At 38.5% G+C, this 72,089-nt stretch overlaps 2 protein-coding genes across 3 annotated transcripts; one reads left to right on the top strand and one right to left on the bottom strand.

Moving 5' to 3' along the window:
• Positions 1-34,548: 34,548 nt before the first annotated feature.
• LOC149783265 (uncharacterized) lies at positions 34,549-37,219 on the top strand. The gene has a single exon (XM_089931496.1). The coding sequence runs from the start codon at positions 34,664-34,666 to the stop codon at positions 36,644-36,646; it is 1,983 nt and encodes a 660-aa protein (XP_089787622.1). The 5' UTR covers positions 34,549-34,663; the 3' UTR covers positions 36,647-37,219.
• An 18,349-nt stretch (positions 37,220-55,568) lies between these two features.
• On the bottom strand, positions 55,569-71,318 carry LOC149783264 (sperm microtubule associated protein 2-like). Of its 2 annotated transcripts, none has more exons than XM_089931494.1 (5): positions 71,194-71,318; positions 61,231-61,300; positions 58,870-58,934; positions 58,122-58,188; positions 55,569-57,761 (listed from the first exon to the last, which is right to left on the bottom strand). In XM_089931494.1, exons 1-5 carry the CDS (start codon positions 71,204-71,206, stop codon positions 57,197-57,199), a joined length of 780 nt encoding a protein of 259 aa, XP_089787620.1. In that variant the 5' UTR covers positions 71,207-71,318; the 3' UTR covers positions 55,569-57,196. The 2 variants fall into 2 exon arrangements, with proteins under 2 accessions (XP_089787620.1, XP_089787621.1); XM_089931495.1 differs by having other exon boundaries at positions 58,870-58,931.
• Positions 71,319-72,089: the final 771 nt, after the last annotated feature.

The following is a 72,089-nucleotide window of genomic DNA, read 5'->3' as shown; positions in this document are numbered from 1 at the left end:
TTTGATTGAAATGCATTGTTTACAATTTGGTGTTCGTCTGCTACATAGTCGCGCAAAATGGCCGAATGCGGTGATTTTTCACTGCATATTTCTGCGGAGGTTTTTGAACAATTCGATGACAAGGATTTAAAAGAAATAAAAGCAGCGATTGAAGCAGATGAATATGGATTTGACGATAGTGTAATGTATGTTACAAACGCTGAAAATGAAACAGAACAACAGAGATTGATAAATTCTCTCACACAGCACCCCATGACCTCAGTCACCCTAGCCATACACAACATAACAAAAATAGCGTGGGAACTGGACCAGTCAGTTTTGAGGTGCTGTAAACCAGTAATCGATAAATCATCTGGGGAGGACTTAAAAGCTAATGAACTAAATCAATACTCATATGCTACTAAACGAAACACAAAATGGGGTATTGGCGCTTTCAATTGTAATTTTTTAATACTTTTCTATTTTAATTTTGTTTGCTTGTTTTAAAAACGTGAAACGTGTGTGGATGTTGGTGGTTTGGTGAATATGACCACTTACACAATAATAAAAACAAATATGTATGAAACCATTAGGCATATTAGTAGTTAATGGGGATCTTATAGGGTCTATGGGATTTATCATTACAAACACCCTTGGGAACATATAGGGTCTATGTAAATTTAACATGGAGAAAAATCGTGGGAACATATAGGGTCTATGGGAATTAACATGGCCAAAAACCCTGGGACAATATAGGGTCTATGTAAATTTAACATGGTCAAAAACCCTTGGGACTGTATAGGGTCTATGTAAAATTGAAACAGGGAGGGTCTCTATTTTTTTTTAAAAAAAATAAAAAAATAAAAAATAAAAAAAGGGGTAGGCAATTCAAAGACTATCTCTTTTCGAGAAATATGGCTGGCCCTGAAAAGGGCCTTTGGGTTTTCTTCTTCTTCTAATTTCTTCTTTTCCTCCACCAAGTTCTTATTTTATCTCCTACACTCTTCTTCTCTTTCTTTTTTTTCTTCTCCTCCTCTTCTTTCTTCTTCTTCTCTTCCTCCTCTTCTTTCTTCCTCTTTTCATTTTCTTCTTCTTTTTCAATTTTTTCGTTCCAATTGCGTATTCTTATTCTTTCCTCTTCATCCTCCTTCTCCTCCTTGATCTCTTTCATGACACCACTAATCTTGTCCTTTGCTTTCCTTAAGTTATTAATTTCCATCTTCACACGATGGGGACTATAGGAATAATGGTCTTCAACCAGTCTTAATAGCATCTGTTCCATTATTCCTAAGTTGTCTAAAACGTCTTGCAAGGTTTGAATTTTGTCGATTTGGTTTGACGCCATCTTCTTTTTATTCTTTGCAGAATGGTTTGAACAACGAACACTGTGGGTTCTTATAGTGAAAGCGCGGACGTGATGGAAAACATCCCCCTAAAAAACATAAAATGGATCTTACCTAGATCATGACCCAACAACGCGCGGACGTGAAGGAAAACATCCCCACTTTTCTCATTTCATATAATATAACCCTAACTATACTCTCCACATACGCTAAGAAACAATAAAGAAACCCATAATCTACTATTCACACAAACTTACTTTATTAGTTACTAACACAAACACACAATCACATACACTTCCACTATTAATAAAGAGTTAGTGTTTATTTTCACACTACTCTACCTACACACATTGGCAAATCGATCGTTATTTCTTTTCTAGAGTATTGGGTAGCCCTGAAAAGGGCTGTTTTGTTTGGAACTTCATGGACACCTGGTTAATGGTGGCACCTTCCAGGCCTGGCGCCACATACACATCTTATCCCCCAGTTACTTTTTACCTTTTGGGGGCAAAGAGCAGAGGCAGGATATGTCGCTTCAGAATCCCAATTTTCGCTCTCTGGGATTTTGAAATTTTTTCTTCTCTCCTTTTCCTCCTCCTCTTCTTTGTTTCTTCTTTCCTCTTTATATCTTCTTTCTTCTTCTTCTTTATATCTTCTCTCCTCCTCTTCTTTGTTTCTTCTTTCCTCCTCTCTTATCCTTCCCTCCTCGACAATGGCTTCCGCGGCCAGTTCATTTAATATGCGCCTGGCATATTCCAGATGCACATGAAGCTCCAACAGTTTCTCAAGTCTCGTGTTCATTCTTCTGGCTGTGTTGATCAATCAACAAGGGTAGCTGGACTGCCGAACGAGTTTCAATTTATACTGAAAGCGCGGACGTGAAGGAAAACATCCCCCTAATAACATAAAATTCATCTTACCCAAATCATGACCAAAAAAACAACAACGCGCGGACCTAAAAGAAACACTCACTTACTTTTTATGCTACCCATCACTATTTTAAAATTTTTTTATAAATCACTTCAATAGACTATCCACATACACAAATCAATTCAATCTAACTCCAAATATACACCTCAAACACTAAGAAAAGATATCATTTTAATCTACTATCCACACCAACTTACTTGAGCTCTTACAAACACAAACACACCAACACATACCCTCACATTTTTAAAAAGAGTTAGTGTTTATTTTCACACTACTCTACCTACACACATTGGCAAATCGATCGTTACTTCTTTTCTAGAGTATTGGGGTAGCCCTGAAAGGGGCTGTTTTTTTTGTTGTTTGCTATGGCATTCTTTTTTAGTTTCTAAGAATGCGATGTCCTCTGAGGATAGACTTTCTGGCGATAGGTCTGCTTCTTCGGAAAGAGAAGAAGAACTCTTTGGTGTCGATACGACAATCGACAAAGCCTCTGTCAGCTTCAGGTTGTTGCTGCTGTTGCTGTTGTTGCTGCTGTTGCTGCTGTCTCTGAAGTCTGTACTTCTCTGTCCATTCTTCTTTCTCCCTGTTCACTTCTTCTCTGAAGAGCTCTTCTATCAGGTCTTAGTGATTTTTAACATTCTCACATTCTCTATTTCTTCTGGCTTCGGTATCAGACTGTGTCTGACCCTATGCAAATTCACGTAGGCTTCGTTGAGCTTAGCTAGTTTGGAGCACATCTTCTTAGGAGGATGAGTCGACAATGGATGGCTAGACTGGAAACAACCCCGGTTATTATAGTGAAAGCGCGGACGTGAAGGAAAACATCCCCACACGATTTTCGATTCGCAACGTTCAGTGATTGTCATGAGAGGGATAGTAAGAAATGAAAGAGCATCAATTCAACATTCTTATAGCTAAACAAAAGACAAAAGCATTTTTTCAAAACACAACATTTTTTATTCAAAAATCACTTAACACTAAACAGCAACTCTAACATTTTTAACTATAATTCAACACTATAACATCAAACCATTTTTTTCAAATCATAAACATTTTTTTCTCAATGGACAATCTACTTTAAACAGGGCTGACAACGTTGTGAATGAAATTATGATTTCCACTGTTGGAAATCATTAGGCCATTGATGGACACTACGTTTCCTAGCTTGAGACAAAAGATAAGCATAATGGTCACAAAACCATCGATCTACTTTCACATCGTTTCTAGCAGAAGAACGAGGATCAAAATGAGTCACTAAATGTTCTAAGGAATAGCCCAGGCTGCGATGATGCAGAAAATACACACAGTACTGTCCACACACCAAGGAATCTGTGCCTTGTAATTTCACGTTATTGAATCGGGTGGTTTGAGCATTTCTTCTCATAAAGTCGATGATATCGTCTTCCAAAGGGGGCAATCCGTACGAATCGAAATATTCCACACATCCTTCTTGAGGAAAGTAGACGGCTACCCAGTGGGTTCCTGGGAGATGACTGTCGTCCGTGTTGATCACGTAAGCTTGATGGTCTTTAGGTTTGCGATGAGGGAGTTCATCTTTAGCACAGACGACAGGATTCCAAGAAGCCGTATACGAACTGTGGTTCAAAAGGTAATAAAGTTCCCAGGTATCCATTGATTTGTGTTTTTTTTCTTCTTCACAGGTAATAATAAGTCGTCAATTCGATCCTGACTTTTTGCTTGAAAATGTCTGACGAATAAACGGTTATTCGTTCTGTTTCCTCACTCTGATTCAGGAGAGCTTCGATACGATGGATCTCTTGAGTGGTTAATGGTGGACAAGAATGTTCACGCAAGTCTTTATACCACTGGTGCAACACGTCTTTGTTCGAGATGAGACTCCAAGCTTCGTCCAGATACTCGTCCAATTTTTCTTCTTGACTCAACATCAGGCATTTATCGTGTTGAATTTGACTGGGATGATCGTTTTGACATCCATAGCAATTTTTCTTGATCAATTCCGTCATTTTGTCGACCAAGTGTTTGGCAAAACAGGAGACTAAATGGGCTTCTTGTTCTGGCCATCTCGATTTCATCATGATCACTTCTTCTTCCACAGTCTCCTCACATTTCATGTCCCAAGTTTCTTCACTAGGTAAAGAGGGATAACAGTCTTCCATGACTTCTAATAATCTAGAATGACTTCTCTCAAACTGTTGATTTCTATGGTATTATCGAATTCTGCATACAGGATGACGTTCACTGTTGCTGGTAGTTTATCTGCAAACTGAAGTTCCACACGAATCTGGCCAGATTTTATAGGGTGGAAATGTCCCTCGTCGCTGCCTTGGTCTGGAGTGAAATCGAAAGCCCACAAAGCATAGCCTCCTGCATATTCGTTGTACTCAATGCCGTGACTGGTGTTGGTTCCTAACTGGCCGGTAGCTTCGTACAGGGACAAGTACGATCTCAAGTAATTCCCGTCACCAAATTTAGGTTCGAAAGGTCGGGTACACAAGGTTTTGCCATCGCGACTGACTTCGATTTTCTTCACGTTGAAGTGTTGAAAGTTGAAAGGATTTTGAGCGAAGGCTCCGTTGAAGGCTGAATTCGAGACCATACCAAGGATTAAACGCTTGGGTAACTGTCCTTGAAACAGATGATCTTCGGTTATGGATTGCAGTCCAGCAGGAATGGTGAAGGTTTTCACTTCTACGCGTCGTATGGGATACTTGGCGGTCGTTCTGCTCAACGTTTGACTGATGTCGTTACCCACTTTGGGTAACACTTCCACGCGTCGTACGTAGAGTTTGGCCTCTAAAATTGTGCTTTTAGGATTGCCAGTCTTAGTAGCATCAGCATCAGCCAACAAATGGAAAGCGGTACTGCTACGATTCAGTCTCAAGCGAAGATTGACCCCGTTTAGCAAATATTTCTCTTGCAACCACATGTCCAAATGCAAACGATCCATCAGTTCTAAACTCTTTTCTTTTAGGATTTTGCTTCGTCTTGCCTCAAAGCCGTCATTGTCAGTTGCGTCAAACTTGCCCGCTTCGTCATCTACCCACAGCACACAGGCATTGAGATGACTTGTCTTGGCATCTGTTCCGTACGTCAAGAGATTTTCCAGGTAGGCACGGTAAGGGTAAGTATCCATGCTGCTGCTGACCAGTTTGTTGTTCAAGTACAAGTCCACTGAGCTGAACAAGGAATGCATGAAATTGTTGACGGGAGCTATATTCTCAGTGTCTGTTACTTCACCATTATCCTTATCTAGAACTCTGACTTTCAAGTACAAGTAACTGCTATTCAGATCGATGTAATCTTCGGGCTGTCCCTTGATTTCAAACTCGATGGGAGCGGAATCGGTCAGTGAGGAGACGGGGTGAAATTCCACCCACTGGGATTCTTGCATGGTCATCATGGTGGGGGGCATGGCAAACAGATCCAGTTCCGTCTTGGAACAAGCGCAAGACTCTCGGTGCATCATTTTGTTCTGTTCTTTCTCAATAATCGAAAACGTCTAAGTCTCGAACGGTTCTTCTTTTCTTGGCCTTTCTCGCTTGAAGTCTGGTGAAAGGGTGTTTTCTTCTTCGTCGTCTCTTTCTACCTTGTCCTTGCTGAATGCCTGACTCGGTAGCGTGCAGGGCATTTATAGGTGTGTCTCGTCGGCCTAAAATGTCTTTGCCCGTTTGCAGCAAGACATTTTTGCCTGCCCTCATGAAGGCTCCTTTAGGGTTTTGTTTGTCGATGATGACATTTTGGAGAAATTCTTTGCCTTGCGTCAGTGCCGCATCTTTCAAGGCGTGCAATCCGCGTGTCACCATCGGTTTCAACACTGGGGCCACCGAACGAAAGGCCGATTTTAACATGTCTCCTAAACCGTGTCCTCGCTGTCGAGCCACCCCTTGGTACACTGGATACATGACTTACTTACGAGTCGTGAGAGAACCGTTTTCGAAAATGGAGTTTCACCGTGACTTTTCCTTTGGTGAATGGAATATTTTGTCCCAGATCTCCTTTTATAGTAATGTTGACCGTGTCCAAATACGACTTGCTGACCGGCAAATAGTGAGGATGGACAAATTCGCGGTGGACGTGGTAAGTGTTTCCACCTTCCTCGTCAGCGTTCGTGGCAGAATCAACTTTGAAAGGAATGACACGCAGTAACGGCACGGAGGTGTGGCCCACCACGTTGTACTCCACCACATCGGAATACACAAAGATCAAATTCAGTCCTTGGTTCAGTTCTACCGGGGTACGAAAATACTGGCCAAACGTCACGTTGTCAGAAATGATGGGTAATTCGCCTTTCTCTTTTTCTACTTTCTTCCTCATCTCCATGTCCCCACCCAACATGTCAAACAATTCAGGACAAAATACAATGGACACGATTTTAGGCCGCTCAAATTTCATCAAGAAGCGACGAGCTACTTTGTGGTACTCTATGGTGACACTTTTGTTCTTGACAATCTCAAAAGCTTTCCCAAACACGCCATTAAACCTGGAGGCTATGGCGCTGACCAAATGATGACCACTGAAATAATAGCCTGGGAGAATGGACAAGTGGTAGGTGGTCGTTTTAGTTTTGTCATCATAGTCTTTAATGTCAGATATGGTTCTCCTATCCAACTCCTGTTGCAATTGCTCGTCATGAACTTCCACCTTAAACCAATTTTGCTGGGCAATGACATTGAGGACTTGGGTCGGGTGAATCATTTCTACTAAAGCCACTTCCCAATGGGCTTCGTGATCTAAGGGGATGGCTTGAGGTAATTTGGCCGTGTAACAGCACAACGTGTTGTGGGGAAACACCTCCATGGAACTGTCACTGGGTAAGGTTAAGTAAAATTGATTTTGGTGACTCATAATTCTAGAGTTCTGTGGCTGTCCGAGGGGATATTACTGGACGACAGAGGTGTGTCTCCGCCCAAAATGGGGTTCTGGTTGTGGTTGTTGGAGTGGTGACTGGCACTGGCACTGGACACAACGTTCCCGTTCGAGGAGAATTTCAGGGAGGGATTGGGAAGCAGGTAACCGATGCAACTGCTCAATAAAATGGTCCACAATTGTTTGTCTCCTTGTTGCAAACTCAAATTGGCGATGGCTGCCCCGATGACACAATACACCACGAAGATTTGGCAGAAAAAGACGATTTGCGTTTTAGGCACACGTTCTCCACACCACACCCACAAGGGTTGTTTTTGTAAATCTTGCACAGAAGAACTAGGGGAAGGAGGAGTGGTCGACGTAGCTGCGTCTGCTGCTGTGTGAAAGGGCATGATGGTCACTTCTTCTTTTAATAGTCGATGACTTGCGAAGAGTCGATCCAAGAATCGAAACTGGGTGGATATCCTTTCCAACGTACTTTGACTTCTTTGACACGTCGTTTGCCCACTTTACGGGTTCTGCGTTCGAGAATGCTTTCGATGTCGTACACGTCGTCTTCTTTTTTGGTGACACGTTGTAACTCGGGCAAATAAAACGTTCCTTTGAGTACTTCTCCGTTCATGTCTTCCAATTTATAGACGGCAGGATGACGGCCATGTACTCGTCCAGTGACGCGAAACAATTCGGTCGTCCAGTTAGGTAAGTAACCTTTGTCGAAAGTGCGTTTGGTTTTGCCAATGCGCACCCAATCTCCTACGGTCAACTCTCCACTTTTCTTGGGGACAGCCCTCGTCGGGGACGTACCGAACAGACGCTCAAACACCAACACTTCATTGTCGGGAGTCACGTCTTGCGGGGCACGTCCGATGCTTCGATGGTAAGATTGGTTGTACGCTTGCACCAGGTGCGGTAAGATATCGATGTACTTCAGAGTGTGGTGATGCGTAAAATATTTCCACATGCGTTCTTTCAAAGTGCGTTGAAAACGCTCCACGATGCTGGCTTTGGTTTCGGGATTCTCGGTGGTAAAAAAATGAATGTCACGTTTCTTTAATTCTTTTTGGAAAGCTTGGTTCAGAAATTCGGTGCCTTTGTCCGTTTGCCATCGAAGAGGGTGACGGCCACTTTGTTTCAACACTCGTTGCAGGGCTCGCACTAACTCGCTGCTGGATTTGGAAGTCAAGGGCACGACCCAGGCAAATTTGGAAAAGACGTCGATGACACAAAACAGATATTTGTAGCCACGATTGTAGCTGGCCAAATGAGAGATATCGGCTAAATCGGCTTGCCATTGATGATCGATGCCTTCCACTCGGGTGCGACTTCTGGCAAACTTGCGTCGAATGGGTTTGTGCAAAGTGTAGGTAGCTTGTTCTTGTAACCATCGTTGCACTTGAGGTAAACGGAGACTTTTCATTCGCGTTTTGGCAGCACGATACAATTTTTGAACTCCTGCGTAACCTGCAGGATGCGAGGGATCGTAGTAAATGCTAGCTAAGACTTTTTCCATTTTTTTGTGTTGATTGGTGTCTTAATAAGGCACCCACTCTTGGAAGAGGCTACTCTTTTTCTCTTGGGGTATTTTCTTGGATTGCAAGGCTTTGCGTGTGCGACCGGCAATAGGTGTCGAAGAGGAGGATGTCTGAGCAGGGGATATCGGTTCTTGTTTCACTTCTGTCTTCACTTTCTTTTTCTCTTGTGAGGAAGAAGGGGTGGCCATCATCTTTTTAATCCATCCAATTCTGGAGGTAGGTGGTGTTGTTAACTTGCGTACTTTTTCTGGTGGAGTTTGAAACCCTTCTTCTTCTTCTTCTTTTCCTTTTTCTGTCTTGACCACTGGTACCGGTACTGGTACTGGTACTGATGATGGTGCTGGACTTTTCATCAAGGTCTTAAAATCTTTCAAAGTGGGTAGAGCTGTTTCGTCTAAAGCTTTCTGGTGAAAGAGTTGCAGTCGTTGCAAGAGTTGACCGTACTTTTGCGATTTTTCTGTTTCGGACAAATCTTGGCGATCCATCAAGGATTGCAATTCGTGTTGTAACTGGGACATCTCGCTCAAATGGGGATTGGGAGGTAAATGCGGGGTGCGTTGTTCTTGCCACCGATGGTATTCCATCCATCGTTTGTAAGGCACTAAAGCTAGTTTTCGTCCTTCCATGGGGTTGTCAGGGGTCGATTCTGAGATCTTGGAACTTCCGAGGCCTTTTTATCTTGCTCCCACCAGTCCTCCCAACATGGTTCCCAAGACTCCTTTCAGTATGGGGCCTAACAAGAGAGGTAAAATGCCTCCACGTTGGACCAACATCTTCTTTTTTTGACGAATGGGAATTTTCTTTTGAACCATTTGGCGAAGAACGTGACGATGTTTGCCTAAGCATTGTTTCTGGTGTTTGGACAAAGGGATCGTGCCTTTCAAAACGTTCAAACAACATTCGCACACGGTATCGATGACCTCTTTGGAGGCCGTTTGAATGAGTTTTTTTCGTAGGGGTGAAGAAGCTTTGGACAGGACAGATAACAGGTCCCCATGTTTAGCTAAACGTGGTGGCAGTCCTTTCCTTTTCTTTCCTTGGGGTTTTCTGGAGGGTGACATTTTTTGCTTGTGGGTTCCGGGACATTCACCGAACAGACACTAACGTCGATGACTTAACGCACGCCCTTTTATCTTTTTTTTGGGACTATCGCTTTGTCATAAAGGTGACAATGTTTTTCCCAAAATCACCAAGGAATCCTCCCCTTTGTTGACGCCTCTTTTTCTTGGAACGTCTGTGTCTTTTCTTAGGGTAATGTCGATGCTTGGCTAAGCGCTTTGTCGGATGACGCGTCTGCCTTTGTCTCTTTCTTTTGTGGCTTCTTGGAGGTGACATCTTTTTTAGAAGTTCACTGATACCCCGACTTGGTCACAGGCTCTTTTTATACTGGAACGCGTCGCCACTGATTGTCTTTACGTTTTATCAGTTTGAGGACAGGCATGACACGTCGTGCAGGGGTACGCAACGGACTAAATCGAGCCAGTTCTTGCTTGGACAAATCCAGTAAACTTTGTAACATGCCCGATCTTTCTTGGACTTTGATTTTGGGAGAAGGTACTTTGTGAGCAGCAGCCACTGCCACTAAATTGGAGGGTCCTGCCACTGGGGAAGTTCTTTTGGGGGTCATCAACGGAGATGTTCTTGGTGTGATCAACGTCTCCAAGTACTCTTCAGTTCTGGGTGTCATCAACGGAGAAGTGGATGAACGTGAGGATGCCGGAGACGCAGTCACTGCCGTGGCAGGTCGTGGTTTGCGAGTGTAAGGTTGCGTCCTGGCCGAAGTGCCTCTCTTGCGACTAGTTTTCTTCTGTGGACTTTTCTTTTTCTGGGGACTTTTTCTCTGTTTCTTTTTCTGGGGGCTTCTTTTCTTTTTCCCGGGTGGTGTCTGGTAAGAGGAGGGTCCTGCCACTGGAGAAGTTATTCTTCTTGGGGACCTGGTCTTTTTCTTTTTCTTCTTGGGGCTTCGTTGGACTTTTGTCTTGGGGATAACTTTGGGGGCATTAGGATCCCATCTTAAGAGTGAGCGAATGATGACCCCTCCTAGAGTACCGCTCCCTCCAGGTTTCAAAATGATTTGTTTTTTGGTTTGAGTGTCGATGCGGAGATCGGCCAGTTGGACCAAAGCGACTTTGTTTCGATCGAAAAAGCGTTGGGTTTGATGAGGAATCTGAATGATTCCTTGGAGTAATTGACGTGCCGTCACCGTGAACCATCGTAAGACTTCTTTGAGACTAGCTTCTAAGACACGGGCTCGTGTTTGTGGATCTTTTTCTCGACTGATGCCATACAAGGCACGAATCAATTTGACGGGAAGATGCGACTGAAGGGACGTCATGTTCACACTGTGTGAGACAGACGAAAAAGGGTCTGAGGTTTTTATAGATTTTTTGATGGGGAGTGAAATGAAGTCGAGGACGGAGACGTGTACAGGACAGGCCCTCCGTCTTGGCACCAGTGGTGAAACAAGTGGGTACGAAATCGCAAATCCTCGGGGGTCGTAGGTTTCAAATCGACGAGTAAATAGGCGTGTGGCGTTTGAGTGGCATCGTCGTACGCCTGAGTCAGCCAAGGCGTTCCTAACTGTTTGGCTAAGACTTGCACTTGCGATTTATCTCGAGGGCTTTTAAACAAGACCACGTAATGCGCATTGAGACTGATGGTGCGATGGGCTTTACTTTGTTGAAACAAATTTTGGGTGATGTAAATGACACTGGCATTACGGTGATGCCCTTTGCGCGTGAACCACAATTTAATTTCTTCTTCGTCTTCTCCTAACATGTCGTCGAAAATGACCAAATGGGTTTGACGGGAGTCAGAGACGATGCCGTCGTCTTCTTTAGGAATGCCTTCCACAAACACGATGGAATCGCCTTGACTTTCTCGCAAGAGGCTGTACGCCGATTGCCACTCTTTGTAACACCACACGATCCGTTGAGGTGGCCGATCGATCAAATGATGTTTATGTTCGATCAAACGTTTGACGAATTCGGTTTTGCCTAAACCGCTAGGTCCAGCAATGAGCATGTTAAAGGGATGGCGAAGATACAAAGCCTCCCAACTGGCACGATCTAAGTGTTCGTCGATGACTTTGACAGTAGAGGAAGAGGGAGCAGAGACAGCAGAGGTAGCCATGGTGTGAGAAATGTCACTTGTGACACGAAAACGAACAAGACAAGAGTTTATATACTTTTTCAGAACACGTTTATTGAATGTTTTTTTATCAAACATGAATACGAAAGACAAAAATACATAAAAGCCAAAGGCTTAAGTACAAGGATAAAAGGCACATGATAACGATGAACGTGGAATAAACACAAGTGTCTGTACAACAATCACATCTTTTGGGTAATGTTCTAACCAGTTCAACAGAGGGTAAGGTCACACAAGTGTCCTCCCGAAAGGGTCTTTCAGGTCTGTCCACGACAGTCCTGTCCTGGGTGACGGGTTCTTCTGGCACCGTCACTAACACGGGTTGAAAAGTAACTTTTTTCCTTGAACAACTCTCGTGCATACTGGGCCACTTCTTGGGTCCAAGCCTCAAAATCCCATTCTTTCCAGGCACGGACATCTGTCCAATGGGGATGTAAGTCACAAGCTACACACACATCGTCATACACGTCTTGGGTAGCTAAAAGTTGACGAATCTTTTTTTCCCGTAGAGGTCGAGAAGTATCCAGATGAAAACGCAAGGCTTTGAGCAAAAGGAGTTTTTCGTGACCATTTAAGGCCATGGAGGTGGTAAGTACTGATCGTAAAGAGTCCACAAAGAATCGGCTGGTAAACGAAATCCCAAAAAACAAGTCACTAAGACACACACCACTTGTCGTCCCAAATTGAATGGATACAGTTCTTGTAATAATCGATGGTAATGATCCACGGTTTGAATATGGTCATTGAGTTCCTTCCACGGAATCTGTTGGATGACATGTGACATAAGTCGTGGCATGGCAGCCTGTTTTTATAGTCTCTTTGTTTCGGAAACAATACACGTACTTTCTAGCCAGAGATCTTCGTTCTCCAGTAGGGAATCTAAATCTTGCATACTGTAACCGAAACTTCAGAGTTCGTTTAGAAGTTTCCTCTTCCTCTAAGTAGATTCCACGTAAAATATGTTGATAATCCTTTAACTTGTCTTCCTCAATGTATTGCTGTAGGTGAATCTCGAAGTAACCAAAATAATGAACATTTCGATCATTCACTAACTCAAAGTGTTGAACAAGGTCTGACCACTGAAACAATTTCTGACGAATCAGTTCTCTTATACCATTCAGGTACCAGTGGTTAAAGATCTGGTGACGTAACGGATGCAATTGTTCTTTACGTTTGACTTGTATTTTCACCAGCTCTCGGTAAATGCGTTCTCTCAACTCCACAGGCAAAGCACGAATGTTCTCTAGCAAAGTATCCATGAATAGGTCATACTAAATCCTCTTTGGTCTGACACAAGAAATGTACTCTTTGCACAAACATGGTTTCACTTCAGTGTCAAATTTAAATCGTTGAGTCACTAATCTACACATTACAATTCGTTCAGAAGTTTCCTCTTTCACTAAGTTGACATTGTGTTCAAGATGTTGGTAATTCGTTAAATCTTCCTCTGGAATTCGATGCAGTACGTTTACAATGATGTAGGTAGAATCGTCCATACCAAACCAATCCTTTTTAAAACTAGAGGATCGTTGATCAATGTCTGTCCGATGGAACACTTTCAATTGAATCAATCCTTGTATAGCCTTCAGGTACCAGTGGTTCAAACACCGGTGACGTAACGGATGCAATTGTTCTTTACGCTTCACTTGTATTTTGACCAGCTCTCGGTAAATGCGTTCTCTCAACTCCACAGGCAAAGCACGAATGTTCTCTTGTAAAGTATCCATGAACAGATTATTATGGTAAGAAGTTACTTCAATGTCTCGGTCCCACTAAAGGTAAGTAATGACAATTCGGTGACCATCGAGCATGTTCTACGTAGGCCGAATCTTGCGGTTCCCAGTGGTGAAGTGTCACATCGCAACTGAAGCACCTGACTTTATCTCCTTCGCCCAAGTAGAAAAATCCGGCTCTGGCTAATTCTTCGGGGGTCGGTCCTCCCAGATACTTTGGCCATTTTCCTTTGAACGATTGAAGACGATTTTCAAAGTCGCAGTATTCCGACAAACGCACAGGAAACGAATATTCGTTTTTCACAGGTTCGTTTCGATGAGGGTTGAGTGACATGGGTAGGAGTTTGCTCAAGGCTGGATGACATCCGTAGGGGGGTAGACGTGAAGGTGAACATTCCCCTTTAAAACGAAACCCAGTAAAATGTCCAAGAGGACGAGCGGCATCACTTTCGCATCCGACAGGTTTGACACGCACAGCATCACTTTCCATGATAGGGGTAGGGGCACTAAAGTTCCCATGATGCTTTACGGCATCGCTCAGGTTACAACGTACAGCATCGTATCCATCGCAAGGCTCACAATCGCACTCGTCTGCAAACTCCGTTACGCAATTACAATGGTAACCACATGGACAATCGCAGTTTCCTTCCGGACATTTTCCGTCGCAATGCCTGGGTCTTATCCATCCAATATTAGTCACACTAGAGGAAGATACAACTTTTTTACAATCCCCAAACTGGAACGATGTCTCTTTCAAAGTATTCATCTTGTTTGCTCGGTCTTGGTAGTCACAATGAACTATCGATCTTGTCTAGGGTTCCTTTTTATATACAGACCAATACCGACGTGACCGTACGGTAAGGTGAAATGATTGGGAAGTCGAACTCGCTTCTGGTACACAATTTGATAGACTTTTTCCAAGGGTCGACTGACGATGTGGTGAGTGGGTAAACGTACAATCTTGTTCGGTTGATAGGTGGTCACTTTAAAGTTTCCATCCTCTTCCGATTGCAAGGCTTCTTTCAATACCCCAAAGTTGACCACACGACTGGTACGATGATTCAGAGTCAGTCCTTTCACTTTGCACGTCGTGTGCACTTCTCCTTGTTTGTCCCGGTATTCGTAGCCGTAATTTTTGGGACCGCCACTGACGAAACTTAGAATCTTGTCGTCGGGATGCTCGTCTGTCCAGGCTCCTAAACGGTCTCCTTCGATGTTAGGGTGATGTTGAATCGGGTGATGGATGTAAATACAACTGTCCGTGTCAAAGTACAGGACGCGTTCTTCTAACAGTTCTAAAGCTTCGTACAATTTTAAGCGAGCATGGGCTGTCACGTAAGCCGCAATGATGACATTTCCAAAGGGGTCGTCTTGTACAAAGTCCAGATCTTCTTCGTAATTGACTAAGATCAAATCCTCGCGAACGACGTCCACGTGTTTCATGAATTTGGTTTTGTCGTGAATCATCTGAAAGTAGCGGGAAGGTTCTGTCAAATATTCCGTCTTGGGTAAACACGGTCGTTGTGCCATTTTACCCCACAAGCAATTTAACATCACTTTGGCAAACGATCGCCTGCCTTCGTTTTTCTCGATGTGGTCTAAAGTGATGCCTTCTTGTTCGTAGTATTTCTCTTTGAATTGTATTTGGTCTTCGGGAGTGTGACACCAGGAAGGATAGCCGCTGGCTTCTTGCTTCAGTTTCAAAAAGGCATCCACGTAGTCTGCGAAAATGCTTTTCTGAGTAGGGTCACCCTTGTGGTATTGTTGTGTCTTGGGAAAGTGGCAAATTTCGTACACTTCTAACAGTTGGTATCCCATGTCCATAGCTTTGAACAATTCTACGCTGACCCAGGTTCCCGTCAAGGCCCGTTCTTCCTGGCTGTGATGACAAGGCTGGTCTTGGTTGCACGTTTCGGCACAAGTACGGCACAAGGGAAACATCAGTTTGCCTTGACAATGGTGAGGTAAGACGGGATGGTATAGGTTCGTGGGAGGCAAAACTTTACACTTGATCAAGCCTTCGTATTGTCGAATGTTTCTCAGGTCGATGTGTTCCGTGAACAATTGCGGGTGCCCTACAGGAAAGCGACAATATTTGCACACGTAGGGATACAGCGAACACACGTCCAAGTATTTGATTTCTTCTCCGTTCTCTTCGTCGGCTTGGTACAGCAAACAGGTGGCATTGGTCCTTCCTCCGTACAAACTATCCCTCGGGTTCAGCGGGTCCATGAACTGGTAACTTTCCACGAGGCGTTTAAACTCGGGATCGGTTTTCATACGGTGATCGTACTCGTGTTCCCACATTTCCACCACTTGGTATCCTTGCTGTTCTAACTTTAGGCGTCGCTGACAAGTGTCCTGGTACAAGTCTTCCATGGTTCGTTGTAAAAACAGATTTTTAGTGCTACGATCAGGGTAACAGACGGGACATCCGTGAAATAAGCAACCGTTAAACTCGTACACGATCTTGGGGTTTTCTAAGTCCCAGCCATCGACCGAATACGTTCCGATGGTCTTTTCACCCCCTCCGTTGCGGGCATGCTGAATCCATTTGTTTTCCTTGTCGCACAAGTAATGTAACCAACGTAGGGCTTTGACCGAGTATTGACGTTTGACATAGTGGGTCGTTTGAGGACTGATGACAGCCACGGTGTTTTCAGGCATGAATCGTTGTCGATACACTAAGGAACACGCTTTGGCAATGGTGCAAGCTTCTTTCAAAGGATCGACCCCTCCGTGTTCCATGAACAGTTCTCGAAATTTTCCACAACAACGCCGTAAAATGTCCACGTCGGAACGACAATACTTTAGCATTTCTTCCTGAAAGTCGAAAGGGTCAGAGGCATGAGCCTGGTACCAAGCGTAGAAAGCTTCTCGTTGTTCGGTACGCATGTTGTCGGGGTCGTAATAGTGAGCCTCAGGTAAATGGGGTAGAACGGCGTGTTGATTGGCTTCCGTATTGAAAAAGTGTGGAAAGTACCCTTTAGCCATTTCTGTCATTCCAAACGTTTTAGGCATTCGACTCAAAGGCATGGCCAAATAGCTCATCGAATCTTTAAACTGTACTTGTCCCACTTGCATGAAAATGATTTTGGCTCCGTTCAAAGTCACTTTAGGACGTTCGGTGCCATGTTCCGTATAGTATCTGAGAAGAAACTGTCCATCGTATCCGGAGAAATTGTGAGCCATCACCGTGGCATGACGATGACAATCTCCGTAAAGTCCGATGTCCTCTTGGCTCCACGTCTTGTCGATGGGGTCTAAGACCCATTGGGCAAAATCGGCTAACGTGTTTGGCCCCCGAAAGATTTTTTCACGCCCTCCAGGAATCTTGCTGCAGTGAGGGCAATGACTGAAGATAGGTTCTTGAATGCACTTCTCGCACGCTCGATGAGCCACGCAGAAATTAGGAATGTGAATGCCAGTCTCTTGCATGCATTCGAAATCGAAAAAGATGAAATTGCCTTTCTTCTTGTGACCGTCCTCTTTCTCTGGTGGGGGTTGGTATTTTTGCACGTAACATTGGTGTTCCAAGTCCACGATGTGGTGACAAATGTGACATTTCTTTTTTCCTGAACATACGTGTGCCTTGGTACTATTGGTACGTATGCCTTGTCCACACGTAGGGCACAATCTCAGGAGTTGACAAGCACATTTCTGCTGTGAACCTTGCGTTTTCAGATGTTGTTGGTAACAGGTAGGGCTGACAAACGTGCGCAGACAAGTTGAACAAGGCACTGGTTCTTCGCTCAGACAGGGTGAAGAGGCCAAACATCCTGAGCATTTCGATCCACAATGCTTGTGTTGCTCTCGATTATTATAACCATGGTCACATTTCTCACAGTAATAACCGTATCCCAGGAATCCGGTGATACTGGTAATGGTATCGAAATGGTCATCGTGATGATAAACATGAATGTATTTTCCGTCCTTAAAATCTTGCCCTCGAAACAACAGAGACCCGCGCACTTCTTGAGGGTGCACTTTCAAAGTGTATCGTGGAGCTAGGGCATCTTGCAATTTTTGCATCTCAGGAATGCCACAGGGTGTGTCTTTGGACATGCCAGCTTTTCGTAACAGGAGTTCTGCTTCACTTCGTTGTTTGGCTCGGTCCGATTGTCGAATGTTCTCCCAGTCTCTTTTCCATTCTACCGTGTCGTTCTTGTTGGCATAGGTTCGTCCCACCACGATGGCACGGGCTAAACACATCTGGTCATGAGGATTGTGAATTTGGACAAGGCTACGCTTAATGCTGCGAAGGTCGTTCACCAATAACATCTTTTTGCGTCCGGTCCCTTGAGGAGGAGAGACGTGGGTCATGTCCAATGTGGCTTTTCCATCGGTGATGTCAAACTGGTCATTAGATTGTTGCACGTGTTGAATCTTGTCCATGACTTTGGAAGCGGTCAATTCTGCAGGGGTGCTAAACTCGATCCAAACAGGGGATTTCAAACCGTCGTGTTGTATGGAAAGTCTCAAGCGATCGTCTTCTTTGGGTTGACATTGTCGCTTGAGTGCAGTGAGCAGAGAATCCCACACTCCGGTGATGAACCCTTCTGCTTTCTCTAACGGTACTTCGGACTTGAAATCTTTAAACTTCACCGTGTATTTGTAAGCCGTGGTTCTAAATTTTCTAGAGGAGCGCTTTTCCGTCTCTCGAATGGAATAGTACTTTTCAGGGTTGACAAAGGGTGGTGGACTTGGTTTAGAGGGTTCGGATTCTGGTTCACTCATGTCCTCTTCAAAATCACTGGCATGAATTTGTGCCAATATTTCAGCCCTGGTACGAGGCGATAGATCACGTTTCTGCCTCTTACTTTCTTCTTCTTTCTTCTCGAATGAATGGGATCGTTTCATCTTGAAAGCAAAAAGTCAAATGACTCAAGTTCAAACACCATGAACTACTTTATAGTCATAGCAGACCAGCGTATATAAAAGGGTGTGTGTCTTGTCCTTTCACTATTCATTTCACTCTCAAGCCGAGCACAACGATGGAAGAGACTAACCAGATGGAACGTTTCGTCAGAGCTTTGCGAGGGGTCATTAGAAAATTCTCTTCAGACCAGCCTACGGACTACTCTCCTTCCTTTCGAGATAAAAGTCAAGATACTTGCTATATCCGTCAGAAGAAAGGGCATTGGTCTTCAGAGTGTCCAGACCGTCAAAAAACAGGAGCTAAAAAAGACAAAAGTAAAGATACCTGTTATTATTGTAAAGAAAAAGGACATTGGTCTCCAGATTGCCCAAAAAAGAAACAAGAGGAGTCAGAAGAAAAGAAGGATTCTTCAGAAGAAGAGAGGGATTCTTCAGAGGAAGAGAGGGATTCTTCTGAGGAAGAAAGAAGACAAGTGAAGAAAAAGAAACAGGAGAAAAAAAGAAGAAGGGAAGAAAGCGAGGAGGAAGAAGAGGAAAAGAGTGTGACGGTGAAGAAATTCAAAAAACAGAGAGACTAAACAAGGAGAAAAGAAGAAATCAATGAACTTTTTATTAAAGTGTTGTGTTGTGAATTGTGAATTGGATTGTAAAAAATGGAGAAAAGAATAAATGAATGATATAAGGTAAGAGTCTTTGAGTTTTGATTTTAAAATAAGAAGCTACACTCACGCACTCATACACAGACACGTACTATAAGGGTAAAATGGGTGGGGTTTATTTTTGAGTTATTGGCAAATTGAAATTGTATTTCTTTTCGAGAAATGTGGGTGGCCCTGAAAAGGGCCTTTTTTCTTTATGGTGCAGGGGTGAGTTTAAGCAATCAATTTTAACTGCCTTAAGCCTTTGCCACGGCCAAGGCCTACTTCTGGACTGCGTAATGATGATAATGATTGGGTTGAAATCACTAAGGGTGGTACGGTAGGCTTAGCCACAGGGTTGACGTGTTTAGCTCGGGAAGGTCGTATTCTCTTCGGTCGTGATAAAGAAGTCTGATACATTTGTTTCAGACTTCTTAACTCCGCTAAAATGTCCAACAGTACCGTGACCGTTTGATTTTCACCCTCTTGTTTCTTTGCTGCTACTTCTTCTTGCTGTTGTTTTTGTCTTACCTCTTCTTCTTGTTGCTGTTGCTGTAAGAGAAAAGCCTGTTCCGCTTCCTTTTGTCGTTGTATAAATTTCTCCAATTCTTCTTTCTGTCTCTGTCTAAAATTCTCCACTTGCGGTAATGAAGAAGGTAACGATGGTTCCGGAACAAATTCTTGCGAGGAGAGAAAATCGACAAAATCCCAATTCACCTCTTCTGAAAGTAAGTCCGGGTTCCCTTGGGCGGTCTCCCCTGCTGGTGTACCCCATTGGATCGTTTTCTGAGTTTCCGTCATGTTGAATCACTGTCGCATAGATTGACTGCACACAAGCGCTAGCGAATCTATATAGACTACGTGACGTCACAGACTGCTCTCTTCGGATTGGATGCGGGCTGACTGAATTCTGTAACGCGTGTTCGGATTGGTGAATGAACTCAATCCGTTTCAATCCTTTCTGTCCCTATAAATAAGCGCAGTTCACTGCATTGATTCACCTATTGTAGGAGCCTCAACATGTGGACCGACGTTGAATCTTCAACCCTTGTGTCAACAATGATGTTCAGGACGGACATGCTCATGTATGTCCGATCCAAGTGGACCGTTGTCCACAGGACCAGCAGCAGCCTGTGGATAAGAAGAGTCTATATAGAGAGACAAGGTTGCCTCAAGAGGACTCTGATGTATGGCCCTGCTGTAAGACGAAGTTTGAGGACAAGAAGATGTCGCAAATGCCCTTTATGTTAAGGGTATATTAACATAAACCAAAGGCCCTTTTCAGGGCCAGCCATATTTCTCGAAAAGAGATAGTCTTTGAATTGCCTACCCCTTTTTTTATTTTTTTTAAAAAAAAAATAGAGACCCTCCCTGTTTCAATTTTACATAGACCCTATACAGTCCCAAGGGTTTTTGACCATGTTAAATTTACATAGACCCTATATTGTCCCAGGGTTTTTGGCCATGTTAATTCCCATAGACCCTATATGTTCCCACGATTTTTCTCCATGTTAAATTTACATAGACCCTATATGTTCCCAAGGGTGTTTGTAATGATAAATCCCATAGACCCTATAAGATCCCCATTAACTACTCATATTTAAAGACTGAATACAGTTTTTAAGTGGTAAAACTACCATCTCCACTAATGTGACTTAACACCATTGTAATAAGCCTTAAAGGTGATTGTTTTGCTAATTTAAATTATTTTGGATGTGTAGTCAGTAATTCCTTCAAGTATTCCACTGTGCAACCAAACAAAACATATGGCAAGTTTTGCTAGCAACTCTACATTTAACAACTGTACCTTTAATTTCAGATTAGATAACTGAAAGGGTCTTGTTAAGTATTAACGCTGATGAAAAATATATAAAATGATATTCATGTATAGGACATACTATACTAAAAAAATGAATGTTATATTTTATATGAAAAGAACTGTGCTGACGCCACGGGTAGCCATTGCCTAAGATGTTAAGAATGAAGTTGCCGAATTGTTGTTGTTGTTGTGGGGTTTAACGCCATTTTTCAGCACACGATAGGCTATACATGGCGGCCAGTATTAATGGTGGAGGAAGAACCCGGGAAGACCCCGGGAAGAACCACTGATCCACGAGAGGCTACTGGCAAGCTTTCTCACATACCCACATTCGCTGAGTCCTAGACTCGAACCCATGCAGACAGAGGTGAGATGGGAGTGATCCGTAACGGAGAGCGCTTTAGACCACTCGGCCACTCAGGACCCCCCGAATAAACCTAACTGTGACAGTAGTTGCATTTCATTTGGACTTTATTTACTTTGTGACTGTTTAGGCAAAATTTATACATCAATAAATACCCAACCATGATCATTTAATCCTTCGGACTCTATTTACTCTGACCGATTAGGTAAAATTTATACATCGATAAATACCCAACCATGATCATTTAATCCTATAGTATCTTTTGTTTTTTCTTCTTCTTACTGAAATATTTACTACATTAATGGTTGACTATGAATGTGCTCTTCAAATCTATCTATTTACATTTCATTGCCACATTTGGTTTTTGACTTTTTAGTTTTACTGGAATGCTTGCTGGTCATGGTGCCCGTTAGCGGTCGCGTTCTTTATTCTTTTGTGATAGAGCTACGCAGACAAGCGGTACAGTAAGAAGAGTCTTGACGACGGGAACAATATGGCGTTCAAATGCTTAAGAAAGAAACCGCTGACTAAAAGCCTACTACGATGCCACCATTGACTAGCGCCGCTGTTTTGGATTCGTGGTCTCTAGCTGTCTATATCTGCGCTCCGCTAAGCATAGTGGCAGTTTTGTCTTTGTTCCCGCCGTTGAGGCCAAGTACAACACTTCTTGATTCGTCTTATAGAGTTGTTGCGCTGTGTTTTGGACATTACCCTAACATCAGTTTTAGTATCTTAGCTGAGTTTACTTTGGCGTTGTTTCCTAATACAATTTCATCGATCGCCTCCTGAATGTTGTTATTATACATTACCTTGGTACGAACTTGAAGCTCCACGTCAGATGCGATGATGTAAAGGCGGCTATCGAGTGCGTAATCTAGTTTAGTCCATGCATTTGCTCTGTTGCTCTGGTTGTTGTTGTTGTTGTTCTAGGGTTTAACGCCATTTTTCAGTACAATATAGGCTATACATGGCGGCCAGTATAACTGGAAAACCCAGGGAAGAACCACCGACCCACGAGAAGCTACTGGCAGGCTTTCCCACGTACCCACGCTACCCGAGCCTTGGACTCGAACCCACGCAGACAGAGGTGAGATGGCAGTGATCCGTAACGGTGAGCGCTTTAGACCACTCGGCCACTCGGGGCCCCCTGGCGCCCTGGTAATTATCTATCAAGTTTGGGAAATTGTTAGTGCCGGTGACTTTAGCGTTTATAAGCACGAAACACTGTTTTTGCGCATCAAATGCCTTACCTCATCCGATCATCGAGGTAAGTGTCAAGGAGTGCATACCAAGGCTTGCCCAAACATTCACCAGCAAGAGATCATTGAGACGCAGCACACAGTAATGGGTGAAGCTTTGCGATATGTCCATAATACAGTTCACAAACACACGATGAACCTTTTCCACCAAATCCCACGTTGCCTAAAAGTCGCTTTTCGTATATAGTTGGTCTGAACGGAAAGTAGAGATGTCGACTCAGATTTATGGACTGGACGTCTGCTGATTTAACTGGTGTACATCACTCCTATGCCAATGTTCATGTGATCTTTTATCCTGTGATGAAATGCTCTCTTCACGAAATTGTTATTACAGGTGGTGTCGTAATCCTTCTTGTAATTCACGTTTTTCAGCTTGTCTCACCCATTTTACACCGAGTGAGACACTTATAAGACTGAAAATCTCTCATTTGACAGTAGACATGAAAACGATTACATATTCACCGGCAATGCGTAAAACGGCAAAGTTTACTTGAGTTTGTCAGAAACTGATTTCATTGTCTGTATTTCCTGAACTCCAGTTGTTATTAATCTCTTTGGTTTCGATGTGGGTCAGCGCGTACGTTTCAAATACGTCGAAACATTTGTCTTTTTCTAATGAGGTGTCACACCACATATACACGTAGGGGTTCGGCAATACTTGGCTGGTTTGTACTCTCTCTCTGCAATTTATTTGTTAAAGACGCTGCATACGCCATACTTCGCGTCGCTATTAAAGCGTAGTGCCTGTGGCAATACCATTCCTGTCATTTCGACATGCCTGACGCTCAGCAGTATTGTACTATCAGTATATTAGATATACTGATAGTATAATACTGCTGAGCGTATATATATATATATATATATATATATATATATATATATATATATATATATATATATATATATATATATATATATATATATAATGCACTGGTCACTTAGAGCACACTCATAAACCAACCCGCGGCCAGCTGGACTTAAATGCAACTGAGCTGGCGGAGAAACATTCAAAAGTACCACTACACCCCTCTTGGACTCTGTGACTATTCTTACCACTATATCGACTTGTCCAAAGTGCGTCACCAATACCTCGTTGGCTATTATTCTTCTCAGGGCCTTTTACTGTCGCGGTCTAGGTACGGTATGATTTCATCCCACGTCGCTTTAGAACCTGCTAAAACGCAATACAGGAGAACCTGTATTATTTTATCCTTCTCACTATTCTTTTTAAAGCATTCTGTTATATAAACTCTCTGTCACCTAATTCAAAAGCACAGCTACTCAACATGTGCTCGTACATCTTTATGGTTATGTACTTTAAAGAAACCAGGTTACTTACTCGATCACGTAGGTCTGATCTTTTTGTACCTGCTTTAATACAAATGCCAGGGATCGACCTAGATGATAGTTTTGCTTCTGGACTGACATAGCCACGTGATCGGCCTGTGCTATATACATTTCAGTAATTTCCACTACCAGCTCATAAGTGTGAGACAGATCGCTTTAAGTTAAGGAGATTAGTGATGGTCATTCTGAAAAGTGGATAACCCACCTTTAAATAAAAAAGGAAACGTAAAATTACCCAGTCCCATGTTGGACTGGCTAAACAGATCTAAGGTTGATTATATTAATTCAGATAGTGTGATCTCTCTAAGAAAGATCATAGTGCAATCCATGTTGCTAAAATATGGTTTCAATCTACTTAGCTCTCAACCGGTGAGATGGGTGAGTGTGGATGGGGTGTACAGTTCCTAGAACACTATTTTAATGTCATTTTTGTATCTATAGTAGCAGTAGTACTAGTAGTAGTTGTTGTTGTTGTTCCTGCTGCAGTGGATGCAGTGGTCGATCTTACTATTTTCCTGAACATGTAGCTAGGAAACTTTTGTGAATAAAGATTTCATTTTACCTTCGAGTTGTTATTATATTTACGTATTATGACCTGGAGAAGAAAAAAAAAACAATATGATCAATAAACTTTAACTTGCCCAATGACTTTATTATTTCTAAGTAATAAAAGAAGCAATACGTTTCTTCCAACTTTGCATGTAATTAAATTTATCTCCATTAATAAACAACTTGTTTGCAGTATGAATGTTCTTTAAAAATTTCATTGATATTCATTTGTTAATATTGTGATGATAACAGGCATATTTGTAAACATTATGTTGATACCGCGTGCTTACCAAGATGTCATAAATATATTGGGAGTTTCCTTTTGACAATAATCTTTCATTCTGGTTATGTAACGCCCTCTATCCGTGGGCTCGCAAGACAAAATAAACGTGTGATCTTTGAGAAAGATGTTTTGTGACATTAAAGGGATCAGCAAACTAAAGTTGGAAAGCCATCCGGATATATAAATTGATCTACAGACCGACCGAAAAATATATATATATATATATATATATATATATATATATATATATATATATATATATATATATATATATATATATATATATAATCATATGGTGATTATCAGTCCTTTCAAGTGCACTGGATCCAGCAAGGGATCGAGTGTGTCAGCGATTGATTAAAATAAGTACAATTAACTGACGACGAACGATTTCTTGGTCTATACAAATATTTTCCAGTATCCGCAACAAGTTGAAAGAAATTAGTTGAAGCATAATATATTTATAAGTTTAATTTATGTAGAAACAGCTATGTAAAGTTTTGCAAACATAACTGTTTTCTGTTTTATCTCCCATATAAAATGAAAACTTATATGTAGTATAAATATAATATATGTATAGTATGTATGCTGTATCAATGATATACCATTTATTGTATTAAAATTTCATTAAACGGAAAATCGGCAAGCCTCGTGGTATATCATTGATACAGCGTACATTATATATATATATATATATATATATATATATATATATATATATATATATATATATATATATATATGCAATAAACTAGCGTGGGCGCTTTTGACTCTTTAATGAGTCTTTTTTCAAAGGCAAATACAAAACATAGACGAGTATCCCCAGCATCGGCGGCCTCTACCTACTAGGAGAATTCAATGCTGGAGTGTGAGCTGATACGAGATATTGCCCACCTGTCTCGGCTCTCACGGATGGGGCATATGATCAACGAGAATTGTCTGAGACTGCTGGACTTGTGCTGCTCCCACAGCCTATGTGTGACCAACACATTCTTCAAATGCAACGAGAAACACCAGGTGTGACGGAGACACCTACGTTCCCGCCACCGGCACCAGCTTGATCTCGAAATCACTAGGTGTGTGGAACTGGTCGTTGTCGTCCTCACCAGAAGCTACCACATTGCCGACTGTGACACGGACTACTCCCACGCGGCTAGCACGATGCGAATAATACCCCAAAACGCTGAACCACGCCAAGAAGAAGGGTCGCGTACGCATCAACGCCTACAGTGCTAGCCACCCAGAGAAGGAAATGCAGTTCATCAGCAAGATTCGGGAGGCTCTCACCAAAGAGACTCTAAGTGGTCCCGCCTTCGAGACACTGTGCACAACGCAGCCATTACTGCCTATACATATAGATAGATAGATAGATACTATGACAACACATGGGGAAAAACAAGGTCTCTAGCACATGGCCACTATGAGACAACCAGACTGAGATAAGAAAAGTAAGGTCAGCTAACAATCTAGATTCCTCTGTCGTTATGACTCAGAATATATATATATACTATATATATATATATATATATATATATATATATATATATATATATATATATATATATATATATATATATATATATATATATATATGTGTGTGTGTGTGTGTGTGTGTGTGTGTGTGTGTGTGTGTGTGTGAAATGGAACACTTTTTTCAGAGGCTGGATTAACTGAATTATATATTTTCTTGAATTATAACATGAAGTGAGAAATATTTCCTGATAATTATGTTACTTTATTTATTTAATCCTGTATTTCCCTTATACAATATATCGTGACGCATTTCGACAGTTGTCGATGACTGGTAACATACGTACATATCATTCACAATTAGAAAAGCTTAGCAAAGGAGTTTTTAATTTTACACGGTGTTTTAGAACATTTAAACACATGAAGGCAATGCCATCCTGAAGCAATGGGAGCATACAATTACTCTGTCCAACGATGCAACAAGAGAAACAGGGCTTGGCTTACGACCTGTGTTGGGTGCCAAACTGCGTAATTTGTTCATGTGATACAGCGAAATAGAATTGTTCGTACCTGGTATATGCTGCCCACGTACTGTAAACTATTTGTTAATTTCCGGCTAAGCTCCATAATCAATTTTACTTTTAGACGGCCTATGTTAGTTTTCTCAACTGTAACATATATAGCAACAGTGGAAGAGGGCTCGTTTGTAAGACCTTTCCTTTCCCCATAGTAAGGAAGTGATCAGCAGGTAGATCATACCCTACGGCCCAATTTTGGTATTTATTTTGTAAAATACATCCTTCTACACTACTTTGCCCACTATTGTGCTGAGCTACTGTGTATATAAATTTGCACAGACTGTTTGTTTATTGCCCTCGATACAGTCATACCGTCAGTCTGCCCGCCTGATGTTATGGGGAACCGAAATCCTCCAACTGTAAGTCAAATCGAATGCTGGCGCAGCGACCAAAAAACGCTGCGGTTCCTGCGGCCCTGCTATTGTGTACATGGTAGAGGTAAAATATTTCCCGCGTTGAGTGAGTTTATTGACCGGCCAACCAAGAGATCCAGTTAGTGTGTTGTTGGTATGCTTGTCAAGCGGGAAAACTCATCTGGCTTTAAAGTTATTTTTTGTTTGGTGGCCTTGTTGTAGTAGCGACGATGAATGAGTTTGCGGGGAGGGATAAAAAAGTGACAGTATGGTCTGTAATTAAATCAGTATTATATCAATAACAAGTATGGGTGATTCTGCGCTGACTATGGAATCTCGTACCACTAAACTAACGCGACAGCGAATAAATACAATTAAAAAATATCTTCGTGTCCGTGATTATGTCAAAAAACAATTACAGGTGAGACAAGAAGCAAGGGAAGGATTTGAGGAAAGTGCGGCAGAATTATTTAAATCAATCATCCATATAGCCCCAAACGCGATACCGATTGCAAAGCAATTAGGAATGAAAGCTGTTGTTGTTGTTCGTGATAACGGTATTAGTACTGTGGAGGATGTTGCTAGTAAAGCATTTTAGCGATCAAGGAATGACTAGCATGATTAATAAGCAGACGAACACCACAGCCATTTACACATCCAAACACTGAAGAGATGGCCGCAAACGTCAGTAAAATAATAAATCAAACTGCAAATGCGTGGCTGGCAGCGTTAGCTGGTGTACCCATACCACTGTCAGAATCTGAGAGAGAGAGAGAGAGACAGACAGACAGACAGAGAGAAAGAGAGATTATCGCAAGTCTATCTGGCACGCTGAAGTTGTTAATCCAGCTGCAACTGCTGCGCTTCATGGATATGTGACGCTGACAAAACTTTCGTTATTGATGCCGACAATCTTGTCGATGACTTTGGAAGGTGTTAATTCTGCCGGGCTGCTAAACTCGATCCAAACGTTAAACTGTCGTGATGAATAGAAAGTTTCAAGCGATCGTCTTCTTTGCCTTCACATTGTCGTTTCAGTGTGGTTAATAATGAATCCCATACTTTGGTGATGAATTCTTCTGCTTTTTCCAGCGATACGTTGGACTTGAAATCTTTAAACTTCACCTTGTAAGTGTAAGCCGTGATTCTAACTTTTCTAGAGCAGCGCTTTTCCGTCTCTTGAATGTGGTAATACTTTTCGGGTGATACTGATGCACTTTGGTTTGGTGTAGACTCTCTGAGTGTGCATTCTGGCCTACTCATGTCATCTTCAAAATCACTAGCATGAGTTCGAGCCAAGACTTCAGCTACTGTGCGAGGCGGTAAATCACGTTTCTGTCTCTTACATTCGTCTCCTTTCTCCACGAAATGATGCGATCGTTTCATCTTGATTGAAAAAAGTCAAATGACTTTATTTTAAACGCTATGGGTCCCTATATCCATGGCAGACCAGGGTCTTCCCTATATAACGGTCAGTATCTTCCCTCCCAGTATTCGTTTCACTTACAAACCCACCAGAACGATGTAAGAGCCCACACAGATCGAACTTTTAATCAGGTGTCATACGAAAGTTTTCTTCAGACAAGCCGAAGGACTAATCCCCCTCCTTTCGAAATAAAAGTCAAGATACTTTCTACATCTGTAAGAAGAAAGGTCATTGGTATTCAGAGTGCCCAGACCGTCAAAAAAGCAAAACAGGCATCAGAAGAGACAAAAGTCAAAATACCTGTTATCATCGTAAAGAGAAAGGACATTGGTCTTCAGAATGCCCTAAGAAACAACAGGAGCAAGAGGAAGAGAGGGTATCAGAACATAAAGAAGATGTAAACTCCCCAAAGGAAGAACCCAGACATGTACAGAAAGAGAAGAAAAGAAGACGAGGAGAAAGTGAGGAAGAAGAGGAGGAGGAATAACCTGTAAAACTGAAGAAATTCAAAAAACAGTGAGTAAACAAAGGCACAGAAGAAGTCTATAAACTTTTTTAGTGTTGTGTTGTGTGGTGAATTAGATTGTAAAATTTCTACCAGAATAGACCAGACAGAAAACGTAAGTTTCTTGGTTTTGATGTTTTAGAATATGGATCTACACTCAGGCATTCATAAATGTACATCATGGGGCAAAAAAAAAGGGGTTTTGAGTTTTAATTGATTTGGCAAAAGGAATGGTATCTCTTTTCGAGAGAAGTGGGTGGCCCTGAAAAGGACCGTTGTGTGTTTGTTATTTATTTTGTTTTAGAAAACAACTCAGGAACGGAAAGCAGTCCGCTTTAACTGCCTTAAGCCTTTGCCACGGCGAAGGCCTACTTCTGGACTGGCTCCTGTGGATAATTATTTGGTAGAGATTACTAGGGGTGGTATCGCAGGTGTAGCAACAGGAGCGGTTTGTTTTGCTCGGGAAGGTCTTTTTTCTCTTCGGTCGTAATTAAAATGTCTGATATTTGCTTCAGACTCCTTAACTCTGCCAAACTATCTAAGAGTACCATTACCGTTTGACTTTCACTGTCCTCCTTCTCTCATAGGCTTTGTTTCTTCTCTGCTGCTTCTTCTTCTTCCTGTCATGTCATTCTAGCTTATTCTTCATGCAGTTGCTTTTGAAAGTGAAAAGTTTGTTCTGCTTCTTTCTGATGTTGTAAAAATTTCTCCAATTCTTCTTTCTGTCTCTGTTTCAAATCCTAGACGTGTAGTAAAGAAGGAGATGGTTGCGAAGGTGCTGGTACCGGACCATATTCTTGCGAAGAAGAGAGAAAATCCACTAAATTCCAATTAAAATCGGTCTCTTCTGGAGGTATGAATATGTTGACTTTGGTAGCCGCTGCTATGCCATCGCTAATAGTCTCCACGGCTGGTGCACCCCAATTATTTGTCTTAGTTTCCGTAATGATTGAAATCTGTCTCATGGATTCACAGCCCACAGACGCTAGCGCACCTATATAGGGAATGTGACGTCAGAGTCAGCTTTGTTTGGATTGGACGACAGACTCCACACTGTGACTGAATTCTGTAACGCGTGTTAGGATTGGTGAAAAAATAAATAAATCCGTTTCAATCCGCTCTTCCACTATAAATAACCGCAGTTCACTGCATTCCCTTCACCCGTTCTCGTCTCAAGATGCGGACAAACGTAGAATCATTTACTCTTGTATCGTCGATGCTGTTCCGCACAGACTTACCCATTATGTAAAATCATCATGGACAATCATCAGGATCACAGATACGAGCGTTTGGAAAATAAGAATTTATGTGGAGAGACAAGGCTGTTTGAAAAGAGTTCTCACCTACGGTCCTGAAGTCAGAAGACGTTTGAAGAAGAAAAGAAGACCTATGCTTTGCCCTCTATGTTAACGGAATGATGTTAACAAAAAACCAAAGTCCCTTTTCAGGGACACTCATATTTCTCGAAAAGATTTGCTTTCTTGCCTAAAATAACTTTTGTCAGTTGTATAGTTGTTTGTGTTTGTATGTTGTATGTGTTATATATGTATATGTCTCGCCAAAACGTGCTAGGGTTTTTTACACGCTCTTTGGTCCGATTAAGGTCAGCCACTTCCTATATTGTTGCTAATCTTCAGTACTGTGAGGTCACCTCACCTGCCCTATTCCTATTGTCCCTAAACAGTCCCAATACATTTTTGTCCCTCTATAGTCCCACCCACGTTAAAATTCCCCATTTTAAATTCCCATTGTCCCCAGGGTACAACCCCTTGTTTAACATTAAAGTCCCATTGTCCCTAGGTTATCCCACTATACTACTGATATATATATATATATATATATATATATATATATATATATATATATATATATATATATATATATATATATGCCAGTAATGAAGATGATTTTTATTAGGTTAGCTGAAAGCTTTAGCGAATATGCTATATCAATGTTTATATATAATCCATTACTTTCACGAGAGAGAGAGAGAGAGAATGGTACGGAAGTGTCTGGTGTGTGCATTTCTCTATTATGAATCATGTAATGGAACATATGCAATGCAAGTATCAATTATCAGGATCAGATCACAAATAATGTTTCGTATGTACATTAATGTTGTTTTTGTTGTTTTAACGCCATTTCTCAGTACACGATAGGCTCTATACGCGGCGACTATTTTCACTGGTGGAGGAAGGATCGCGTGTCCGGCACACCAACCATTAAGCCACCTCAACTCAATGGACAAATCTGCTGATACGTAGGTTCGATTGTAACATCAGTAAATGCACTACCGGCGCTACCATATAGGCAAACTAGGCAGCCGCATAGGGCGCTGATTTCAGGGGGCGCATTTCTCCAAATCAACAACAGTTTTGAAAACTAAATAAATAAATTTCAGTTTTATTGAGGGTCGTTTATTATCCTGGTTTATTTCATACAGGGACAAATTATCGGGTAGATTCAATCTGACCGAAACACAAGGCTGACCGGAACAAGGAATTTGAGTGAGTGAAAATCGCGCGTATACGAAACTTTCAAATGTTGAGAAAAAAAAAAAAAATTTATTGTTTATCAATTTTAAAATTGATATTTTCCGGGGGGGGGGTGCGCCAGAATCTAACCTTGCCTAGGGCGCCAGATAGTCTGGCGCCGGCCCTGAGTAAATGGTCCCATCATCAGCTTGTCTCTTATTTTCTATGCCATAAAGAAATGTTCCATTATAAGTTGTATCAGCAGTTGAAACCTTGATCAAAAAGAGTTTCGTTCGATCGTGCGATATTGTCAAATTTATACATAACCAGTAAGGTACTTAACCTGGATAAAACTAAGTTTCAGAGCTTGCCATTCGTAAGGCGTGTACTGTAACCTTCATCTAACAAAGTATCCGAATTTGGGTCCTAATGAAACAGAAAAGCTTCAAGCTCTGTGAGCTTATAAAATAAGAGTACTGTGGATAGAGTAAGTCGCAATCTGTACGCATGTCTAAAAGTATCACAACCCATCCCCACCCCCACAAGAAAGCAAATCACCTTAGTACTAATCTTCATATTGTAATTAGTCAAAATCATTTTTGATAGTTACAAACCAAACGATAATCGTTTTATGTCAGATGAAGTCCTTTTCAGTCCCACATTGCATCGTTGTTGTCCTTTTATATCTGATGTACGAATCAGGTCCCGTACTTTTCTTTTGTAAATGACTACCAAATCTGGTGACAAATCGTTTAGAATGGTCCGTATGCCGATAAATTTATTAGCTGCCACCTGGCGTCACCTCATGTCTTTTCTTTTCCAACTGGCTACTGGATTTGTTGAATTAACCTGAAAGACGAAAACATGAGCAAAGTTGCCGTATATGTCTTGATGTGTTTGTATCTCTCGTCAGTATCGTGTTTACGTTCCATTGGTGAACATTGTCTCTATGGCTGCATAACAAACAAAGATAGCGGTAAAGTGGACACCAATGAAGCGTTTGCATGTCCCGTATGTACAGTAGTATGTGACACCTGTCCATCAGATTGAAAAATGAACGCGGCAACACAATGTTGTTTTGAATACAATGACTTTTTGTGTGACACCTGTTCTGGAGAGAATAGAAAGATGGAAATCAGCAAATCAGCAAAAACCATCAAAATGATAATAGTTAGAGAAATTGAAAGTAATCCTGATTCTTGTCTCATATTTGTTGAAGGGTTAGGATGTCTAGCACGCTATGATAAAAATATCGAGTTTTACTGCAAGAGTCACGAAGCTGCATTTTGTGGTGCCTGTTCATTTCTTAAATACAAAACATGCAAGAATGTACTTGAACTAAAGACTGATCTTACAGATTGCTGGATGAATAATGTATCTGTTTAAAGATTGTTTAGATATGTATAAATTGTGGAATGAAAACATATAAAGAACATAAACAAACATAAACGCACACACACACACACACGCACACGCGCGCGATCGTAGAATACTTAGAAGTTTTGGAGTGTTTTGATTTAAAATGTAATATGGCTTGTATTTTTTCAAGAGTTGGATCTGGAGTATCATCCCCTCGACGGACTCTATGGTCTAAACTAGGTAACAGAAAAGGCCGAAGACCACAAGTTTGGTAAATTCAACAATAATTTATTTGCCTAAGAATACAAAGAGTAATTTTTTAAAAAATTACAGTATTGTGAATAAGATTCAAAATAATCCAAAAGATTCTATCACAAGTCAAAATGTATGAAATTCCATTCGAATTATAGATGTGTTCCAAATGTAGTTCCAATTGAATTATAGAGGTGTTCCAAATAAACTCCAATATTGAATGTGCTAATGTGCCTATAGTCTCGAACGGGCTAATATACCAGTGGCATGTATTGTGGTGATTTGCTAACAGTCTTGTGATGTATCATAATAATATAATCCAAAAAGTCCCTTGGCTGAATTCACTATTATTACAAATTAATGTTTTAGTCCAGGAATAATACTGAGTAATTTGTAATTCTATTGAATAATAATTTGGATAAATAAATCCACCCAAATAAAAAACTGAACACAACAATAGACTGATTTTGCTTCTGATGATAAGACAAGAATGAATCGTTTTTCAAGTAAACAACATTGATTTAAAAAAAAGCTAAGACACAATAATAGAGCCAGGATGTAGGCCAGTCTCCTCTCTAAAACATTCAAAGTTGTCAACAAATTTAGGAATTTCCAGCTGAAAAACTAATATCATACTTTCAGATAGAAATTAACATGTTTACTTTCAAATATAATGATTTAAAAATTTTACCATCCTCATAGAGAAATATTAGCTATGTATAATGTTGTTTACAAAATAAATGTCACTGGTCAGGTACGCCATTAACTTGATTTTGTACAAAGGTCAAATATAAAATACAGATAAACATGACATATAATACTGGAGAAAAGCCAACAAGCAATGCAAATTAAATATGCATAACACAAACAAACATTGAGTAATTAGTTTTGATGGACATTTACTGCAACAATTACAAGGGGTATTAATATAGTCGGTTGTGTAATATGTTGAGAGAGAGAGAGAGAGAGAGAGAGAGAGAGAGAGAGATGGCATAAGATCTGTACTGTAACAATCAAAGATCTATTTATACTAATTGCTTATTAAGTTCATGTATATCCATCATATGATTTTCAGTACCATCGTATAATTGGAGGTAATTATTGACGTATGATGCCACATTTTATGCAATACTTGCAAAGCTAGATTTATATTATGGGTTTTTGTAAAACATTTGATAACACACACAGAGAGAGAGAGAGAGAGAGAGAGAGAGAGAGAGAGAGAGAGAGAGAGAGAGAGAGAGTATTGTTTTAAAGTATTCCGTATCGTAACATTTAAGATTTAAGGACAGATTAATTTCCAAAAAATTTAAATAATGACTATAAGTCTCTTTCATTTATCTATTGACTGTAGATTGAGTCACGTTTTGTATCTAGTTTTTGCTTACTACTTTAAGTGAGTTTAAGTAATGTCCGAGCATTTTATTCGGTCTGGAGGTAATCCGGTTCAGTTTGTATGGTCCCTGTTAGCGTGTCTTTGTGTTATCTTAAGTTCAACCCGGAAGATTAAATACCTAGTTACATTGACAGGAACATTTCCACGACCGATTATCAGTAAGAAAGCTTGTTGAAAGTCTGGTAGTCACAGTTTGCAATGGCTACTGCAACCGGAGATTCGTCGTCCAAAGAAAGCCAAGGGTGCCCAATTTGTCTAGATGCGTTCACTTCACCACGCCAACTACCGTGTTTGCATTCCTTTTGTCAAAACTGTCTTCAGGACTATATAACAAAGAAAGCCAATGCTACGATGGAAACATTTGAGGCGTTTTTGTGTCCACTTTGTAGGACAATTACTAGACCCGAAAGGAATGATAAACCCGTCGGAGAATGGGCTTCTGTATTCCCCAAGAGCCCCATTTCAATGATAGAATCGAAAGTGAAAGTAGAGCAGCTGTGTGACATCTGCTCATCAAGAAAGTCTTCTAACATCGCGACAACAGTATGCATCGTTTGTGAAGAGGCAATGTGTGATGACTGCTCATTTGCGCATCAAACAATGAAAATCAGCAGAAATCACAAGGTTTTGAAAGTTGAAGAATTGGGTATTAACCCACAATTTCGCATTACGTTCAGTAAGACATTTGGTTGTCCGGCACACCAGGAGAAGAAAATCGAGTTTTATTGTAAGAGCCACGAGGCTGCCTGTTGTGGCACATGTTCATTTCTTCATCATAAGGCATGCAAGGAGGTACTAGAATTAGAAACAAATATTGCCGATTTACTAAAAGAAACGAAGTCACAGACAATTATGCAAGAACTGGTTATGCTAGAAGGCTATCTTACGAAATTGACAGAAATGAATGAGACAAATATTGGCATTCTAGAGTCACAATTAAATGACATTACTGTGCAGATATGCGAAATCAGAAAGAAAATAAATTCTATGCTCGACGATTTGGAGAAAAGAATTAAAGATGAAGGAGACAGAATTTATAAAGAGGAGATGATCAGAAAACAAGAACAAAATCATCAATGTCAGTCTTTAATAAATGCCATCAGAAACTCCTATGCTCTTCTAGAGTCAGTCAGCAGACTTGGGACAGACACACAGAAGTTTCTGGTGACTAGGCAGACAATGAAACATCTTGTATCTTACAGGGAACAAATTCAAGAGAAATTTGAAAAAGTGGATTCCATTAAATTAATGCTTCATTTGGATAGCGACCTTCAATCGGTACTCTCCCAAGGTGAAAAAGAGCTCATGAAGGTTGTATCCAAAGAGGAGACTGAGATCCTGCAGACTAAGTGCAACATTAGACCACTTCGAGAACATACGGTAAAACTGTCCAAAGTTATACATCTTGACTGTCCAAATGATCAGAACCCTCTCTATACTGGTGTGGCCCTATTGCAAAATGGAGAAATGGTTCTTACTCACTTTAGTAACAATACATGCTGCCTGTATGATATTTCCTACAAACTGATTAACATGTATACATTGCCTAACAGACCGTATGACATGTGTCTAATAGACGATAATGAAGTTGCTGTGACGATTCCATTTATGAAAACTGTCCAATTTCTGTCCATCAAAGACCATTCTATTAACAACACAGGGACGGTAGCAACCAGGTATATGTTTTGTGGCGTGGCTGCTGTCAGTAAGGAGGAGATTGTTGTGTCAGGTTATTGTGGTGTTAGTAGTAAGAAGTGTTACTGGAGCCTTATTTCTAAAGATGGAAAGGAGAAATTTCATCATGAATTTGATTGTAAGAGTGTTAGTCAGGCTTTCATTGCTCTCAATACATCCAAATCATGTGTCTACATATCTGTTGATGACGCTCATGCTGTGTACTGTTTCAGACTAGCTGATGGCAAAGAGTGTTTTGTTTACACTGCTAATGACCTGAAGAGTCCACGTGGTGTAGCTGTGGACAGGGATGATAATGTCTATGTTGTGGGATCAGGTTCTCAAAATATCCATAAACTGTCATCAGATGGGGTTATTCTTCAGGTGATCACTTCTGGGGTTCCTATCCTCCCCATTAGAATCTCCTTCTGTGTGAATCTGGAGCAGTTTTTTCTCACAAATGCGGGTGAAGAAAGGAAGACCCTTCACTACTTTATACACAAGTAAAACTAGACCTTCCGATGTATTGTACTACTAATGTTATAATTCTCATAAAGAAGACAACCATTCTCATTTAATAGACATAAGTGCTTGAACGAATAAAGTGTATGGATTGCTGTCTGATTAAGGTTTATATTTTTTATTTTTTATCTTACCAGGTGGTGATTTATACATGTAAAGTGTGCCTCCACCTCCTCCATCCCTAAAAAGATCATATAGAAAGATCATTATTTTGTTTAGATGTTTTGATTTCAATTTTTTCATAACTTTTAGCATTCTTTCAAAAGTCAGATCCGGAGCATCATCACATCGACAGAATTAAATATTTAAACAAACAAATAAACATGTCAGATTATTACTTACAGCAAGGCTGCATATATTTTCAGATTTTTTATTTTCCTCCTTTCTATTTTGGCATATATATATATATATATATATATATATATATATATATATATATATATATATACTACAAAAATATGAAACTTTAATAAAGATTGATTAGTTTTTGATTTCTGGATGGAAAACAAATATTGTTATAGTGGAACTCAAAGTACAAGAATAAAATTTCTAACTCTTTTATTCTCTTTTAATTATAATTATATTTAATTTTACTCTAAAAATATGATTTAGTTATTCATAATACCGTTGTAATTTTAACTGTGTGACTATGTTCTATTGTCTTTATCTTTGATTTCTTTAACTCTGTTCTGTGTTGTTATCATGAAAAGCAAAATTTGTTGCTTCATTAAATTTATGCCTACATCTACATGGTATTAATTAAATATTTAGTGGGGCATGGCAGTAGTCCATACCAGTGAATAATCCAGATAATTGTTGTCCAGATAATAAATATTTGACTGTACCTGTTAACACAAGGGATGGTTATAACAGACATGGCCATGTATTCTCAAAATGCCTGTAGCATGAAGTTCAAACTAAAATCCAGAACGGACACTAGGGGTATATGTAAGTCAGCAAAATTCAGTAGTTTAGGGTGAGACAAGAGTTTATAAATTCCAGAAAAGTATAAACTTTGAACTACATAGTAATCAGAGTTGTAGATTGTCAAAGTTTAACAGCTGTTCGGTTACGCTTGATTTTCATGTACAGAAAGTTTAGAGAATAAGGGATGTGGACTAATCATGTTCATAACATAGATACAACAATGAATTGAAAATTGAGAAGAAACCATCCACCAGATTATGTGATATATTGTACTGAGCTGGAAGTCAGATGATGATACCTGACAAGGCATATGTGAGCATAGTGATATGTTAGATTCTTAGTCTCTATTTGTTGACATTACCAATTTTCATAGATGTTCATCAAAAAATAAAGACTGTCATAGTAGTGTTGACATTACCAATTTTCAAAGATGTTCATCAAAAAATAAAGACTGTCATAGTAGTGTTGACATTACCAATTTTCATAGATGTTTATCAAAAAATAAAGACTGTCATAGTAGTGTTGACATTACCAATTTTCATAGATGTTCATCAAAAAATAAAGACTGTCATAGTAGTGTTGACATTACCAATTTTCAAAGATGTTCATCAAAAAATAAAGACTGTCATAGTAGTGTTGACATTACCAATTTTCATAGATGTTCATCAAAAAATAAAGACTGTCATAGTAGTGTTGACATTACCAATTATCATAGATGTTTATCAAAAAATAAAGACTGTCATAGTAGTGTTGACATTACCAATTTTCATAGATGTTTATCAAAAAATAAAGACTGTCATAGTAGTGTTGACATTACCAATTTTCATAGATGTTTATCAAAAAATAAAGACTGTCATAGTAGTGTTGACATTATCAATTTTCAAAGATGTTCATCAAAAAATAAAAACTGTCATAGTAGTGGTGATATTACCAATTTTCAGGGGGCCCAAAGTGGCCGAGTGGTCTAAAGCGCTCACCGTTCCGGATCACTGCCATCTCACCTCTGTCTGCATGGGTTCGAGTCCAAGGCTCGGCTAGCGTGGGTACGTGGGAAAGCTTGCCAGTAGCTTCATGTTCTTCAGTGGTTCTTCCCTGGGTTTTCCAGGGTTTTTCCTCCACCAGTTATACTGGCCACCATGTATAGCCTATCTTGTGCTGCAAAATGGCTTTAAACCCATGAACAACAACAACAACAACCAATTTTCAAAGGGCCCTGAGTGGCAGAGTGGTCTAAAGTGCTTTCCGTTACAGATCACTGCCATCTCACCATTGTCTGCGTTGGTTCGAGTCTTGGATTCGGCCAATGTGGGTATGTGAGAAAGCTTGCCAGTAGCTTCTCGAGGGTCAGTGGTTCTTTCCAGGGATTTCCCAGGTTCTTCCAACACCATTAATAATGGCCGCCTTATATAGCCTATCATGTGCTGAAAAATGGGGTTAAACCCTACAACAACATAGATGTTCATAAAAAAAATAGCAAGACTGTCATAGTAATGTTTACATGATTGTGTCACACACAACATTCTGATATATGTTAAAATAAGCAATAGCTTTAACATAATATTGCATGGGCATAACAAGTTCTCAGTATGAGTATTTAGATGGTTTACATGATATGCAAGTTCTCCATATGAGTCTATTTAGCTGGTTTACATGATATGCAAGTTCTCACTATGAGTCTATTTAGCTGGTTTAAATGATATGCAAGTTCTCCATATGAGTCTATTTAGCTGGTTTACATGATATGCAAGTTCTCCATATGAGTCTATTTAGATGACGTACATGATATGCAAGTTCTCCATATGAGTCTATTTAGATGATGTACATGATATGCAAGTTCTCAATATGAGTCTATTTAGCTGGCTTACATGATATGCAAGTTCTCCATATGAGTCTATTTAGATGATGTACATGATATGCAAGTTCTCAATATGAGTCTATTTAGATGATGTACATGATATGCAAGTTCTCCATATGAGTCTATTTAGATGATGTACATGATATGCAAGTTCTCAATATGAGTCTATTTAGATGATGTACATGATATGCAAGTTCTCCATATGAGTCTATTTAGATGATGTACATGATATGCAAGTTCTCAATATGAGTCTATTTAGATGATGTACATGATATGCAAGTTCTCAATATGAGTCTATTTAGATGATGTACATGATATGCAAGTTCTCAATATGAGCCTATTTAGATGATGTACATGATATGCACCAAGTCTCAGAAGAAGCTGTAACCAAACTGAGACTAGTTTTGTTCAAGATAGTATGTGAGATATAAAGAAAGATGGACATGACCAAATTGCATAAAAAAAAAAATAAATTAAAACCTCCGTAAATAGATTGGACTTTTACAGTTTTTGTCCGTGTATGTCAGATTTATTTTACATTATATGATCTTGGTACATATACATTAATGATGGAGATCAGCTGATGAAGAAGATACATTACAGCTTTAAGAAAGTTGCTTAGTGTTTATTTTTTATGCTGAAAGGTGTCTGCAATTTCTTCTGTTTTTTTCTTTTTTTGGGGGGGGGTCACAAATAGCCAACAAATGTGTATAAAGAAGGTAATTGGTACCCAACAGTCAGTCCAAGCATTCTTATTGTACTACTCTTTGTGGTAATAATACTATGACTGTGATGTGGGTTTTTTTTTTTCTTTTCTTGTTGCATTTGTGAATCTGTGGTACGTCTACAAATGATAATTCCAATAATCCCATGTGTTGGAAAATGAGTCAGTTCCACCACTACTGAGTGGAACATATCACTGGTACATCATACACTTCCCACAAATAATAATTCCAGATATTCAACATGACAACATGACAATGGTACTTCACATACTTTCCTCAGATAATAATCCCAGATATTCAACATGACAGTGGTACTTCGCATACTTTCCTCAGATAATAATCCCAGATATTCAAGATGACAATGGTACTTCACATACTTTCCACAAATAATAATCCCAGATATTCAACATGACAGTGGTACTTCGCATACTTTCCTCAGATAATAATCCTAGATATTCAACATGACAGTGGTACTTCGCATACTTTCCTCAGATAATAATCCCAGATATTCAACATGACAGTGGTACTTAACATACTTTCCAAAAACAATAATGCCAGATATTCAACATGACAGTGGCACTTCGCATACTTTCCTCAGATAATAATCCCAAATATTCAACATGACAGTGGTACTTCACATACTTTCGTCAGATAATAATCCCAAATATTCAACATGACAATGGTACTTCACATACTTTCGTCAGATAATAATCCCAGATATTCATCATGACAATGGTACTTCACATACTTTCCACAAATAATAATTCCAGATATTCAGCATGAAAACATGCCAATGGTACTTCACATACTTTCCACAAATAATAATCCCAGATATTCAACATGATAATGGTACTTCACATACTTTCCTCAGATAATAATCCCAGATATTCAACATGACGGTGGTACTTCGCATACTTTCCTCAGATAATAATCCCAGATATTCAACATGACAATGGTACTTCACATAATTTCCACAAATAATAATCCCAGATATTCAACATGACAGTGGTACTTCACATACTTTCCACAAATAATAATCCCAGATATTCAACATGACAATGGTACTTCACATACTTTCCTCAGATAATAATCCCAGATATTCAACATGACAATGGTACTTCACATACTTTCCTCAGATAATGATCCCAGATGTTCAACATCACAGTGGTACTTCGCATACTTTCCTCAGATAATAATCCCAGATATTCAACATGACAATGGTACTTCACATACTTTCCTCAGATAATAATCCTTGATATTCAACATGACAGTGGTACTTCGCATACTTTCCTCAGATAATAATCCCAGATATTCAACATGACAATGGTACTTCACATACTTTCCACAAATAATAATCCCAGATATTCAACATGACAGTGGTATTTCACATACTTTCTTCAGATAATAATCCCAGATATTCAATATGACAATAGTACTTCACATACTTTCCACAAATAATAATCCCAGATATTCAACATGACAATGGTACTTCACATACTTTCCTCTGATAATAATCCCAGATATTCAACATGACAATGGTACTTCACATACTTTCCTCAGATAATAATCTCAGATATTCAACATGACAATGGTACTTCACATACTTTCCACAAATAATAATCCCAGATATTCAACATGACAATGGTACTTCACATACTTTCCACAAATAATAATCCCAGATATTCAGCATGACAATGGTACTTCACATACTTTCCTCAGATAATGATCCCAGATGTTCAACATGACAGTGGTACTTCGCATACTTTCCTCAGATAATAATCCCAGATATTCAACATGACAATGGTATTTCACATACTTTCCTCAGATAATAATCCTTGATATTCAACATGACAGTGGTACTTCGCATACTTTCCTCAGATAATAATCCCAGATATTCAACATGACAATGGTACTTCACATACTTTCCACAAATAATAATCCCAGATATTCAGCATGACAATGGTACTTCACATGCTTTCCTCAGATAATGATGCCAGATGTTCAACATGACAGTGGTACTTCGCATACTTTCCTCAGATAATAATCCCAGATATTCAACATGACAGTGGTACTTCACATACTTTCCTCAGATAATAATCCCAGATATTCAACATGACAGATTATTAATTACAGTAAGGCTTTACTACATATTTTCAGATTTCTATGTAAATTTTGATTTCATCTTTTTTATTTTGTGAACACCATACAAATATATATATATATATATATATATATATATATATATATATATATATATATATATATATATATATATTGGCTAATGATTTCATTATTTGCTTACAAATACATACAATTTCTGCATGGGTAATCTAGAAATAATATGTACTCCCAGTAATGCAAAATGCATATACTTTTAGCTAAATCAGTTAAATGCTAATCATGAACTTTTGCCTTTGTTATCTATACTTTTATTCAGAATCACAAGATTAAAGGAGTTTTTCATTATTCCAGTTCCTAATGTGTGATGCTATATGATGACACTTAATTAGAGGCTGGAAATGACAACCCCAAGAAGTTATGTTTTGTTCTATTACTTAAGTCCTATATGTTTCCAAATATTGCATAGAATACAAGTTCAGCATAGCCCACCCCAACAGCCATTACAAGTAAACTAATATTTAATTGGCATTTCCAGTCAAGATCACCCATCATCTAATCCTGTGTATTAATTATGTGGATTGTCATTCTTTATTATATTTATGCAATACCATACTGGCTAGGATTGGAAACATGGTATGCTTTGGGCAAAGAACTTAACTGTAATGTGCTAACATGATATATCAACACTTGAATGATTATATCATGTGAGCACATTACAGTTAAAACATGCCATAAAACATGAAAACCCCAAACCAAACCATTTTAGTTATCATGTATTCAATTTGATATTCATTCAAAATCATCTTAAATTGCAACCAGCTAACTTGTCACCCATGTTTCTACATTCATTCACATACCAAGTTTCTTAAAGGTTTTATTGTGACAACACATCTGGGTGATTAACATAGCTATTCAGAATCTACTACAATTTTAATACAGTAAAAGTTATACAACAGCAAGTCTGGGGTAGCGGGTGGCAGAATGTTTTAAAGCGCTCAGCTTCATCAATCACATCTCTGTTGGTTTAGGTCTCATACTCTGCCAATGTGTGCATGTGAGAAAGTTTACCAATAGCTTCCCATCTCACACTCTGGCAATGTGTGCATGTGAGAAAGTTTACCAATAGCTTCCCATCTCACACTCTGGCAATGTGTGCATGTGAGAAAGTTTACCAATAGCTTCCCATCTCACACTCTGGCAATGTGTGCATGTGAGAAAGTTTACCAATAGCTTCCCATGGGTCGATGGTTGTTTCTGGGGGTTTACCCAGATTCTTCCTCTACCAGCCATACTGCCTATTATGTGCTGAAAAATGACATTAAACCCATAAAAAGAACAACAACCAGCAAGTTCTTCATCATCCCTTGTAGGTTATCCAGCATGTATCCCCAGTCATCCACCATATCCTATGCAAGTTATCTACCAGTAACAGTTATCATTCTGTCCCAATCAAGGTATATCCTGCCCTAGTTATCCAACATTCTCTTGCAGTCTATCAGCATTATTACTTATGTAATATCATATCACAGTCAGGCCCAGACAGGGAAGAGGGCACATGCACCACCCTCCACCACATGTCATGTGATGTCCTGCCCTGGTCATTCAGAACTCTATTGCAGTCTGTCAATTCCATGGAATATCAAATGACCTTCACCCAGCACTCTTTCAAGTTTATTACTTGTATGCAGTATGCTATCAGAATAAAACCAATGCTTTATTCTAGTTTGTCAGTGTTTATTGATATCATATCCCAGTCATCCAAAGCTCTATCCCAGTTTATAAATGTCATGCAATATCAGCCAGCACTCTCTCCCAATATATTAATGTAAATCAGTATCTTATTTCTGTAATTCAACACTCTACCCCAGGCCATCATGGCATGCAGTATCCTCTCTCAGTAATCCAACACTACCCAGTATCCCAGTCTATTAATATCATGTAGTATCCTCTCCTAGTCATTCATTCTGTCAATGCCATCATGTAATATCCTATGGCCATCATGCAGCACTCTTTCAAGTCTATTAATTTTATGCAGTATCCTATCAAAATTAATCCAGTTCTCTATTCTAGTTTATCAATGTTTAGTGATATTCTATCCCTGCCATCAAAGCTCTGTCCCACTTTATTAATGCCATGGAAAATCATATATCAGTCATCCAGTACCCTCTCCCAGGATATTAGTGTCAATCAGTATATAATTTCTGTCATTCAACACCCTATCACAGTCCATCAATGTCATGCAATATCCTATCCCTGTTATTCAACACCCTATTCCAGTCTATAAGTGACACATATGAACCTGTCCCTGTCATTCAGCATCATATCCCAGTCCAGTAATGTCATGCAGTATTCTATGTCAACATATTGTTTACAACTTATAATCATGGACAAAAGTTAGCCATCTGTACATGTTGTGTACCTCAGTTAATGACCATTATCTTAAGGTACTGTCTGCAGTCATTGAGAAAGTTTTGCATACAATAATCCAAGTCCATCAGTGTCACCCAATATCCTGTCTAGGTCATTCAACTCATTCACAGTCAATGATTATATTGCAATATTCCATCTCGGTCATACAGCACATAATCTCAGTATACTAATTCCTTGCAATATCCTATCCCAGTCATTCAACACTCTCTCTCAGTATATCAGTGTCATGTGATATCCTGTCCCATTCATCCAACACCCTCTAAAGTCCATTAATGTCATTCAGTGTTCTATCCCAGTCATCCAACACTATATGCCAATGCATCAGTGCAGTGTAGTACTATATCGTTATATAAATCATTCCCATCTCTTTGCCAGCCTCTAAATGCATTGCAATATCCGACAGCAGTCATACAGCATATTGTCTCAGTATGCTAATTCAATTCAATAGCACATCTCACTCATCCAACACTACATTCCATTCCATCAATAACCTATGATATCAGACTCACGAAATTTACTATACCATTCATTAAACACTTGATTCCATTGTATCAGTGTCATGCAATACCCTAAGTATTTCAGCATTTTGTCACCGCCTATCAATGTCATGTAGTATCCTATCCCAGTCATCCAAGACTCCATTCCAATCCATCAGTGTAATATAATATGAGTATATAAATCACCCAAAGCCTTTTTCCAGGCTATGAATTTATTGCATTATCTATCATTATTTCAGTATACCTATTCCTTGTGATATCATATCTCACTCATCCAATACTTTTTCCCATAATATCAATGTCATGTAATAACTTGTCTCAGTCATGAAATACACTATTCAAGTCTATAAATGTCATGTGATATCCTGTCCTAGTGATCCAACCTTCTTTTGTAGTCTGTCAGTATCATGCAATATCCTACTGCAGTGATTCATCACATGATCCAAGTCAATGAATGCATGAGATGTCATCCAAAACACTATCCCAGATTATTAATGTCTTGCAAGATGATATGCCCGTGTTTCAGCACTTTCTCTTAGTATATCAATAACATGCAGTTCCAAGTCATCCAGGACTCCATTCCAGTCTATCCAGTCATGCAGTATCCCACCCCCTGTTATTTTCAACACCTATCCAAACCTAAGTCATGCAATATTCTACTTCAGGTCCTCTAGCACTTTATCCCATTCTGTCACTGGTATGCACCATCTTATCCCACACACCAGCCACTGTGTGCAAATATAATAATTTCATGCACTAGTTCTCTTATCTAAGTCATCCAGGACTCTTCTCCACTCTTATCACTATATACAGTCATACAATATCCTATCTCAGTCATCCAGGACTCTTCTCCACTCTTATCACTATATACAGTCATACAATATCCTATCTCACTCATACAGGACTCTTCTCCACTCTTATCACTATATACAGTCATACAATATCCTATCTCAGTCATCCAGGACTCTTCTCCACTCTTATCACTATATACAGTCATACAATATCCTATCTCAGTCATCCAGGACTCTTCTCCACTCTTATCACTGTATACAGTCATACAATATCCTATCTCAGTCATCCAGGACTCTTCTCCACTCTTATCACTATATACAGACATACAATATCCTATCTCAGTCATCCAGGACTCTTCTCCACTCTTATCACTATATACAGTCATACAATATCCTATCTCACTCATACAGGACTCTTCTCCACTCTTATCACTATATACAGTCATACAATATCCTATCTCAGTCATCCAGGACTCTTCTCCACTCTTATCACTATATACAGTCATACAATATCCTATCTCAGTCATCCAGGACTCTTCTCCACTCTTATCAGTATATACAGTCATACAATATCCTATCTCACTCACACAGGACTCTTCTCCACTCTTATCACTATATACAGTCATACAATATCCTATCTCAGTCATCCAGGACTCTTCTCCACTCTTATCACTATATACAGTCATGCAATATCCTATCTCAGTCATCCAGGACTCTTCTCCACTCTTATCACTATATACAGTCATACAATATCCTATCTCCGTCATACAGCATAATTTCCGGATTAACCTATGTCATCTAATAACCTATTTTAGTCATTCAAGTCTTTTTCAGACTATGACTGTTATACCATATCTAATTACCAGTACATTCATGCAGCATCTTGTCTCATTATACAAATTCCATGCAGTATCCTATACCATGCATCCAACACTTTATCCCATTATATCAGTCTCATGCAATTTACTATACAGTGATACAAATTGTATCCCAGTCTAACAAAGTCATGTGATATCCATTCCCAGTCCTTCATCACACTGTTGTAATCTATCAGTCATTGGTATCCAATCCCAGACATACAGCACCCTATTCTAGTCAATTAGTGTAATATATTATCCTGTCCCAGAGAGAGAAAGAGAGTGGAATGGTATCGAGTGGTATGGTGTGTGCATTCCACTATTATGACTCATGTAATGGAAAAGATCCAAACTCATTAACTATTATTATGATCAGATCACCAAAGATATCACATATGTATGTATGTATGTATGTATGTATGTATCTATGTATCTATGTATGTATGTACGTATATATGTACGTATGTATGTATGATGTTATGTATAATTGATTTAATTTATATTTGATTTAGTTTATATTTGATTAAATTTAATTGTTTGTAAGTTTTGACATCTTTTTATTTTTAATTTCATTACGTGTCAAAGTAATGTAATTTTATTTGCCAGGCATTTGATATTTTCCAGAAATTAGTTTGACCTGGCCATTCAGTTATAAAGACTTAAAGCTGACCTAGTTCCCGACTTTGATTCAGAAATCAGTGAGTCAGATAAACAACTTTCTATTTTTATCTTATTCACTGAGTAAAATGATTGATTTTTGTCAAGGTCATACTGGGAATACTTGACTTTTCTCTAAATTTTATTCTGAAATTCAAACATCGGAATATTATTGTTTTTGAATCAACAATGAACTGTAGACACAACAGCATAATACTGACTACAGTGTTCGTCATCGCCTTCCATTTTGGATATTTCGTCTTGACTCGAACTTGAATTCATTAGAACAGTTCATTACTTAGGACTTCTGCAACTTAATTCATGGATTATTCTTGGATTGTTTTTTTAGATTTGATTCTTAAAACCGTAAGTTCTTCATGTTTCATTTTTTAGTGTTTTCCAGGGGAAAAAATTATTTGTTATATTTTTCAAAGCTTGTTGTGTTCACTCTTTCTTTTGTTACTGTTTCTTAGAGCCTAAGGAAGTAACATTTTAAGTGCGGCCTCATCCTTGTTTTTTTCTAATTTTGTCTAAAATATTTCAGAAAACTTTGTTGTATTTTTTTTTAAAATTTGAATTACCCAAGATTTTTAAATTTCTAGTAAAATCGGCAAGCTTTTTCTAAAATGTCATCAAAAGTGGAAATCTTTCTTTCAAGTCCTACCCAGTCCCAATTAGACCTTTTTTTTAAAAAAAAAAAAAGATGAATTAATTCAGCTTGATAGAAAATATGATTTTTCTGAGGTAAAGGTTTCCTTAACGAAGCAAGAAATAAAAAATATCGTGGTCCAGTAGTTGGTAGAAAAGAATGTTTTGGATAAAAGAGCTTTGGTTTCGATCAGTCAGTCTGTATCAGACTCTGACATAAAAGTGAAGGAATTAGAATTAAAATACAAGATGGAATTAGAGTTCAAAAAGCTGGAACTTCAGAAAGATAAAGAAGAAAAACAAATGCAGTTGCAACTGGAGATAGAAAAAGAAATGCATTTTCAAGCGGAAGAAAAATAGAAAGAACGACAAATGCAGTTACAAGATAAACAAATGCAGTTACAAGATAAACAAATGCAGTTACAATTTGAGAAAGAGGAGAGAGAGACAGGAAAGATAGAAGAAAAACAAGTGCATATATAAGCGGAAGAAAGAGATAAAGACAAATGCATTTACAAGAAAAACAAATGCAAATGCAATTAGATAAGGAAGAAAGAGAGGAAATATCAATTTAAAATAAAGGAAGTGGAGCTGGCAAGTGAAAAGCACATTTTCACTTCGAATACAAATTTAAGTTTTGATGTTGCAAAGCAAATTTGGTTAGTGACCCCTTTCAGAGAAAGAGAAGTAGACAAATATTTTACTCGTTTTGAAAACGTTGCTGAAACTTTGAAATGGCCAAGGGGGTATTTGAGTCAATTATTACAATTGTACTCACTGGTAAGGCTATAGATGTTTACCATTCACTGTCAGTTCAACAAAGTGGTGACTATGATACAGTTTAAAGAATGAATACACTGGTCAACAGTGAAATCATTACTGACTTGAAAAGGCCCTAATCTGTAGTATTTTGGTGTGCTGAACACGAATATAACCGTGAAAAATTTGTATTGGCTCTCGTTTTGAAGATATTCATATACCTCATTTTCTATGTTTCACTGTGTAAATTTCTCCAGTAGGACTGCAGCAACATCCGGAATAATGATGTAACATTGCATAATACCATCATGCTCACATCATCCACAGTTGATTGCATCATTTTCTGATGCAATGCAATACTAATGCCATGCGGCTGCTGAAGTAAGTTGACGTCAGCAGTGTACTATACATGTGTAGGCCTATTATACTAATGCCAGGCGGCTGCTGAAGCTGACGTAAGCAGTGTACTATATAAAGCCCAATCAGATAGGTTCAGCATTTAAAATATTTTAGACGTTGTGCGAGACAGTTCAAGCTACTGTTACATAAAACTTATTATTTTATCCATTTACGTACAATAAAGAACAGTAATGCCTCGAAAGTGTGTTAATACCGCGGACAATTTTTGCTATATTTGTGGGGAAGTGACATTTGCCAACCAGAAGAAAAGTATCAATTCTCAAGTGAAGAAGGCATATCATCTTTACTTCGGATGCAAGGTTGGTGACCAAGACAAGCCTTGGGCTCCGCATATATGCTGTGCTACATGTACAACACAGCTTTCACAGTGGTTGAATTGCAAAAGGTCATCAATGCCGTTTGCAGTCCCAATGGTGTGGAGAGAGCCAAGCAACCACCTAAATGACTGTTACTTCTGCTTGGTTCCTCCTCTTTCCGGCGGAATAACGAAGCGAAAGAAGTCGAGAATAGTCTACCCAAACATTCCGTCTGCATTGAGACCAGTTCCACATGGTGAGGGACTTCCTATTCCAGAACCTCCAGCAGAATATTCTCTTGATTCATCTGACGAAGACAAAGGTGAGTCGACCTGTTCTTCTCCTGGTCCATCAGCATGCAGTGATCCAGATTTTCACTGTGGTGCATCATCAACCCCACACAGAATAACACAGGAAGAACTAAATGACCTGATTCGTGATTTGGACTTATCAAAGAACAAGGCAGAATTGCTAGGATCAAGACTCCAACAATGGAATCTTCTAGAAGAAGATGTCACAATTACTGCATATCGAAAGCGCCACCAGCAATTGGAGCCTTTCTTCAGAAAGGAAAGTAATCTGATATTCTGTTCCGATATTGAGGGCCTCATGAATGCTTTAAAAATCACTCATGACCCACAAGAATGGAGACTATTTGTGGACTCTTCGAAACTGAGTCTCAAGGCTGTGCTTTTGCACAATGGAAACATTCTTCCATCTATTCCAGTAGCGTATGCTGTCCACATGAAAGAGACATACGATAACTTAAGGCAGCTACTGAATTCCATTGAGTATAACAAGTACAGCTGGCACCTCTGTGGTGATTTGAAGGTAGTTGCCCTTTTAATGGGACTGCAGCAAGGATATACAAAATACATGTGTTTCTTATGCGAGTGGGATAGCCGAGCAAGGGAAATGCACTACATGAGGAAGGAATGGACTCACAGGCAGAATGTAGCCATTGGAGAGAAGAATATCCAACACCCAGCTCTGGTTGAGGCTCAGAAGATCTTGCTACCACCCCTTCACATCAAATTAGGTTTGATGAAGAACTTCGTGAAAGCCATTGACCGGACTTTGCCAGCATTCCGATACCTGCATGAAAAATTGCCTCGACTCAGCGAAGCAAAGATTAAAGAGGGAGTTTTTGTGGGTCCTCAGATTCGAGAGCTTTTCAAAGATGACCGGTTCAACAACTTGCTGGAAGGTGACGCGAAACAAGCATGGAATGCTTTTCGCCTAGTTTCTACAAACTTCCTCGGAAATGTTAGGGCAGAAAACTATAAGGAACTAGTAGAAGACATGTTGATGAAGTATAAGAAACTTGGCTGCAATATGTCTCTAAAGATTCACTTCCTTCATTCCCATTTGGATTTCTTTCCTAGCAACTGTGGTATTGTTAGTGATGAACACGGCGAACGTTTTCATCAAGATATCGCAACAATGGAACAAAGATACCAGGGAAAATGGTCCACTACAATGCTGGCTGACTACTGCTGGACACTCCTCAGAGATGCTCCCGAACAGCTGTACAAGAGACAGGCGAAGAAATCTAAGATGTAGTCAATGACTTGATTTTTTATAGGTAGGCTATTACAGTTGACCTTTTACTATTGGAATGCATTTCGTTATGTAAACATTAATTTCTTGCAGATTACAAAAAAACTAGAGCCAATTTTGCAATTTGACTGTCATATTCGTGTTCAGCACATAAAAATTGATAAGAATTGACTAATTTTATTTCAGTAACATGACTTTTGTAAAAATTTGTTGTCCAGTGATATTAAAGGGTTATGAGTTAGTCCCTGAAGCTTATCGTCAGCAAATTCAGAAACTATCAAAAAGAAGCTGATCAAACTCATGTCGAATTTCTAGAGAAAAAGAGCAGTTATTTGATAGATGGTGCTTATCCACGAAAGCTGAACAAGGTTAAGAAAGTTTCAAACAACTTGTATTACTTGAAGAGCTCAAGAATTGTGTCCATAGTGATATTATATCTTGACGAGCATAAGGTCGAAACCTTGGAAAATGCTGCTCGTGCTGCTGATGAGTATTCTTTAACTCATAAAGTTCCTTTTGTAAATAAGACTTCGACTCAGCATTCATCTGTCAGAAAAGTATTTCAGCCTAATACAAGCCCTTCTAAATCTCGAACTGGCACAACTTCTAAAAAAACAAGCTTCAGATAAACTTGACCAAAGATCCTTGTCTCTTCCTACATATACCTGTTGCAGAATGGACACGTTATTTCCGATTGGTACAAATTGAAAAATAGGCGTCAGAATCAAGACAGACCTATTCCAAATGCTCTTATTTCTAAGAGGTCAAGGTCACGGTAATGTGTTGAAAGCAATACATTTGATGGGCTTAATAAACCCCAGTCTGGTTTTACTATTTACAGTTCAAGTCGTCAGGACCGTTGCTATAGCAATGTTGTTCATTTACAATGAGAGAAAACGGTTCTTGGTTCATACAATATCAATAAATGCACCCGATATGGTTGGTCATACAATCATTTTACAGTTGACAGATTGCTGATTGAAATATATCTAACTAATGACAATAAAGTTACTGTCACGAACACAATTAGTTTCGACCTCAAAGGCTACGGAATTAAGAGCACAGACAAGATAAAAACTAGGTGTCCATTTTATAACGTGTTTTCTGTCAGCAAGAGTGGGAGCGTTGCGTTTGTGTATTATGAAGTTTATGATGGTAGCACGAAGTGTTTCAATAACATTATATTTAGAGATGGCAAGAAGTTCCTTAATGAATTTGCCTGTCGAGAGTGCAATTCAGGCTTACATTGCTTAGCTCTGAATATATCGAAGTCACGTGCTTGCATATCTGTCAGTGGCAGTCATATTTTGGACAATGTCAGCATGATTTCTTTCACTAAGCATTAGGAACAGTTTATTCTCACAAATAATTCAGAACTGAAACCCCTTCACTGCATGATACACAAGTATTTTATTTCCTTCAAATTTTACAGTGGATAATGTAATTACTTGATATGTAACATAACATTCACCTTTGATGGAGAGAAGTGTAATAACGAAAAAATTAATTAGGCATGTTGGCTGAATAATGAAAATTTTCGATGATTCTCTAATGGACAAGTTACGGATTTATTTATAAAATGAATATACGATACGGAATTTTTAAGAAGGATGATCTGTCGGATAATTACCTTGAAAGTTACATTTTAGTAGGTTTACTGTTTGACATCGGCAGAGAAAGGTGCTCAGAGAGAGACAGAGAGAGGGGGGATAGAGAGAGAGACAAACAGAAAGAGAGAGAGAGAGAAAGAGAGGGAGGGGAGAGAGAGACAAACAGAGAAAGAAAGAGAGAATAATATTGTTAGACAACACTTTAGAGCAGACCTCTCTGTACTAATTGCCTGTTAGGATAATGACACGCGTTGTCTAAAACAACTTTCAGGAACGAAATGAATCGAAAGGAAATAAAATAATGATTTTGTAGTGAATTACGTGGTATTTTGGTGGTAAAGATTGAAATCAAGTCATGTCATTACTATACACTATCTCTTGATCGGTAATCATAATTATGTTTATATGTCAGCAACTAGATGCAAACCTTGTCCTCGATTTCTTCCTGAATTATTTTAAAAGAAAAGGAAATTGGTAATATTGCTTGATATTGTCATAACGCACTGTGTTGAAATAATTTGTCTATCTAGTACACGTGCCCATGTCTACAAGACCCATCTGAATATAAAGTTGTCTATGTATGCCTAGGCAGGAGAATTAGTCGCTTAGGTTAATCATGTCTTTATATTTACTCCATCTGAATATAGAGTTGTCTATGTATGCCTATGCAGGAGAAGTAATCGCTTAGGTTAATAATGTCTTTGTATTCACTCCATCTGAATATAGAGTTGTCTATGTATGCCTACGCAGGAGAAGTAGTCGCTTAGGTTAATCATGTCTTTGTATTCACTTTGCAAGTGTTAAATATGTTTTAATTCATATTTATGCAGAACGTAACGTCTGAGATTATCAGCCACCTCATGTTATCATGTGTATAATATATTGTATCATAAGACGCAGTTTCGAAATTCCCCTCAAGTTATTAAATCAGAAGGGGGTCACGTGATCATGTTTATATCACGTACACAAAATACGGCCTTGACTAGACCAATAATTTTCTCTAAGAATACATGCAATCAGCAGAGTTTGACATATGTGTTTTGTACATGATTACCTATACCGACATTTGTCCTTCTTTTTATGTTTCGTCCCAAGCATAAGGTTGCTAGTTCAATAGTCGCGGCATCCCATTTTTTTAAAAACTAATTCTTTTTTTAAATATTTATCTTCAAACTTTCTTTTAAGCTCGGGTATCCCATTGTTTAAATGCTTTTTAAAAACAATTATGTTGAAAGTTTCTTTCGTCATTCCTTCCTAGGATGGGCAATTAAGCTAGTATATACCAAGATTTGTTGTTTATTTTGACTATTTGTCTGCGTATTCCGTCCCGCTTGTCAAACAAGAGGTCGTGAGTTCGACACTCGTGGCATCCCATTTTCTTACGTAATTTTTTTATACTTCTGTTTTAATTTTCAAACTTTATTTTAAGCTCGCGCATCTCAGTTTCGTTTATCTTTTCTTTCTTGAAATAGTCTTTTATGTCCCAGGTCGAGTGTTTTAAGCTCGCGTTATCCCAGTTTTTGATTCTTTTCCTTACTTTTTCCTTACTTTACAAACTTTCTTTTCAACTCGCACATACCGTTTTTTTAATTTGTTTAGTTTTTACTTTTTTTACACTCACGTTTGCCATTCTTTCTGTGTGTCTGTGTGCATGGATAGCACGCAAGCCGTTGATCTATATCTTCAGGAATTGAAGGATGAAACTGATCTCTTCTTTTATGTGAACAATTGAATCGCTAGCTGTTAAGGAATGATGCGAGAACCTAAAAATCGAGAACGAATCAGAACCGAGCAAGACAAGAATTTCAGTGGTTAATATAGTATTGTGCGTGACAACAATTTGCCCTTTTTATTGAAGATTACTGAGTGGCAGGGACGGACTTTGATCGCGTTGGTATTTATTGGAATCAGCCCGTGTTCTCTCACAGACAACTGTATGTGGCATTAAGACGATCCAAAAATTCCAACGATATCAACGTGTGTATCAGAGAGAACTTTCCACAAGGTCAGCTGCTAGAAAATAATGAATGGTTTTCTTCTAATGTTGTATTCAATGAAATTTGTTAACACCAATGAACATAAACTTAACTTTTAAAAGAGTTCCCATGGCGTTTTCATGAAAACATGTTTTAGATCTACTGTGACTACCGTCCTAGGACGGTCAATTAAGCTAATGATTAATTCATTAAGACAATTTAAACACAGGTTTTAAGTATGTGAAAGATATGGTGCTACGTTTCCTGTGTATCTGCTTAAATCATTCTTTGCAGCTCTGGACGACGTGTCTCACCATTACGTTCTCACATTTATTGTATCTACTCTCCTATTTGGCTACTCGCCCCTTTCCATCCGTCATTTTTTCAGTCTTTCTTCATATTTATTTGTGAGACTATATGCCCAAGAATGAATATGCACATAATGTCTCCGTTTATACACATAGAATCATAATAAACCATGTTACATTGGTTTGTGCGAGTGTGACTGTGTGCATGAATTCTCCTGCTATAGTAAACAATTGATACTGAAATATATCTGGGATATTGCCTGAAATATTATAATGCATTGCATGAGATATTTACTTTCTTCTTTCTTTTTTTTTTTTTTGTTTTCTTCTCCTTTTTGAAAGATGCACTAGTATAACTTCCAGTTGGTCATTTCTCTCCCAACGGAACTTCGGAACTTGGTCCTTTTGGAATAATTAAAACTATTCAGTTAAGTGGCAACATACTAAACCGAAGAACAAAAACTTCTGAATTAAGCACCCGTTCATCTCGTTTTAATATTACCGAGGAATCGAATTTGTTAAGTACATTTGAGGATAAAACTGACAAACATTTGCAACATAATGGTAGACGTATCACAGAGAACGACATCTGTTTTGATTGCGATGCAATTTTAGAAGAATAGACTCTTGTTATAATATTATTGAGAACTTTTCATCACTGGGGGACATTAAGGGAAGTGTATTTTTGTTACATTTTAAATTCTTGTGACTGTTCAAATATAAATGAAGAGGAGAAAACAGGACAAATCTACCATATGCCGTCATAACAGGAATTCGTATTATATATGTGACGGATTTAATATTATGACCACAGGGTCCCTGTCTCGGAGTGAGGGTGCGAACATGAAGGGAGAGTTGAAATATACAGTTATAATTTCTGAAGTTTAATTTTTAAGGTCTATGATTATCAATCAAACGTTTTATATCATTGATTATGATGTACATTTTTAATGTAGAGATATCCCACCCCTGTCGTCTTTGTATCTTGCTATTTACAATGATGTCAATAAAGCGCGATTTCATAGTATAAGCACACTGTTATAATTCTAACACACAAAAATAGGTGCTAGCTAGATTTGTGATTAAAGTTTACTCATAATATTGAGGAACGGACATCTTTGTTTCTCCTAGCTCTAGTTTGCTTGCTTTTGGAACATTTAAAGGGCGGGCGATTTTGTGGAAAAGCTGACCGTTACTGATCTACTTGACGGTTCATTAAAATAATACTTTCGATTATTTTACCACTGCTGTATAAACGCGATATCTGTAAAATTGGTCCGTAAGGACATTTTAAGGTAGAGATAGTTTTAGAAGTTTCGTGTGTTGCTTGGTGGGATTTGTGTGACTCTGGCGCCACTACTGGTAATAAGTATGAATTTAACCTTGTCAGTTGTGTTGGTGATTCGGGTTCTCCATTTCTTGGACAATTTAGATAAAGTATATATGTTGAATTTACATTATATTTTTAATACTGAAATGCTGAAATAATTTTGTTTTGTAACATTTCTCAATGAATGGGAGTTTGCAAAGACAAAGAACATGTTTAGATGTTAATTATTTTTGTTGTTATTTGCAACCCACCATAGATATAAACCCGAAATTGACGATCATCGAAAAGGTATTTATTTTAGGTTATCTATTCTCTGTTTCTTTTTTAGTTCAAGATCTGAAAACTGGTGAATACTGTGATTAACGAACACACAGTACTTATGTCCCTACGATCAGACGTACGTAATTTGTGAGATCTTATATGCTTGATGTGAAATGAATACAGATGTAGGTTTTGTTATCCCGGATTAAAAAGACTGACGAAGAGATAGCTAGGGTATATGCAGAAACTCGTTTTGACGCTTCGTCCAAACAGTGCACTTATTGAACTTTTCGATTTCGTTTTGTTATGTTTAAGTATTGACACGAATAATACCGTTCGTTTGATATTCCTATCCTACGTAACATCGGTCTTCTAAAATCACTACATATAATGTATTTTGGTGTTTGAACTTAACCTTGAAAATGTTCCCAGTCGTATTCAACTAAACACCTTTTTATGTAAAAGACTGACAAAGGACGATTCTTTAGCATTGTTTTCTTCATGACTTTATGCTTCTGTACGTGCTTTTTTCACCTTTTCCTTCGTTTTTCTCGGTAGGGACATACTCAGCTCTCGAATCCTTTGGGTTGCTCTAGCCTTTTGGGCGGCATCCGATACCTGGTAAGGGTCAAAAATATCCACAGGGGCTACAGAACGTGGTTTGGGCTGTGACAATTGATGCATACGTTGAGAAGCTAAAGCTTTAAGAGCTGACTCTGCGACCGGAATCGGAAGTAGCCTTTCATACTGGAAATCTTCATTGCAGGACTTTGCTTCAGCTAACGATTCAATTAAATTCGATGGATGTGCATGCATTGCTTCCTCACGAACAGGAAAGGGCTGTCCCCAATATTTTTCTGCGTAGGCAAACGTGTCTTCACGTTTTCTTGGCTTTGCCAACATCTCCAGACGGTTGGTAGCAGTATAAGTTCTTGCACCGAGGGTAGTCTGAGTGTAAGGGGACTGGTCGTATTGAAACGAAGTATAACTTTTGGGCTCACTAAGAACATGGAGTCTTTCGCTGGGTTGTGCTCGCTTCGCAGCTTCGGTTACATTCCATTGGGGAGTTGGTCTGTGATACAATAAATAAATAAGTATAACTACTTTAAAAAGGTTCCAAATTATTTTAAAACACTTTATAATAGCCATAGAGATATTATTACGCACAATTAATCAAAGAATGCATAAGTGTTTGTATTTGTTTTAAAAACTCTAAGCACCTAGAAGACTAACTACAATTTTTTTCTGAAGATTGGTATATTTGCTAACAATATGGTAGTACATGTATATATTCGTTGCCCATAGTACTGGGGAATAATTACAACAAGTTGAAAGCTATTACATTTATAGCATATTTTGGTACCAGATTAGATTACGGCAATACCGTAGTTATGACACCTGCGTTTACGTATACATTAATGTTGACGCTCACCTGTCGCTTTCCCAGTGTCGGTGAGGATCTCTGTGTCTCGCTAATTCGTGCAGACGCGGAGAAGCATCTGCGTAAATGCAAGTAAGGAAATAAGCAAGAAAGGAAGCCGGCAAACAGTCTAGTTCATTTAATAGAAATACAAGCGGGAAAGACGTCGTTAACATTGTTTCGTCAAAGAAGAAGAAACTGGAGAGATAGAGGAAGAAGGCAAGAAAAACACAAGTACTTTACTAGCAGAACTGTGATATGATTGATTGTCGCAACTAGACTGGCTGTTTACATGGATTTATTTTAAGATACTAAATCTTGACAGTTATACACCATGCCAACAATGGTCATCGCACCCGGCTAAGCCATATAATGTTAGGTGATGTAGTCACTCTGTTAATGCCTTCTTCCATGGAAACTATCATCTTACAGTCTTGTTTTCGTGGAACTTCTACTCAGAATTATGCCCCACCATAACGGCTTCTTTTAAATACGTCAAAGAATTTGCAATGTGAATTGAATAAAGTAAGTATTTGGATGAAATGTTCATCTAGTAACATATTTAATGAATCTTTGAATATCACCTTGTGGATTTTTTTTAATTCTTGTTGTTGCTTACTTGAGGTGATGTATTCCTTACAGGTTTTACGGCCTAAATAATGCTGATTTAATGTGCCGGTATTTTATTGCAGAGTGGAATCATTTAAACTAAGGCATCAACGCAAGTAGAGAGACAATATAATATTCTCTGGTAACTTACCGAATGTCGTCTGCCCATTCTCGCCCGCTTTGGGTGGATTGGTGTCAATCCAATAAACCGATCTTCTGAAACAGACAACAAGACAGTTGAAAGCAGTGAAGCTTTAGACACTTTCACAATTATACAACACGAACATTCGGATCACTTGTATCTTTTACATTAATTTAAATGTCATCGATTAATAAAATAGTCGAAGTTGCTCAAAGACGAAATCCACCTGAATTTAGTGGATACTATTTTACTGCATTGGGTAGACTGTATGGTTCTAACAAAACATTGCTTAAATCAAAATTACAGGCAAATTATGTGCTCAGTCGATTGTGTTTCTCAAGACGACCGTGTTCTGTTTAAAGCAAGTTGAGTTCGTAATTATACTATGTGCAATTTTTCTTGATAGGAATGTAATTCACCAAAAGTGACATTAAAAAAGGCTGTAATTGTCTTTCCTGAGCAACTCCGATTTCTTCAAATATTTAGACCCTTTTGTTGCTATTGGCTGATACATAAGCAACTGCAGATGACCTATAATGGCACGATTAAAAAAGAACATATAATTGTAACTAGTTGGGTAAAGATATTGATTATTATGTCATTAATTCATTAGTGGCAATCCAATTGTTCTTCTCTCGGTGTCCTTAGACAAAAACTGAGAAACCTGCTGCATCGAATTCAGTTAAGGTCGATGAAAAATTATTAGATGTTTGAAATTTAAAAAGTTTAACTGGTGGAGTAATGTTCTGGTGAATAATAATAATAATAATAATAATAATAATAATATTGATAATGATAATAACAATATATGCATTATTATCAGGTCTTTAGTGTTTCCTCTTCAACATTAAATCAACAGTCTACTACTACAGTGCTTACAGTACGTCATGTAAGCATTTTATAAGAGTAAGGAAATGAAGGCAAGATTTTGATATATTTTTTTTATAGATTTTTACATTTACGGCTTTTCTTCAAGTTCAAAATATGGTTGGGATTTTAAAAAAAGCGTTTAATTTCTATGTTTATAAAAGTTAGTGGGTTTTTTTTAATGGTGTTCATTGGGTTTTTTTCGGAAATATCTTTGCAAACATTATAAAGTGCATTTAAATGTTACAAGAAAGTTTTTTTTTTTTTTTACAAAATGAAATAATTTATAGCGACAAATAGACAATTACTTTATTGCAAAATGAATTCACGTGATAGATTGTGTTGAACTATGGCATAATTCCTACATATCGTGTGTTATACCCAGGGCTGGCGCCAGACCCGGCCAGACTATCTGGCGCCCTAAGCAAGGTTAGATTCTGGTGCGCACCCCACCCCACCCCCACAGGGAAAATATCAATTTCAAAATTTATAAACAATAAAAAAAAAAATTAAAATGCGCCCCCTGAAATCAGCGCCCTAGGCGGCTGCCTAGTTTGCTTATATGGTCGCGCCGGCCCTGGTTATACCATTGTGTAACTACTACATATGATGTGATGAACTGTGGTATATCTGCTATCATGACTTAAACTTTAGTACAACCACTAAATGTCATATTTTGATTTTGGCGTAATCATTAAAATATATCATGTGTTTAACTATGTTTTTTCTCATACAGATGATGCTTTGGACCGTGGTATATCTCCAACATATCATATGGTGAAATGCAGTATTAACTCCAACATATCTTTTTCGAAGTGTGTATTATGTGTCAATCAGTGGAATAAATCCTAAATAGTATGTGCTAAAATGTAATACAACTATTAGCAGCTTAACCTAAAAACAACAAAATCATATGTAATATGTAATGATACAATTTAAAAGCTGTCTTTAACTGCATTTAAAATGACATGTTAACTAATAAAATATGTTTCGTATTCGTTAAAGTCGGAAGAACTTGTGTCCTACTTGTTGATTTTCTAATAGGTGCAATAAAATATGCTTCAAATCAAATCGAGAAACCAACGTGCTGCCCGCAGTAAGATGCCTGTGATTCATTGACAAAATTCAACCTTCTTGATAACTTTCATACATAATTAACACACTATATTTTATACAATAATTAAGACCTTGGGTGTTTATCCTTTTTCCATGAGGTCGGTTGGATCCAAAGCAATCGTTTATTTTATCTGATCCCGACTTTAGCTAGTCTCAAATGTCTGAGTCCGATGATCTATTACAAAAATAAAACTTCCTGCGACTAATTAACAAACTTGCCTACATAATCTTTAGTACTAAATGTTAGAGGTTGAATTGTAAAGATGCAATTAAGTTCAAGCAAACGGATGCTTCACATTTCAGTTGGGCATTTCTTTCCCTTTTCCGTCAGATGTATAATGTGACGGAAAAGCATATGACATGTTGTTTGTATAAGCGTATTCATACCTATCCTCTACGAAGTCAGGATGCAATCTTTTCGGTTGAGCCAGCCATTGTATTCTTCGCATCCCAGTCGCTGAAAAAGGACATCATAGTATTGAGAATTTACATTACAACAAGAAAAATGTAAAAGGATTTTCTGTCTATACCTAAATGATTAAATCATTAACAAGGTGTGTGTGTGTGTGTGTGTGTGTGTGTGTGTGTGTGTGAGAGAGAGAGAGAGAGAGAATTCTTGATATCTTTATTTCCTTTGAATATTACCAACAGTACACTCAATGTTGCAGAGAACAAGAGAAACATGAAAATTAAAGGTGATAAAAAACATATTTAGGAACGATTAATAAATGCATATATGGTGAACGATTACCATGAGAAATAAGGTAAATTAGTTGGGTATATCCTCAGGACACCGTTCGTTTTCAACATTTACTTTTTCCCCAACACATTTGAACAGTAGGATTACTATTTATAGGAAATGTCACGTTTGTAATGTAGCTTAAGAAGCAAAACACATTATGCTTATTAGAAAATTCATTATCAAATGCAGTTATTGCTTCCCTTATATAAAAGTATTGGACTAAACACATTATGCTTATTAGAAAATTCATTATCAAATGCAGTTATTGCTTCCCTTATATAAAAGTATTGGACTGGTTCTCCTTTGTTGTAATATAAATCCTACTGGTGATGCAGCAAACATATATGATGTTAGTAAACCATAGGTATTGATAAAGATTTAACTAGGACTACGTTAATTATCAGCATCAATACAGTCAAACGTTTTATAATATAAGATGGACTTACATAAGTTGATCATTGCTTAAAATAATTAACAAATAACGTGTCTTCATTCATGAGAGAGTATTCACCAAATCAGTATTGGACATTAAATCTAAGTGCATGTAAGCATGTACCTAAAATTTGTCAAAAATATGGAACCAAAACGAACCTGGAATTTGACGCTAATTTTACATTCAGAATTAGTTACTGGGAATCAATCTTGACGATGTCATTTTAAATTTACCTAGCAGTTTAAATATTTCAGGAATACAGCAGTTCGCTTAACCTGCAATTTTGTAATCTGATAGCTACAAGCACGGAGTAGAAATATTTGCTTTTCAAAATATACTGCTGGCAACCGGCAAAGTTGCTCAAGGAGAATCAGTTTATTTTATGTCAATGTAAACTTGGATTGTCAGTTCATGTATATCTAATGATACTTTGCTTATGTTATGCGCAAAATTCGGTCGTCTCGATCTAGTACAAGTTTATATTGAGGGCCAGAGACAAGCCATGTTTCACAGCCATACAACGCTCGAGATATTCCAACAGCAACATTCAAAATCTTAGCTGTGAGCGAAATAAAAAAGATTCGTATTTATTCCAATATCAATAAAACATAATAATTGAAAAAGCGTTACTATTTTAAAATTATTAGAATCACTTGTAACTTTATTCCCTCTCTTAAAGTGTAACTAACAGACCATCTTGTAATTGGTTAGGAAAATGCACACATTTCAACATAAAGTTGTAAAGATAAACCACGACGGATCAAAAGGTATTTCACCCGTTCCTAAGATGTTCATACGTTATATTATCTAGTTCATCTGCCTTTCCTGATTTAACGTCATCAATTTCAGAAGAAAGCTCACTTTGGGTAATGTAATCTACCCCTTTTCTACAGGAGGATTCCATCCATGTTTCCATGATTTAACTAACTTCCTTATTGAAATCATTTTATTATAGTTTAGCTTTAAGTTTCATAGAATGATGCCTACTGTTCCACAACATCTGCAGGTCACGATAAACAATATCGAAAAAATGCATTTCATGCCTTCTTTGAGATTTCAGTTTTCTTGAATTAATAGCTCTCCAAAGCTGGTTTTGATGTAACACTGCATACCTATCAATATCATCATTTTCCTGATTTAAGTAATATTACACACATTTCTGTGGAGTTTTCGAGAGGATGTTTTCGCACATTTATAACAGGCGAAATATATATCTTCTCCATCATTAAAGTTTCCATTCTAAACCCACCCCTGTCTTTTTTAATCTTGGTTTTATGTAACCCCTTCAAATCAGATTTTCGTTGGGGCTTTAATAAGGGTTCGAATTTTGAAATGGGGAGGGGTGTTTTGTTAGCAAGAGCTATTGCATGAACTATTATGCTATGCCACAAATCAATTTGCTTCTTATTTATTGTATGAAACATTTTATTGCAGTCTGGAAATTAGTATAATTCCTTTGCATATTCATATCTTTTGATAGGGTCAGCTTTCTTCTAATTGTACTTCAAATGGTAAAAGTTTGCATCACCAATCTTGCAAGATTGAAGTTCAAACGATCCAAATATATGTCTGTGACGCAAAACATTCAAAGCACTATCATCAGTTACCATTGCCTCATTGATCGTATCTATCTTTGAAGGGTCAAAAAGGATGTGATCAATTAGAGACTTATCTGTAACATAAGTGGCAGGGACCATTGCAGAGCATAGCAGTACTCAAAGAAATAAAGTAAATTACTGCAATCCAAAAATAAACACAACATTTTATTTCTCGTATCTTTTATGCACGAACATGGATGAAAATTAAAATCGCCCATAATGATAACGATGCCATACTCTGAATACCGACTGTAAAGAACGTCATATGTTTCTATAGAATCAGTTATATATCATTAGTATATCAATGACATTACAGTAGACCTAAATGAAGAATATAAACGAATTATATGCTAATCTTAATCTGGTGCTAATCAATCAATAATCATCAATCTCTAAAAGATTAATATTATTATTGTATTCAATATGCCGCAAGATGGTCACGCCGCCCTTTCCACGGATTCTGCGTAATGGCTGAACCGTATCCTGGTCAAACGTGGCAGTAGACAGTTAATTGGCATCAATAGAGTCTAAATCGCTTTCCTTAAATAACTAATGTTCGGAGACGCTTCATATCAAAATATTGTTTAGTAAGTGACAGAGATATAAAAAAAATCACTTGACATAGTGCATTCCAGAAAAGCATATTTACGTTAAACCCAACTATTTTTATGCTGGAGAGAGAAATACAAACAAATCAATAACAGATACTTGTCATGTGTGCTTATTCATCTGGCTCCAGTAATAACCATAAGTGTTCAATTGCTTGTTAAGAATCGTCTGCAATAGACCGCTTTAGGCCAAAGTGACTTTTATACAATATTCCCTGGATCTGAATTTTTTTACTTTCATTCTAGCAGATATGGTGTCTGGTCGTTTGCTTTCAATGATCCTGATGCTTCTCGACCTCGTGACTTGACACATTTTGTGATTTCTTACCGGTGCTCTCCAGCAATCCTTAAAATTCAGGTTACTTAAACTATGAGTGGCAAAAGCGGGTACCTTCCTAAACAACATGATCAACGCACATGATTTCCTTTATTTTGAACGCAGTTTTTCTTCTTCTCTGTAGTATAAATAGTTATAACTGACCATTTTTTGTCCAAAAGCAAACAGCATAACTCTCTTTAATGCACTACCTGTATGAGCACTACACTATGTATACCCTACATGTATGAGCACTACACTGTTTATACGCTACATATATGAGCATCTATGAGCACTACACTTTGTCTACGCTACATGTTTGAGCACTACACTATGTCTACGCTACATGTATGAGCACCACATTACTATACCCTACAAGTATGAGTACTAAATTATGTAACCGTTACATGTATGAGCACTACACAATGGCTTTTTCTAATGTTCAAATCACATATTTGCAATCTCTGAGAATTCGTGACTGTTGTTTTCACAATCACTATAGCCATGTGTAACAGAAATCTAATACAATCTAGAGTTTGCATTCATCACCCATACCGCTTTTACGAAACACGTCCACCCATTGTATTCTTCGCCTTCTGATCACTGAAAAAGGACACACGACTATCGAGAAATCACTGTACAGCACGATAAATGGATTAAGGAGAAAGGGTTTCTCTGTCTGTGACTGAAGACAAAATGATCTGAATAGTTTTTCAATGTGTGTGTGTGTGTGTGTGTGTGTGTGTGTGTGTGAGAGAGAGAGAGAGAGAGAGACGAAAAGACAGAACACATGTGGAGAAAGGGTAAATAAATCAACGGAATATCCGTCATGTTTGATGGCACATTAGAGAAATGAAAACCCTAAGGGATAAAGATTTGCATCAGGGCCGAAGGTGAAGGTTACTTTATCCCAAATGAATTTCTTAAAACAATAGTGTTATATGTACTTATGATGTCCACATAAGTGAGGCTGGTTCTTTTCATTTTTAATCGCATTCTGTTTTGTTTGTGGAGTTTTAGGCAATACCTTTGCAGACTATGTGGAATGCGTATACAATTTGTGAGTTTTATACATGCATAAGAAGCATCACGTTATTGACTTCAACATCAAAACATGTGAAGCTATTTAATTTTGTCCTAAGATGGAGTTTTCTCACATTCCAATATGTGTATAATTATGTTTTCCAGTGCCGAGTATCGGTGCAAGATTAAAAGAATCCATGTTGGGTTTTGACGGAGACAAGGAATTCCCCCAAAAAGGGGTGACATTATGTGTCTCCCCATGGGGAGTATTAATGAGCTGCTATTACTGCCTCCAGCTTTATATAAAGGACATCTGCCTTTGTAATCCTTTATGAAATCCGAATAACTGTCTATACAGAATCTAGCTATATATGCCGCTGTTAGAAAAGGAAAATAAAACAATCACGAAAAAAGTTATAACATTGTTTGCTGGAAAGATGGCGCAATAAGCAGCTGGAACTACGTACTGCTGGTTTGTTACTGCGCATTAATGGAAATATGTTCAAGGACAATGGGATGAGCTGTCTACCCTAAGTACACAGGTTCAACTCATGAGAAAATAGAAACAAAAAATATTTGATGTTATTACTGTATTATCATATTTAATAGATGGAGGTCATTTGAATATAATAATAAGTTCATAATATATTCTATGTGGTGAACTAACTTTCATCGTTTATAATTTGGGAAATGTTCTATCGTACGCAACGGTATGGTACTGTGCGGTTCAATACTAAATTACTGAGTACAGTTCTATTGAAGTGTGTAATGACTGAGGAGATTTCAAATTCATCAATTTCTTTCAAATGTATATTTTCTGTCCTGGAAATATGGCAAGTGTTGCTGTTTCTAGTGCAACGATACGGTACATAGAAATCTTCAAGTGGAATAGCGCGTGGACTGATGAATAGACCACTCTGGTAAGTGCAAGAGTTTGCATCTGCGATCGTATTATTGTGTTTGATTCAAACTGGTCTAACTGGGCGTGTTTCACAATTTTTGGAGAAACTGGTTTGACATAACACGTTTCCGGTTGCTAACGGCTTAGCAGTAGCTCTTGAGAGAGTTTGAAGTTTTGTAGCCAGTGATGTGTATTGCCCGTGTGCCAGGAACAGTTAGACTAGTGATGTGTATTACCAGTGTGCCAGGAACAGTTAGACGAGTGATGTGTATTATCAGTGTGTTTGGAACAGTTAGACTAGTGGTGTGTATTGCCCGTGTGTCTGGAACACTTAGACTATTGAGTTGTATTGCCCGTGTGTTGGAACAGTAAGACTAGTGATGTGTATTGCCCGTGTGTCTGGAACAGCTTCTATATAGCTAGATCCACACAACACTGCGAATTTTATCCAATCTTAAACTCGATAAATTTTTCAGGTCAGCAGCATTAAATGAAGCTTTTAGCAGTTAATCCTTTTCACACTAAGCATCTAAAACGGATTAGGTACTTTAAACAAGATTTAATGATTCTAGCCTGAAAATATACTGAGTTACAGATAGGATACAATTTGCATTGCTATATGAAATAAACTATTCCTTCTAGCATAATACCAGATAGCTCGTGTGCCAGACTGGACAATACCATATTCTGAAAGTACAATGAATAAAGCACCATCTCTATAAAATGACTAAAATGTCATCGGCTCTTTTTGTCGCAATTTACATCTAAAGTTTAGGAAGTGGAAATGACTAAATGGAGCTAGCACTTTTTTGAAAGATGCACATCTAGTGTAAGGCCAAGCTGAATACGCTATAACCCATACTGCAACCATGAATGATATGCCAAAATAAAGGAAATTAAGGGTTCTTCGAACAATACCTAAGATATAAAAGGATTCTTTTAAATAGCCAGTATAACCAGTGAGAAAACCCACGGAAATTCTTTTTCTTTAAATTTCCCTATGCAAAATAGAAACTGTAGAGCGCCGCCTAAGAGAGTGTGTTTCCCTTCGGTGTTGATTCTGTTACTCATCTGTCCGCCTCTCGTTTCGCCCCTTTGGTATTTCCTGTACTCTCGACTCCGTGCTCTCTTTGCACTTCCAGAACTCTCTTCGAGGTTCCTTCCGGCTCTACACATCAAACTGCTTAGGTCATAATAGACCCCCCCCCCCACTTGTTCTCAACGCATCTTCTTCTCTCCGATCCTTGGGTGTCGCGTCTCACTCCCACCCGGAAAGCTTCCTCGCAAGCCTTTGGTTGTTTAATCCAAACTAGAATTTCACAAGAATTCCCTCCCACACTTTTACAAGTGCACGACTTATGCTCTCGGAGTACATATTATAGCAATCAACTTCGTTCCAATCTTCTACTTACAATAGTCACATCTGTACTCATTTTCCAAAATGAATGTAGCTGAAATAACCTTGATTGCACGGGAAACCCAGCCATAAATTTGAATATCTCGGTTCAGATCTGATACTGACCGGTCTTTTTGTAAATTTCTCGCTTACCCGTCTCTCTCGATTTCCCGGTCGTCACGTCCCTGACGTAGTGAAAAACAAACAAAGACGTCTCTACTTGGGACGCAGAAGTCCCTTTGAATTTAACATCGAACTAATCGTTGCAAAACGGTTACAGACAGGCAATTTATTTATCCACAAATGGGTATATTGTCGTAATCTTACGTAATGCGTATTAAAATATCCAGGTACTCTCACTACGAAGTAATTATAAGAAAATATGTGTATACATGAAGCCTGAATATCAGGAAAATTTCCCCATAACCGTACAACAGGTCACCATCGCATATTCTAACAGAATATTTGTCTGTAACAATATAGCAGTTTGAATTTTCAATTTTAGCACTATATAAACGAATTAAGTAACATCTTATTAATACTTGCAAGTTACATATGATATTTGATAAAATGTATTACGTCTAACAACCGATCTACTTTTTCTGGGTTATTTTGTCTTCAGCTATTTTGTCTGAAAGCTTTACGTCGAGGCGTTTTTGTCTTGGGCTATTTTGATTAGCCACCATGTGATGATAGACGTGTGTGTGTGTGTGTGTGTGTGTGTGTGATTTAGATTTTAACGTACCTTTAACAATGTTTTAATCGTATCGCTATGAAGTCTGCAGTGTGACAGTTTATAGGGATGTGTAGCACTGGGGCACCGTGCCGCAAACATGTATCATGATGTCCCACCCAGTCACATTATCCTGACACCAGAGCCACCAGTCCTAACACCAACCTCATAATGCTGAGCGCCACGCAAAGCAACTGTTTGGTATGAATCTATCTGGGTTCTAACCCACGACCTCCGAGGCGGACCGTCTAACCACTACTCCACTGGAGCGGTCTTGGGTGATAGATAGCTCGAGTTGGTGGATGGATAGATGGATGGAGGGATGGATGGAGGGAGGGAGGGGTGGAGGGATAGATAGATAGATAGATAGATAGATGGATAGACAGACAGACAGACAGGTAGGTAGACATAGATAGATAGATATAGAGGCGTGTAAGATGATGGATGAATGTGTGGGACTAATAGACAAAAACAAAGAAAGTCATATTGAAAAGTGGATAGGTAGGTGTGATATATTAATATAAAGATGGATGCGTCTATAGACTGTTTGGTTGAATAATTGTATTTGTTAATTGATAGGCTAATTAGCTCTTCGAATGTGACTCTTAAATTTATACCATATCACAATGATATTACGTGTCATCTTATCTAAGACAAACTAAACTTATTTTTCAGTGTAGTACCGGATCATCGTATAATCCAAATTATTCCGTATATGGCATGTGCGCTCGCACATGGAAGCAAGAGGAGGCACACACACACACACACATGCACCGATTTCACATCTAAGCATGGTTTGGATTGACCTACATCCGTTTTAGAACCAATACCCCTTAATTTTAATGTTACCTTTTGACATGCGAATTCGACTGCACCTAGAAAAAGCAAATTAATTGTTGGAAACAGTGTTAAGTTCGTTGTTCCTAAATCACAGCCTTTGTTATCAATACCTGACAAAATCATAAATAATCTTTGCCAATTCAAAATTTCCTAAACAAATCTTTTTTCCTTCTTTTTTCAGAATAAATTGATTGCAGCATTAGCTGCATCATGTATAAAATACATTTTTAACAGACTGTTTAAAACAAGAAGGTCAGCTTACAACTGCCGTTGCGACACGTTAAGGCACATTCTCGAGACAGTTACCGGATAAAGACTCCATTTTTACGCAGAATTTACAGCAATACTGAATTGATGCCGAAACTTCTCAAGACACAAATCTTATTATTTATCCGGGTTTCATTTTCACTCTTAGGGTCTTTCAAAACTTTCAATTTCAACACACATTTATATCTCACAACTTAAATAGCCATTGTTGGTTGCCCAGTCACACTTTTTAAGGGCAGTGAAATTGTGAATTAAACAGCCAAAGCTGCCCTGCAAGTCACAATTTTCCTGAAAGAAGATTTAATTAATTAACTTCAGTCATAGTTCCAATGCCATCGTTTTAGAGTGATCATCCCTTATCTAGAACAAATGGCATAAATGAGGTGTTACCGTGTCAGTCACGTATAGCACACACTAACCTAGCTCATACACACCCTTTAAAGGATGAACCTCGACTATAGTGCTTACATTGTCTGTGTCGTGTCAATCGCGTGCACCCAGTTAGGTACTTAGGTACTTCATAATTTGCATGTGAAAATCTTGGACTTTTTGAAGGAGTGATGGTTATATAGCAAATTTAACTCTATATTTTGAATGATTTTACATTTTAACATCTGTATCTTTATCCTGTCGCATTTATTGCTCACATTTTTCAAAAGGGCTAATGTTTCTGACAAGGGGATTAGCGGTTGCTCAGTTGGTCGAGAGTCAGTCCTATAATCAGTGGGTCGCTTGTTCAATACACGACCGGGTCATCAGGGTCGGCTGTCTTCTAGGGAAAGACGCTTAGGTTCGGTTTCGTCAGCATGATAAAGACAATGTCTATCAAATGCAGTTAAAACCAGCAGGAAAAAAAACAACAGATAATCATATGTCTAATGTTTCTTGTGCAGCTCTTCATTTTTATAACAACTAAAAAAAGGACTTTATTTTTTATTTGAAACATTTAGCTCTTATTTTAAAGTATGTTATTTTTAATTTGGACCATTTGACTATTATTGTGATGAGGTAACGTTATCTGGACACTTTGTCACGGTTTAGAACGAATTTTGCATAGAACAAGAAAATACGACAAGAGAACACGGTCAAAATATTGTACGTTAAAGCGATTTTGCCCCTGTTAGTTGATGAATAGATAAGTTTATCAAAGAAGAAGAAAGACAGTAAAGGCGGGCAGTGGATTATCGTGTAGGTAGTTAGGGATTAACACGGATACAAATGAAGCTGGGTTTAAGAATGATTTAATTGGTAACTTGTTTTTTTTTTTTTTTCTCGGATGTGTCTATATGTGCTTCAGTTAGGGAGTACTTGCAACTGTAGTTTTGCACAAAATACAAGAAAATTATAAAATAAAGGAAACATATATTAGGTCCTCGTTGTTGTCAGACATATTGCCCTTGATCAGAAAAATCTAAATGGTTTGCTCATGAAAAATTAAACAAATTATATTTCTAAAGGCAAAAACAAAGTTTGAAAGAGGTGTTATTTCTTACCTTCTGTAGCCATTTGTATGTGGTTTCTACCAATATTTATGTCTTGTCGTGGCGACTTCGGTTGTTAATAAACCCACAAAAGTCGTTGTCATAGATGTGAACCATGTACTGTATACTCATTTTACGTGACGAGAGAAACTGTATATCGGATATAGACAAAAGACAGTTAAGTGAATAAACTATTCCTTTCAATGTTTAAACAATAGAGTTGAATGAAGACGTAATCTGATATATCGAACATTGTTTGGGGCACCATAAAGACAGCCTTTCTTTCCAGTTATAGTATAGTACTCACAGTGTCATAGGTTGCTTTGATTATTAATGTTGTAAATTTGTGGTAGGCACCAGTGCATAGAACCATTTGCTATGGGCAGCTAACAGTACATTATTCTTTGGGGTTTCTTCTAGGGAGCGTCTAATTTTGGGGGTTTGGGTATTAGGGACCGAACATTTAATTTTTCTTTTGAGGAGGCTTTACCAACACTGATCCTTTTGAGTCTGTTAAATTAACATCATTTAAAAAATATATAATACATATAATTATATAGTTTGCATTATTTACCAATCCGAGAAATAGTATTGTAGTAAATTTAGAGTATGTGCACTTGGTTGTAGTGCCCCGTTTTAAGCATTTCTTAGATTTGTGTGATTACTTGTTTGATTATTGGAATTCGGCGCCATGGAAATATTCCTGGCCCGAACTAATGAGCTAATTAATAGGAGCAAACGTCACGGAGTGAAGTGTTAGTGTGTTTCCATGATGTCCTGGTTCACTAGTAGTGAATTCCGGCCAAAACCGAATGAATGTCCCTGTCGTAAAATAGTACATATTAAAATCTAGTGGTATACATTGGTAGCGTGACTGCAAGGACAGCACTTACGGTATTAAACCGGTA

The sequence above is a fragment of the Sinohyriopsis cumingii genome, chromosome 14 (assembly GCF_028554795.1).
Source record: "Sinohyriopsis cumingii isolate HCF-2022 chromosome 14, ASM2855479v2, whole genome shotgun sequence".
Classification (NCBI taxonomy): domain Eukaryota; kingdom Metazoa; phylum Mollusca; class Bivalvia; order Unionida; family Unionidae; genus Sinohyriopsis; species Sinohyriopsis cumingii.
This window is presented reverse-complemented; position numbering and strand designations above follow the sequence as displayed.

Excerpts from the sequence above, each read along its gene's own strand:
- LOC149783265 (XM_089931496.1), top strand. The coding sequence starts at position 34,664 with ATGGCTACTGCAACCGGAGATTCGTCGTCCAAAGAAAGCCAAGGGTGC.
- LOC149783264 (XM_089931494.1), bottom strand. Across the intron at positions 58,935-61,230 it reads CCTGACTTCGTAGAGGATAG|AAGATCGGTTTATTGGATTG; the intron begins GTATGAATACGC and ends TGTCTGTTTCAG. Across the intron at positions 58,189-58,869 it reads GAATGGGCAGACGACATTCG|ATGCTTCTCCGCGTCTGCAC; the intron begins GTAAGTTACCAG and ends GCATTTACGCAG.